At 39.8% G+C, this 69783-nt stretch overlaps 5 protein-coding genes across 9 annotated transcripts in view; 3 read left to right on the forward strand and 2 right to left on the reverse strand.

Moving 5' to 3' along the window:
* The window catches only part of tspan9b (tetraspanin 9b), a 13976-nt gene extending 8877 nt beyond the window's left edge, over window positions 1-5099 (reverse strand). Inside the window, exon 1 of the mRNA XM_061714783.1 lies at window positions 4949-5099. Within this exon, the coding sequence (XP_061570767.1) occupies window positions 4949-5005 (57 nt within the window). The 5' untranslated portion in view covers window positions 5006-5099. The remainder of the gene's footprint in view (window positions 1-4948) is intronic.
* Window positions 5100-9950: 4851 nt separating this feature from the next.
* On the forward strand, window positions 9951-13804 carry LOC133424364 (pyrin-like). Of its 4 annotated transcripts, none has more exons than XR_009770867.1 (5): window positions 9951-10068; window positions 10168-10254; window positions 10430-10773; window positions 10892-13441; window positions 13535-13804. XR_009770867.1 is itself a non-coding variant. In XM_061714910.1 (4 exons), exons 3-4 carry the CDS (start codon window positions 10494-10496, stop codon window positions 11959-11961), a joined length of 1350 nt encoding a protein of 449 aa, XP_061570894.1. In that variant the 5' UTR covers window positions 9951-10068; window positions 10168-10254; window positions 10430-10493; the 3' UTR covers window positions 11962-13804. The 4 variants fall into 4 exon arrangements, 1 of the variants encoding a protein (XP_061570894.1); XR_009770866.1 differs by having other exon boundaries at window positions 13685-13804; XM_061714910.1 differs by having other exon boundaries at window positions 10892-13804.
* A 1037-nt stretch (window positions 13805-14841) lies between these two features.
* Window positions 14842-17998, forward strand: LOC133424365 (E3 ubiquitin-protein ligase TRIM21-like). Of its 2 annotated transcripts, none has more exons than XM_061714912.1 (3): window positions 14842-14884; window positions 15341-15636; window positions 17095-17998. In XM_061714912.1, the coding sequence occupies exons 2-3, from the start codon at window positions 15357-15359 to the stop codon at window positions 17709-17711; spliced, it is 897 nt and encodes a 298-aa protein (XP_061570896.1). In that variant the 5' UTR covers window positions 14842-14884; window positions 15341-15356; the 3' UTR covers window positions 17712-17998. The 2 variants fall into 2 exon arrangements, with proteins under 2 accessions (XP_061570896.1, XP_061570895.1); XM_061714911.1 differs by lacking the exon at window positions 14842-14884 and adding an exon at window positions 14895-15232.
* Window positions 17999-20091: 2093 nt separating this feature from the next.
* Window positions 20092-27274, reverse strand: LOC133424589 (F-box only protein 15-like). The gene is made up of 10 exons (XM_061715273.1): window positions 27169-27274; window positions 27013-27028; window positions 25382-25486; window positions 24887-25096; window positions 23661-23861; window positions 22917-23040; window positions 22582-22664; window positions 22342-22487; window positions 20804-20928; window positions 20092-20358 (listed from the first exon to the last, which is right to left on the reverse strand). The coding sequence occupies exons 1-10, from the start codon at window positions 27272-27274 to the stop codon at window positions 20092-20094; spliced, it is 1383 nt and encodes a 460-aa protein (XP_061571257.1).
* A 6239-nt stretch (window positions 27275-33513) lies between these two features.
* On the forward strand, window positions 33514-60332 carry dyrk2 (dual-specificity tyrosine-(Y)-phosphorylation regulated kinase 2). Its single transcript, XM_061715185.1, has 7 exons — window positions 33514-33600; window positions 45755-45858; window positions 50707-51049; window positions 51158-51321; window positions 52023-52412; window positions 52499-52589; window positions 53030-60332. Exons 1-7 carry the CDS (start codon window positions 33561-33563, stop codon window positions 53671-53673), a joined length of 1776 nt encoding a protein of 591 aa, XP_061571169.1. The 5' UTR covers window positions 33514-33560; the 3' UTR covers window positions 53674-60332.
* The last annotated feature ends 9451 nt before the right edge of the window (window positions 60333-69783 follow it).

The raw sequence follows: 69783 nt of genomic DNA on the forward strand, positions 1-69783 counted from the left end.
ACAAGAGCATGCAGTTCTTTCTGGATAGTTTGAACATTGAAAGCAAACTTTCAGGGCCAGGGAAGAGATATAGTACTCCAACCAAGTAGTTTCTTTGGAGCCAAAACTCGTGGCATGTGCAATCTTACACTCAAAACAACTGAAGCCCACCCCCCTCAAAGAAACAGGCATTCAGCTTCTTCCAGTGAAGGCTACTCCAACACATATGGTCTCTCTGAAATTAAATTGCACAAGTTCTGTTCTTAAAATGCCAATTACGAAATGATGCTTCAAGAGAAAAAGAGAACAAACAGAAGACATTTCACAACCATACAGTTCCCAGCGTTCCCACAGAGTCCCATTAGTTGAGAGCTGACTTACTGCATGAACACACACAAGCTCACATTTGGCATTACTCCCCTACTGGTCAATGAATTCATTTATTTTCCCAATTAATTAAACTTTTAACAGTTCTCTCCCGTGTTATGGAATATGAGTAAGTTATTACTGCAACAGAATGACTCTGGTACTACCACTTTTATTTTAGACTTGGGGACGTTTTCTGTCTGGCCAGTGGTCAATTTTGAGAAAGTTGTTATGACACATGAACCACAATGTATTCCTTCTGTATGCAACACAACTGCCCATCATTTCAGTATGATCAGCTAAATACAGCCTTAACCTATCGGATCAGGTTCAGTCATAGTTGATGGAAGTTGAAGTTAATGTAGATTGGATTACAGATAATCCTAATTTAAATGCAAATAAGAAAGTTAAGACTGGAAATCTAAACAACAGTGAAACGGACTGGCGTAGACTTTCCAGTACACCTTCGGCTTGAGTTACTGTTCTCTCTTAAAACTGTAACTTACAAAAACAGTCCTCTGTAGTAGAGTCACTGCGTAACTGAGAATGAAATAGAGTGATACCACACAGGAATTCTTTCATAATCCAAGCATTGATGCAAGTGATAAGCATTCGCATGTACAGTCATGAACGTGCCACGGCCCTCCCCCGGGATCTGTGATCCTCCCGGCCCTGTGTTCAGACAGAGTCCACTTCTAGTCCTTCATGATCACCAGCTTCAGTCTTCTCATTGTACAAATAACTATGAACATTGCACTGATTTCTTTAGGAGATCTCAGTTTGTAGTATACATGTGATCCACAAGAAGGAACATTAATGTATTGTGTATAGCGGGCTCATTGATGAGCCAAACTGATAGAGACTGAAAACAATCTTACAGCTGGGTTGTTTTTTGTGCCATTTTATGAGTCTTCTGCACCTTTACAGAAACATCAAGGAATTTGTTTCACGTTACAATACCAGTGGAGTTCATTTGAAGGAATATTTGTTTAATTTTAGGAAGTATGGTTCAAGTCTCGCAGTCTCCCATCCAGCAAAAACTCACTCTCACAGACAGCGTTGTAAAAAGCATCTTAATGTCCACACCAAGAAGGAGATCCCCGAGCTAAACATAGCAAGTACATCACTTTGCACATGAAGCGCAAAACTCCAGTTTTGATGTTGAGAGGAACCTCTGTTAAACATCAGCTGTACAGCGGAACTAAAAAATACTCATTAACTGCCCACTTGTGAATTGCTCTCTGACAGGCATTAGTGCACTGACACAGAGACACGGATAATTGTGTTTTCTCCTCCCTCCACTGCATCGTGTTTTGAAAGATGTTTGCATGTCTACACGTAGTCAGCGTCATGCTGGAACGTCAAGTGTTCAGCCACACAAATAACTTGAGCAACGAGGCATCTAAAAAGGGAAAAAAACAGCTCATAGATAGCTCCTTATTCAGGGTTCACTACTCCGAGGAGGATGATGCCACTTAGAATAAGAATAAATGGGTGGACCACTTCCTCTGTGTCCACGGTTATGGCTTAAGAGCCCATAACCGCCGAGCCTTTTAGCAAATGGAAGAGTCACTTTGGCGCTTGACAGCAGAGCCACAGTTGAAGAATGAGAAGAGAGGGGCTTTACAGTAAACAACGAGCCGGCTCCACCCTCGCCATCCGAGGTACACAAATATCCCATTGTAGTCACAATCACGTTAACATCCCATTGTAGTCAGAATCACGTTAACATCGATCTCACGTCATTTCTGGAAACAAGAGGACTAAAATGGCCTCAGGTTATTTAAAGGACAGTGGTTTTCATTTGTGGCATGCTGGGGGGGGCAGCAGTATTATTAAAAATAAACTCCTGTTACAAAATGCATTTAAACATTTTCTGTTCATGAAACCATTTTTTAAACACTCAAGTCATCGTCAACTTACAATCTGTATGATAACGCAACCTTCTGCCAGATATATATAAACAAATTATTTTTTTTAAACCAACAAAAATGTTTATCACTTGATTCCCTGAAGGTCAAAGTTATAGTCGTTTCTTTTTGCATTAAAAACTACTTCCTGAAGTCCAAAATACTCAAATTTATGGATATTGTGGGCTATCAAACAGCGCAAATAATGTTCAAAGCAAAAAATGATCTGTTACCAACAAATATACAGAAATTATTTAGTAGTTATGAGGGAAGATATGGTTTAAGGGGCAAAAGTAATTTTAATGTCACATTAATACGCACAAACAGGAAAGGTTTTTGTGTTTCAGTCAGCGGGGTGAGGCTATGGAACAAGTTTTCAATGGAATTAAAGCAATGTCCAAATATTAAACCGTTTAAAATAAAATACAAAGACATTATTTTTCAGAGGTACAGGGATGAGCAAAATGCTTGGGTGCAATGATACAGTGTTTATTTTTTATTTATCTATTTTTATCCTTATTTTCTTACACTAGTCAGTAGCTTATGTTGCTACAATGTTTTTATTGTCTTGTTTTGATTGTTTTTGTTTTTATTAATTATGTTTGCATAATGTTATGTTCGCATGTGTTAGCTAGTCATATTTAAGGAGAGGGGGTGAGAGTTTATAAGTTTTACTTCTTCTCACTCCCTTTCGAATATGTACTTTGTTATGTCTAATGTTAAGACGATTGTCTTATTTTCTCTCTTTTTTTTATATGATTCATATTCGAAATAAACACTACTACTACTACTACTACTACTACTACTACTACTACTACCTGAAGATTCTGAAATATCATGTTGGGATATGATTTCTTTTATACATATGATATTTTAAAAAGAAAACTCCCGCACACATTCTTCTCACCAGACTACTGTTTTATTGGGCCAACGTTTCGGTCATCAAACGTTGGCCCAATAAAACAGTAGCATGCCTTGAGAAAGGTCAATGACCGAAACTTTGGCCCAATAAAACAGTAGTCTGGTGAGAAGAATGTGTGCGGGAGTTTTCTTTTTAAAATTGGCTGCAGCTTTCCTCCTCCGACGGACCTTTCTGTATAACCAGTGTGCAAAAAGTTTCTACTTTGGATACATATGATATTAAAAAAAAAAAAAAAAAAAAAAAAAAAAAACACTGATAATTGTGGCTCTGCAAAAAAATATTCTATAATTGTCACCTGACAAGAACGAACCATGAATTAACACTGTCATCTTGTTTACTTTTTTATTAGTAAATCCCTCAAATGTTAAATTGACTGTTACTCAAAGTTAATAATCTCATTTCCCACCAAAAGCAAAAAAAGAGTTAGGGAAAAGTATTCAAATGTGCAAAAGAATGAATGAAAGACAACAAATTGCCTCTTCGGTGCAACGTATCCACCAAAATAAATTTCACATTGATATTCTGCTTTTTTTTCTTCTTTTAATGTCTTCATGGTTGAATTATCTACATATACCAGCCCTATCAGTTCAGATCATTCCCACTAAGCTCCTGCTGTGATCGGTCTGGTCGGTTTGAGGCAAGAGAACAGTTGGAGCCGCTGTGGAACCAGTTTCCCTGGTTCAGAGACACTTCTTTAGTTGGTTAAACATGAAGAACTGGTTTGGGCCCCACACTTCAGCTGTAGCTCACTAGCATCCTGGAACAGTAATTATTGTTCTCTGGTATATATGACCTCACAGAATAGTCAGTTATTAAACCCCTTCACACACACACCTGCCGGCAATCCCCACGCTCAATGCTGCAGGGTGTGATTTCTGTCAGCCCCCTAAAGAAATGATCAATAATAATGGCCGTCAGATGCACATCTCTCACCAGTCTACATGGATTAATGATTCTGTGTCACTTTCTTGTGATTAAACCAAAATTCATCTAAAAGAAACACACCAAGACAGACACATGCCGGCCGACTACGACCAGAATTAAACTGATTGTAACGGATTATGTGTCAAACTTTTTCTGATCTCATCTTATCAGTTAATCTTGTATAACAACAAAACATGCGTTTCTATGGCAACATTCAAACAAGCACCATCACCCTTGAGTAGAGCAATAACTTTACCCAAAAGTACTGTATGGAGCTACAGGTTAACCGGCACGGAGCGTTTGGTTTTAATGCTAAGGCTCCTGGCAGAGAGGGAACACATGGAGCAAATGTTTCCCAAACAAATGGATGCAAATGAACCTGAAACACATTCTGGAAGCGCTCGAGTACAATCTGTTTAAATTTGTCTTTAAAAGCCTTTGGGCACAGATGTGAAAAGCTGGGCTGATAGTGATCTTGGCTGGGAGTGAGGTGAGGCCCAGCGTCAGCCACGCCCTGAAACTGAGCACATGTTTGTTTGTGGAGGGAGAGGCAGCGAGATGGAGGTGTGGGTCACCAACAAAACCTGCTCTACACCGTCACGTGACTCAATCAGACGAGAGCAGAGATGGAAACAGCAACCATTGACAAAAAAATCAAACACAAACTTCCCTCAACCTTTCCAGAATTATTAATATCAGTACAAACAGTCAAAAACCTTGAATCTTGATTTGCTCCTAAAAGAAAAAAAAAAAAGGAAGCCAATTTGAATGACTCAGACACTCAAGAACAATATTTAAAGTAATCTAAATGTTGAGCTTTAACTCAAGTTTTGTTTCTCAGACTCACCCAGAAAAGGAGGTTGAAGAAGAAGAGCAGGTATTTGACACACTTATTCACAGCCATGGCTCCTCTTTTCTCTGCGTCGTTCCTCCTCTACAGGCAGCAGCTCCTGACAGCGTGAAGGCAGAAACACAGTAAGACAAATTGGTGAAAAGAGTCCACTTCACCTATTTCCTCTCCTGGGGGAGTTGCCTTTTAGTGTCTCCTCCTCCCTCCCTCAGAAGAATCTCCCTCCACATCCTACTTCCTCATTTCCCCAAAACATAAAGATATTCACACCTTCCCACAGACCTCCCTGATGTTACATGAAAACATTTTTATCTCTAAAGCTCTAAAACTTTGTGAGACTAAAGGGGTGAAAATATGTTTTAAAATACAACAAAAGAATATGTTTGATATATAAATAAAATATTCTGTTTATTTTTTCAGATACCTTTTTTTTCTTTTACAACCGTCTGCCTATGGCGGCAAAGGAAACGTTAGGTTACTTGCGTAACCCCGGTTCTCTGAGTAGCATGAGTGAGTGTGTGAGGTCACGCAGAGGGCATTCCCAATGTGAGACACCAAACGAATGCTATGAAAGAGAACCTTTTTTTTAATATAAATGCAGTTGGATCTTGCCGCAGATAGTCTGTCCAGGGTGTAGCCGTGCCTTTCACCCAAAGATGGCTGCAAAATCTGCAAATTCAAGTTCAATAAATTAGACAGATAACTCTATTTATATTAGATTATTTGACACACTGTCATAAAGATTTCACATCATAAACCAAACTAGCTAAAGTTTTGACTCTTGCACATTCACTAGTCTGAATTTGCAACCGCCGGTCAGCACTACATTATCACTTCCATAAACCGTAATGCTGATGGAAATGCTTGCGTCCTCGACCAGTTGAGCACGTCAAATTCTGGTGATTAGGATGTGAACCAGCAGTTGTGGGAGGATATAAAGAACCAAAAAGAAATCTTAACAACTTTTTTTGTTTGCTTTTAGTATCAACTTCGGTTTATCGATAATAAATTAACTGAGGTTGTTCCTAGATTTGGTTGATTAACACAATACAGTGAAAGGTTAATCATAAAATCAGCTGATATAACCACCTCCTTGGTCAAGAGGTTTCACCCTTGCAAGTACTCAGTCCTTTTAGAGCGGGGGTTCGTAGTGCTCAACATTTTGGACTATTTTCCAGTTCTCTTTCCCAGATGCCTTGAAAATAAGAACGTAGCACCCTCCCAGGTAATCCACCAGGCGGCAGATACTGAGTTTAAACCAACAGAAACAGAGCAGATCGCAGCAAACACGCACTGGCCATCCGGCATGCTGAGAAGCATGTCTGCAGACCCGGAAGCTGCATTTTCCTGGTGGGCCGATGCACTATTTGGGCTGGGTTGTTTATTTTATACATCTATTGGTCCCACCACCCCATAGAACTTGCATATTGGTGGCCCAATTGGCACTGAGTTGGCCCATTCAGATGCTTAAACACTAGCCCTTTTGGTTTTTGGACCTCAGCCTGCATAATACATTTGTCGATGCAGGTATTTATCAAAACTGAGATGGAGGGAAAACGGAAAGGACGCGCGGAGAAAATACGGGCAAAAACAAAAGACAGTCCAAGTAGACGCTGTCAGATGTGCAGAACTAACTGATATGTTTGCCACAGCAGGACCTTCATCAGATGATGATGATGACGGTGGCCGCAGCTCTGAATCAGAGGAGAATGTAGAACCTGTTATAAACCACACTACTGAAAAACTACAGGGAACAGGAAACCCAGTAATTTGAGCTGCACAAGGCAGTGTGTGATAAACAAACTGTTTACAAACTATTATTGATTGGCCGACACGTAAATAAACTGCTGTTTGACAGTTGGCCTCATTACATTGATGAATTTCAGTGAGATCATTTAATAATGATGTCAGTGTTGCCGCCATAAGCTTCTCTGTTAAACAAAGAAACACATGGAGGATGAATTCTGCTTTAAGAGTCATTACTTTGGTGGATTGTAAGTTTAGATTTTTATTGATAAATTACACTTATAGTAGTATTGAATGTGTCCACTCTCAATGATCCCCCAAATGAGTTGATATACATATTCAAGGGCACATAAAGATGGGCTGTGTGCATGAAGGGTGGTGTTTTGTTCCAGTCCACCCCTTGGATCCCAGGTCAAACTTTCTTTTTTATAAATCTTCCCTTGCCCTCTGCATGATATAACTTTTGTCAAACTCAATAATTCAGTCTCAGAGAAAAAATTCAACACTCTCAAATTCAGATTAATTTAATTTTGTAATCAATCTTGTAAAAGTTGCCCAACTAAAATAAAGGGAAACGTATCAAAAAAAGGTGGTTTATTTTATGCTTCTTCAAAAATAAAACTCTTTTCAAGTGATATAAGTAAAGCAAAAGAGGCAACTGATTTACTTTCAGCTTTTGTTTTTGTTTATCAGACTTTATTCATAATTTTTGTAACATTTTTGTTTGTAGAATTACTGTTTTATTGTATCGTTGATGAGAAAGGTCAGACTGACATAATGGTTCCACTCAGGAGATCTTGTCGCCATCAAGTGGCAGCTCTGGGAAATTACAAGACAACCAGCTCCACACTCCTGCTTTATTGACCTAGATCTAGAACTGTGCCAAAAATCCAGAGGTCACTTGTGAGGACATTAAACTCTGCTTCAAGTCAAACTTGACACTGGTAAGTCTGCACGTTCTCATTGTTGTGGCTGTTGCTTCCTAAGATTTGATTAATTTCCTGCTGGGAAACATCTAACTTCTAAAGCTATCGAGGCAGGCAGGTGATCATAGCCAGGACTATGATCACTACGAGAGCTGACTGGGATTTTTATTTTCTTGCAGCATGAAACAACTCTTCTAAAACCTCAAATAATCTGATGAAAAGTAAAAGGAATATTACTTCAAAGAAGAGGTAGACCGTAGGTCCTCGATATACCATTCTGGTTTGCATCCATGTCACGTTTCTCGCAACTAACACGTTTTAATGGTACTTGGTTTACATAAAATTACAGAAAAAAGATTAAGTTAAAAGACCTAAGGTCTTAACTAGCAGTTATTTTTATACAGTTTTCGTTCCCATGCATGAATAAAACGATCTAAGTTTGGCTTAGGCATAGGCTTAACAATAAAAATGTATTGTGATGCAGTTCAGTCATCACATTCATTTTAATTTTCCTGCAATCATATTCTGTTCTAACTCAAGATTACCATCAAATGAATAGTCAAATTTTCATTCAGAAGTTGCATTTTTTGAGTGCGGTTAGGGCAAATCTACTTTTTCGCAGCACTGTACTTGATTCTTCGTAACTAAAACCGTTCATGGGTTAATATTGCAACATGCAAGTTAGGTTTTGTTTCATCTCAGGTGAAGCGAAACTGAAACAAGTAGCATTTCATTCTGTTCCTTGTGAGTTGAAAGAGACCCTAGGTCTGGGTTGCAAAAATCAAGTAGGGCGTACTCTCAAGTCATTCATTTTAGTGTAATATTAAACAGAAAGTTTCATAAGTTTTATGGACTACGAGACTGGTTTAATAGCTTAAGGATAAAACAATGGATGAATATAGAAGGAAAACCTGTATTGAAAGTCTACACTTTAATTTCTCCTACATTTCATCCTGCATGTGGTCATTATCTCGTAATACCAGTATTCAAATGTTGTTACCAGACAGTTACCAGATAACAGGGTGGGTGCGTTTATTTTGAATAGACTTGGCCTTTTATGCTAACGTCATCAGTCCGTGTTGCGCTGCATATTTTTCAAGGAAGTAACTGCAGTCTTATGGGGATAAGGGGATCAGGTAAGACATATTTAGGAAAACATGTTATACTTCAGTGTCCTTATGTGTGCAGGTATAACAACTGATTCATTCTGACTTCAAATGTTAAAAATGTCAAAGACCCAAATTTTATAAAAGCTACATTCACTGGTAAGCTCAAACTTGTGACCTCAGCATTAATTGGGTCTCATTAGAGATGAAATCTCTTCCTTTTTTTCATTTTTATTTTTATTTTGTCGATTGGGGTTTCGAGAACCTTCACCGCCGATGAAAGCAGTGGAAGCAGGATGTATGTGAAGATCTCAGTCTGTTACATCTTCTTGTTTTAAAATGAGACCAACCTCAAAGACCCATGAACTATCAAGAGACATAGACAGGGGAAATAAAAACTCCTATCAAGGAACTATATGAACATATTTCATACTCTATGTTTGTTGCTACTGTTTCTTTGTATAAGGAACTGTATCAGTGGTGTGACATCAATATCAAGAGTCCAAGACATCATCATCAGAGCAGATCATGACTACTGCAAATGTATAACGTAGGTGTGTCATAGCATTTGAACAGTAGAATTCACACATAGATTGGACATGTACGCAAATTATCTCAGTAGGCAAATGACTTACTTTCCATGAAGGTGCCTATTTTGATTATTGATTTTCTTGCGGGAAATCATACTGAAATAAAATCTTACGTAAGATCAGTCAGAGGTCTTCAAAGTTTTCTTCAAGGAAGAAGTTTTTAGTTTAGTTAACTTGGTATCATATGAAACAGCTTTGCACAGAAGCTATAAAACCTAACCAGTATAGAAGTATGAATACTGGGGTGAGATGCTCCAAGGCAACTCACTCACTGTGTAACAGGTGTATAGAAATATCACTTCACCAATAATCCATCCTCTATTTCTGTTTAAGTTTGGTTTATTTCTTTTTTATATATTAATATTGTAGCAAACCCATTTGGTTTTTGTGTTTGCTGTTTTGTTTTACGGGTTAAGTAAATCTCCAATTTATATGCATTTGACAGTATTTCCTTATGTATACATTTCATTATTTGGGTTGCTTTGAGAAAACTTAATTTCTTCTGCTTTTGTGTGTACATTTGTGATCGTTATGGAGCATGTGTTTTCGTTTTATAGTGAGATTTTATTTTGAAAGGCAGTGTTTTATTTTGGAAATAGCTATTTATTACTTCCTTCCTGTGTTGCATTGTTGTGAATGAGCTCGCGGTAAAGGCAGTAAAAGTTTAGGAAAAGGGGAAATAAGGAAATAAAACAGTGACAGCAAAAGAGATTCGCATATTTTGCTTACCCCTCCCGAGGAAACACAAGGTTGGTGTGTTTTTGCGTTTATGAAGTTAACTTTTGCAAGTCTGTTTATTGCTTTGTAAAATGGAAACATACATGTTTTTGTTTTCTTTGTTTTACAAGTTCTCACGTTGGTTTATGGAGCTGATTTTGCTGGAACAGCAACACATATGAAAACCATCAGTCAAGTCTCTCACCATCTTTCGGAGGGTATGCTACAAATATGTTTATTATGCGTATTTATAATTATGGAAGGTTTTTTTTTCCTAGTAAATGTTTTGGTTTTCTGTGATGTCAGTTCCTGTGAATTCACACATTCCCAGTAGATTTTTTTTTATATGCATACTTCATATACCTATTAAGATATATTTTATTTTGTCTTCAGTTTTCTTTAGGTTTATTTTCTGTGGCCGCAGGGTTGGCTGGACCAGTTTAAGTGGGAATCCACAATGGCATCTCCTACAGAAGATCTCTGGAACACCTTAATGGACCTGACGGACGAGGACTTCAAACGTTTCAAGTGGTTTCTAAAGGAGAGTGACGCCAACAGCGGTTTCTCAGCCATCCCTGTTGCCCAGCTGGAGCGGGCCGACCGGCAAGACACCGTAGATCTGATGGTGCAGAAATACAGCTGCTCTGGAGCGCTGCTGAAATCCACCAGAATATTAGAAAAGATCAACAGGAACGATCTGGCCCAGCGTTTAACAAACATTACCTCTAGAGAGAGAGGCAAGTCCATGAAACACGAAAATATGACTGAAAGCAAAGGCTTAAATCATTTCATTTCATTTCCAGCACTAATTTCACTAAGACTGACCAAATTATGTCTTTCTTGTCTTTGATCTAGAGTGCCAGGACCGTGACAATTTCAGATATGAGACAAACAAGGCCAAAGTGGCAGAGATAAAAGCTCAAATTAAGCTCATGATACAGGAGAGACGGATAAAGATCTGTGAAATCCAGCGTTCGGCGGGGATAAGCAGGAGATCTGCAGACCGGCAGACAGCAGACAGTGTGCGAGTCTTTGCTGTTTTGCAACAGTCTGTTGAGAGAAGTTTGGCCAATCTCATCGAGGAGATGGAGAAAAAGCAGAAAACGACACAGAAACAGGCAGACGATGTGGTCCAAATGCTGAAGCAAGACATTTCTGAGCTGACCAAGAGAGAAGCCGAGTTGGAGCACCTACATAAACCACATGACGACTTATTTTTCCAAAACCTCTCCTACACCACAAAGAATTGGTCAGAAACCAGTATTCCTCAGCCATCATATGGAAGTAGTGTTATGATCATTGTGGATGAACTGAGGAAAAAAGTGGAGGAAGAGACGGAGATGCTCCTCACTAAGGCCAAGCTGAACAGGATACAGCAGTTTGCCGTGGATGTGACTCTGGATCCTGATACGGCACATGCCAGTCTCATTTTGTCTGACAATCGGAAACAAGTTCACTGCGGTGATAAACAACAAAATCTCCCAGACAATCCAGGGAGATTTAACTCTGCTGCCAATGTGTTGGGAAAGCAGAGTTTCTCCTCTGGAAAATTCTATTTTGAGGTTCAAGTGAAAGGAAAAACTGGCTGGGATTTAGGTGTCGTGAAAGAGTCGATCGACAGGAAAGGGTCGATCACAGCGAGCCCTGAGAGCGGTCACTGGACGATTTGTTTGAGAAAGGGCGATAAGTACAAGGCGCATGCTCTCAATCTCAGTGTAAACACTCCACCGAGTAAAGTGGGCGTGTTTGTCGATTATGAAAAAGGATCCGTTTTTTTCTACAACACAGATTCTGCAGAAGTCATTCATCGCTTTACTAACTGCTCCTTTAGAGAGAAACTCTACCCATTTTTCAGTCCCAGTGTTCCCTATAATGGCCTTAACTCCACCCCACTTATCATATGTCCTGTTGCTTATACTGATTAAGTTTGGCCAATAGATCCTGCTATTTAATAAGCTTAAATTAAGGCAATCAGAAACAAACTGCAGTCAAATAATCAGGTGATCATATATTTTATGTGTAAGAGTTGGGGCAAGGCTTCTGGATTCATACTAGCACAGTACCGCTTTGGCCTCCAGATGGTGCCATTTCCTTTCATTACTTTAATGTATACAAACTGCACAATAAAGAAACCTTGTGAGAAAACTGAGCACAGTGCATGATATAACTGGTTATCAGCCACTGATAATGTGTGGCACTGTATTAAAGAGACTAATGACACAATGTAAAACAGGAATTTAACACTTTCTTTTAGAGATACTCTAATTTAACAGCCTCTTTTCTTCATTGTACAAATATACTATGTATTATTAAGTGACATTTAAGTGCATACTAAAGCATTAGTTTGCGTATTTACAGCTTTCTACTGTACTTAAATCAAAACAGTAAATTGATTCTTCCATTGACAACAGGTAATGCTACAATTGACTACCGACCAGTGGTGGTTGGCCAATAGAGGGTGCTAAAAAATAAAATAAAATACTCTGAAATATGTTTACATATTTTTAGCAATGAGTAAGAATTCAATTCGATTCAATTCAGTTTATTTGGGAAGGGACAGTGTACATTCATATACATTTAGAATTAAAAATGCAAATGCACCCAATTTTAGCTAGAGAGCTAGTTTCCATTGGCAGTCCCCCGGCTAAAAATATAGAAGAGACAAGTTAAACAAAGTTAAAGGAGCTTGAGGCCGGATTGTGGCAAGATTTATGAAAGAAATCCGTATACGTTTTAAGTTTTCTAGTAATAATGTCAGATGAAGCGTTCCAAACCCAAAAGAATGAGCCCTCTAGTGTATCTCTCCTTTGCCTTGAACAGGCTGTGTGCTGCAAAATGTGTTGCAATTCGGGCCCAAATTTCCCGCGCTGGGCTGCGGATGTGACGTCACATGACGCTGCATCCGCGTTCTCCCCGTTCTCCCGTGCCGGCTTCACTGTTGGCTGCAGTACCCCCGACGGCCGTCGTGGTGAAGGGTGGCGCTAGAGAGTCTCATTTCTTAAAAGAAGCCTCATGCTCCTTTAAACACATAAAATCATTTGTTTTTATATATCAAATCATATATATTGTAAAGCTGACTTATACCCATCTCCATATTCGATTAAATGGATGCATTCATGTTTTAGGTCCGGTTCTCCTTCTCCCAGCAGTACAACAGCCCTGAAGCAGCACTGAACACCACCATGGAGGTTTATCCTCTGCTGAACAAGTTGAAAAGTGAACTGGCCCTCATCTGCAGCAATGATGAGTTCTGTGGCTCTGCAGCAGCTCTTCATGGGGAATAATCTTCAGGACAGCTTCTCAGAGACTGTGGTTCTGCTTAAGGTCATCATCACAACTCCTGACTACAGCTGAATCTGAGAGCTGAAGAGAATCAAGACCTTCCTCTGGAACACAATGGTTGAGGTAAGTCGTCAACAGGGACGTTTTTACATGAGCTGTGTTACATGAAGGCCCACTTGAAACACGGGACAGTGTGAGTCACTTCTTGACCAACAGGGAATGACAGCGCTGTGGAAGCAAACAGTCTGGCGCAGAGCGAGTGTACAGGCTGGACCTTAAAAGGAGCTCCTGTGATGAGGCTGACGGGCAGCAGGTGTGGCTGCAGGAGAAGTCATTCATCGCTTTACTGACTGCTCCTGTACACAGAAACTCTATCCAGGGCTCCATCCTTGAGGAAGGATTCCAGGCCTGCCCAGACAACCTACATATACGATGGAAAAACACACGACCAGCGCAGGATCATGACACATGTCAAGTATTGTTCAAGTAAGCAAAAAAAAACAAAAAAAAACGTATCCTATCTGTTTGAATTGACCTATTATTATGATTAATTACCATAAAAAGTAGATTCACATATTTTGTAGTATACCTATGCACAGTTTTCGGGATACTGATAGAGCTTTATTTTGAAGAGTGTTTTTTGTTTGGCTCACTATGACATCAAGGAGGGCAGTATTTTTTTTATATATCTTCATTCTCTAGGAAACGTCATCCACAAGAGCAAAAGCTTCAGGAGTCATTTTGAAAGCTGACTGTGTAGCAACAGTTCAGTAAGTTTTCCATCCCAGTGGATCTGTAAATCATGCTTTTGTTTTGGAGATTTATTTTTTGGACCAGCGACAGGCAGACACAAAACATCACTAAGGACTTTTCTGTGAATGAGGCCCAGTATGCTGGTGGCTTTTCTGTAAGACCAAAGCCAAAAGTCGATGCAATCCCCACAGTAGTAGCTCGTGATTGATCTTCATGGTCTGGGGACTGACATAAAACCAATACTAAAGGAGGCCTAACAAGAGCAGAAGCACAGGGAATAAACATAAGCTCAGTGTAAGTTTTTATTTCAATCTGATTAGTCCACGTGTGTAAATTTCTTAGGAAACTTTCAAGGCTGTTGGAAAAGCATCTCGGGTGACGTCACGAAACTTGCTGGAAGAAAAATGTTTTATTTTTCATGTTTTTCCACCACATTCTTTCATAGATTTTTTGTTTTTAGTATTAACATTAGACACTTATCCAGTTGTACCCCACCCCCACATTTACCCCACTTGTAGACCTGAATAGGATTAAGCAGGTATATAGTGGATAGTAATATTGTAGAATCTATAAACTACTCAAGTAAAGAAAATATTATACAGTAGGGGTTTCCAAACTTTTGATAACACAGCTGATTGTGGTTGAGTTATTAGAATAGTTATGAATGAAGTTATGAATATGTCCTAGTGAGCTGGCTGTGGATGGTTCTCTGAGGTGATTTCATGACTTTCTGAAGAGCTTTCTTATTGGACTCAAAGCAGCTGGAACACCACACTCAAAAACCTTTTGACCTCAACTACTTTCCAGGAAAAGGTTTGAGATGCATTAGGTTGCCCTTTAGTTCTGCATTGCTGAGCGTAAACAGCCCTTGATACTTTCTGCACCCTCAATTGTTTGCAAGAATCTTTTGAATCTGGTTTCAAATTGAGTCCAAAGGTGCAAATGAAGTCCATGAAATGGAAAAGATAAGGAGTGATATGTAACTGAGGAGGAAACTCACTGAACTATCAGTTATCAGTAGGTGAAAGCAAAAGCCAGAGGCAGTGATTACCTATGATAAGGATTGTATCATAAAGGGGCCATTTTCACAACTGACGTGGGGACCATCTTATATTGTTCCTCCTTCTCCACTTGTATAAAAGGCTTTGTCGCTTTGGCTTTGTAAGTGTGTGTTTTTTTTGTTTTTTTCTGATATGCATAGCGTTGTTGATTCATTTTAATTTCAACACTGTACATTTTACGGTTTCCCCATTTCCGGACGTCTCGCAGGACAGTTTGAAACAACATGGCAAAACTTTCTCTGGAGCTCTGGAGCACTCTGCAGGAACTAACGGAAGATGAGTTTAGCAAATTCAAGTGGATGTTGAAGCAGGAAGATGTATTGAAGGGCCAAAGAGGGATCCCAGTATCGTTGCTGGAGTGCGCGGACAGGCAGGACACGGTGGATCTGATGGTGGGGAAATACAGACGTCCTGGGGCTCTGCAGCTAACCACGGACATTTTAGAGCTGATTGGAAGGAACGATCTCAGGGGGCGTTTGCAAAACTTCTGCCAAGACGAAAAAGGTACGTTTGAGGAAAGCGAAAGTGGCTTTGACTGGATCTCACAACTTATTTAAACTGCTTTTGCTGTATTTTTGTATGACAATATCAATATTACAAAAGCATTAATGTACACTACATACATACAGCATACATTTGTGTTATGAAACACCTGTTCTGTAAAGCAGAAGATACGTGTTTATATGTACTTGGGTCAAAGACGTATAAGGCCTTTGAGTAGCCCATTTTTAAAATACTTAAAATAAAGATATTTTTGGCCATTTTCCAAACATTTGAAATGTAGTGTACACATACATGTATGTGAATTCTTCAAACAAAGGTATTTTAGTGTTTTTAAACCTTTAAACCGTCATTTGGGGCGACCATTTATCTCAAAATTAATAGATTTCCATAACAAAATGTATATTTTAATAAGTATCAGTAATTAAATTAACTGTTCAAGAAAGATAAGACACATTTTTCCTTTCATTTTTTGAAAACCATTTTTAAATACATTCTATCCATAATGGCAGTGTCACCCTCTTACTTACTCTAAAATTCATAAAACTGATTTAAAATGTGTACAAGGTGTATCCACTTATGCATGCTATACCAATAATTTATATTTGAACCAAAACTGATAGACATTCATTTTGAATTTGATACAGAATTGCCATTTGTTGGTTACCCCACATGACAGGTGGTCACCCCACATGATGCTTTCAAGTTTAATCAAATATAACAGGCTAACAGTTAGCTGTATGATCTAAGCTAGCTACTTCTCACCACATATCACTAACAAATTTACCTTCAAAATATAGATTTGCAAATAAAACGAATTATTTAAAGTTTTAGGGTGGTCACCCCACATGATATCAAAATGTGACGTATACACTGCAGCAGTTAGAAAGAGGATTTATTTGTAAAGGAGAGAGAGACTACTGACCTGCAGGTTGTCTCTCTGGGACCCTCATGGAGTAACTGGCTGATGCAACATCCTCTTTGAGATGATTGTCAATATAAAAGTCCCTCAATTGTATTTTTTTCATGGTCACCCCAGATGATAATTCAGACAATGAACATATTCGGACAAGATTAGTTTGTGTATTATGATTGAAATGTGTGTACAAATGTTCCATAACTTTGTCAATAAATCTAAAACAAGTTTGAAAGTATGCCCAATAGGGCAAGCATTATTTTTAAATTGTTTTAATGTGATTTAAAACCAGTTGTCCAAACAGAAGTCAAGGCCGGACGGTCACCCCACATGATGTTTTCACACTTCAGATGGCAGAAAATGACCAATAACCAACATGTTTAAATAAAATAAGAGTGGGCACATGTAGAAGGAACGTATTAGACATACATGTTATATTTTTTATTCATTTCTATGTTTATTATTAGGTAAAAAGGTCCATCGGACAGAAAAAGTAAGCGTCACGTCTTTGACCCACTTGCATACTGAACTCTCCTTGTTTTTAGATTTCAAGAACGATCGTGTTGAGAAGGAGACGGATAAAGTTGGAAAGAAAGCAGAGCTGAAAAGGGTCAAGCGGTTTGCAGTGGACGTGACTCTGGATCCGGATACAGCACATCCTGACCTTGTCCTGTCCGATGATGGGAAGCAAGTATATCGAGGTGACGTGACCAAGAAACTCCCAAAGAGCTCCAGGAGATTTGATAGCTGTGTAAGTGTCTTAGGAGAGCAGAGATTCTCGTCTGGAAGGTTTTACTTCGAGGTTCAGGTCAAAGGGAAGACTGCCTGGACAATAGGAGTCGTTCGGAAGTCCATCAACAGGAAGGGAACAATCATGCTCCAACCTCAAAGGGGTTTCTGGACTATGTACTTGACGAATGGGGATGACTATAAGGCAATCGAAAACCCTGCCGAGCCTCTGATTCTTGAGTCACCTCTTGAGGTGTTGGGAGTGTTTGTGGATTACGAGGAGGGTCTGGTCTCGTTTTATAATGTGGATACTGCAGATCTCCTTTACTCTTTCACTGAGTGCGACTTCACTGAGAAACTCCTCCCATACTTCTGTCCCTGTAGTAATAAAAATGGGGACAATTCTGCACCTCTCATCATTTCTGACATTTAGATCAATAATACAGAAGGTATGTTCACTCGAACTTGGGCTTTCTGACCATAGTTGATGATCGGTAATTGATACTGATTCCAGAAACCTTTGCCTATAATCATTCTTGGAAATCGTGTGCACAAAGACTGATATCTGTTTTTATGAGGACAAAGAATAATTAATATAGTAAGTGTGTGATAGTTTTTTTTATGATTTTTTTTTTCTGTTTTCTTCTGTTTTTATTTTTTAATTATTAAATATTTACTATTGTCTGCTGAATAAAAGTGATTGATTTTCATTAAATTAAATCTTGCCCAAATTTATTATTGAAAATGAAGAATTGTATTGATCTTTTTGAATGAAAGCCATTTTACACCATTCCTTTATACTTTTTAGGGGTTCCTCTAAGCAGTGAACCTGCTGGAACTCTTGTTATTGTAAGGATTTTTATTTTTAGCATTTCTGCCATGAAACCAGTTGGGCCAGAGAAACTGTAAAATCATACACAAACCAAGCTTGGTACAAAAACATTTCACAATCGTTCATTCAATCTCGACTTGGGAGGATTCAGCTACCTGCCTTCAGCCCGAAGGGACGTGGGATTGCCTCTCACAGCTCCTACATAGGAATATGGGGGTAAAGTTAATGTATGAATGAAAAAAATAGCTCTCCCTCACAAATCAAGTCATGTTTGGAAATGCAAAAACAAAAAGATAACTAAAAATAGTGCCCCGCTTTAGATCACAATAGACCCTTAATGATTTAATATTCTGGCGGGACACAAGCCTTATCAGCTACGGTCTGTGCACATGCCAGACGACGCCGCTTCCCCGCTGACCAATTGGAGAACTGCTCCTGGTTGTTTGGTAAATCTCTTCTGTCGGCACCAACTATCATCAGCATGCGTGGCAGACGTAAGCACAGACTTAAGACACACACATGAGGCCAAGAACGTAATAGAAGGGGATGTACAAATGTAAGTCAACCTGCTCTCTTTCTATCAGTCGTTACAACACAGATACCAGTCCGTCTGCCACATGACCTGCACAGAGAAACACTTGTAATGCGATAAACAGGCCGGACGCCACCGCATGCAATAAAAGAGGAAGCCATAAACCCTTTAGTGGCGGTTCTTGCATGGATTCAGAGGTGTGAGCATGAACAAAGTTCAGCTGAATGTTTACTGTATGCATTGGAGTATTGTACGTGTCCTCAGCCCCTTTCAGACCTGATATACTACATACAGTATGTGATGATCTGTTACGGTGAAAACGCTGAATCAGACATTGGTCACTCGTCTTTAATGTTCCTCTGAAAGTGAAGGAGCCACAGCGCACGTGTAATAGTCTTCTCACATCATGTTAGCCAAAGTGTTAAACGAAACAACAGTGGATGTGAGCAGTTAAGACGATGATTTATAACCAGAGAGCAAGAGCCCGCAGCTCAAACATTTAGAGTGAATTTGATCTACTTTCTTAAAAAACATTCAGCCAGATGATCAACTTGGTGCTGGAGTTGGTCGTCATCCGTCAAAAACATGGAAGAGGAAAGTTTCGGCGATGCTTTTATTCATGTGATAGCCTGATCTGTCAGACACAGCAAATCAGACACATTTCTCAAATTGTCCTGGTACAGAACGTTTTATTTATATATATATATATATATATATATATATATATAAAGTATTTTGATTGATGCGATTGCTTATTCCTGGGCCCAAGCATTACTATTCAAAACGTTATGCTTATGCTTATGTTATGCTCTTATTCTTGTAAGGTGACCTTGGGTGACTTGAAAGGCACCACCAAATAAAATGTATTATTTGCAGCTTGACTGGATGAATTCATTTTCAAAATTAACCTTTAAGTGCATAACATGATCAGGTGTGGTAAAATGAGTCAAGTGGCTCTGTGATTTCCACCAGCATAGTGCATAGAAGACTTTGGAAACGACTGCAGTCAAGGGGTTCAAAACAGGATCAAAAAGGATTTTATTTACAATACTGTTTAAAGATTATGCTACAGTGACACACAACTGCACCAAAGATAAAATTTTGTATTTTAACCACAAATAAATGCAATGTATAAACTATTTTTGATGCATATTTGAAACGTTTATTGAACTTAATACTTTGCAATAAACACACCTTTTCAAAACTTAAAATAATGAAGAAAATACGTTATTTTATCTTGTCACATTCAAGTTTTAAGTTTGCTTTTGCATCCACTTTTCCCACAAAAGTGTTGACATACTTTCTGCATTTTTTTTGAACATACAAAAAAAGAATTCCAGGTATGTATTAACTTCTTATAATACCTACATTAACTGAATATAGAAAGTAGAACATTTTGTAAACAATAAAACCACAAAGAAACAGAAGAGTGAGCCGTGTGGTCCAGCTTCAGTAGTGTCTGCTGAAGTACTTGTTGACCTTAGAGACAGGGACATAGATGGTGAGGCTGATGAGGAAGAACTGCTTCAACTCCTTCAACCAGACCAGCCTCATCTTCACCCGGCCGTCAGCGCTCCAGTGATCCATCCGAAAGTGATCGCCGCTGTAGTCCGAGGGCGTCGCACTCGCCTCCATAGTGATGGAAATGGGCGAGCTCACGCACCAGAAGGGTTTGTGAAACACGTCCAGCAGCGTCAGAGTCATGATGCAGCAGTTCTATGTGACGCAAGAAAAAAGGATTTCAGCATTCCCCAATGACAAAATGTAAATCAGGATTTAAAATTCAGAGTTTTGTGACCACAGAGTGTGCAGTTTAACTTCCCACATTAGCCTCCCTCATTCAGTCAAAGACAAAGTCAAAACAGCTGCAATAAACCAATGTGAAGCACTACTTTTCTTTAAATATTAGTTTCCATATCATCTGAGGAAATATTTTAATACTTTTACCCAGTGTTGTCTTGTTCTTGCAGTTTCGGTTCATCCCCATTAAAGGAAAGTCCCCCGCCACCAATTTAATGTGATTAATAGCAACATAAGTTTGAATGTGCCCCGTTCTTCCTCTGCTGTCTCAATCACCAGCTTCTTGCATCAACAAAGAGTTTTGATGTGATCGTGGGGTCAGAAGGCCGAACAAAGGTAGTTTTGTGATTGATGGGTGTACCTCTATGGAACCTTCCAGCTTGTCGCTCTTCCAGGGCAGCTTGATGCAGCCGGACAGCGACCGGTGCTGCGACAGGCTGGTGCTGCTGATGACCTTCAGCTCCACCAGGCCGCGCTGGATGGGAACTGATCACAAGTAATAAAAACTGTCACAATCTGTAGTTCACAAGTCTGTTGTGCTTCTGCAGATATTTGATCAAGTTTGTACTGCTGAAGTTTGCGCTGCTGCTTCCACTCTTTTAAACACTCATATGGCATTCTACCGTTTTGATTTATTTTTCTTCCTGGAGATTGAAATAACTCCACGTCTGACATGTTATCACACGACGTGATTTTACCCTTCTCGATTAGCTCTCACTCGACAGTAACATGATTGCACCTCTGCCCATCACAGTAACACCAGTGTGAAGTTTGCGATGATACCACAGTGGTGGGACTCATCTCAGGAGGCGAGGAGTCCGTCTACAGGGGCGAGGTGGAGCGGCTGTCAGTGTGGTGCAGAGAGAACAATCTGCTCCTCAACACCTCAAAGACAGAAGAAAAAAATGGACCTGACACCACTACCCATCGGGGGAGGCTGTGTGGACAGGGCAGCAGATCAGTCCATATTGAGCAGGGCCTCACGTGGAACCTGAACACGTTTGGGCTGACAAAACAGTCCCAGCAAAGACTGTATTTCCTGAGAGTCCCCAGAAAGTACAATATCGAGGACAAACTGCTGGTGCCTTTCTACAAGTGCTCCATAGAGAGCAGACTGACGTCCTGCATCTGTGTGTGGTTTACCAGCAGCACGGTGGCTCAAAGGAAAGCTCTACAAGGGATTGCAAGTACAGCCCCAAAAAAATCATGGGCTGCCCTCTCCCCTCACTAGAGGACTTACACAACGACCGCTGCATAAAAAGGTAAAACAGATCACAAAGGACACTTCTCAAAAACAAACTGATATGAGGGATTGTGTGCAGGTGTAGGCTATTTTTAATTATTTATTGGTTTTAATCAGTTATTTGCTTTATTTTATATACACTATAGTATTTATCTATTTATTTTTTAGCACTGACTGAGGGGACTTTAATATCGTTGTTATATAACAATGACAATAAAGATATAATCTAATCTAAATCTAATCTAATGTTGCTCTAAATGGAGTTGAACGTTTACGTGACAGTTTAGGCTGGCAGATTAGATGGATTATAACTTTATTTCCAGATTTATCCAATACCAAATACTGAATCTCTGATCAGTGCATTGATTCCCAATTGTTGTAACTGCCTCATTTTAAGACCTCTCTTTTCACGTAACTATACTAGTCCCCCACACTAAGAACTACACAGGTCCAATCTCTCACCAGTGCTATCAGGGAATTTCATGGGATCAAGAAACTAACATTTTCAGTCAGGAATGATGGGGAGGCCTTTTAAACCAAATGCCCCATATCTTAAAATATACAACACATGCTTTACTGATGTTTGATTTTCCTTAAACTAAAAAGTGCCGGATAAATACGGAATGCAATGTAACTGCACTGTGTAATCAGATTACATCTGTGACAAGCGAGCTGGTGAAATTGTCCCGACATGAGGAGAGCGCTGGTATTGTGCAGGACAAAGTGTAGAGTGTAACCATGGAGACCAAACTCAGGATCAGAGACATCTACGGGTGGAGGGTCCAAGGGCTCGGCGTACGGGCTGCAGGAGAGGACGGAGAGCCAAAACAAAGGCACATTGTTTTGTTAACGGACAGAAAACATTTTTAAGTGTCTTTAATGAGACGGGAACTCACCAGGCTGGAGACCCCAGAAGACTCTTCTCCACCAGCTTGTGGAAGTGAAGGGTAACCATGATGAAGGCCACCTTATGGTCAGCCTACACACAACATTTTACCCTGTTAGGGTTACATTCAAAAAACAAAAAGCCAGAACATAACACTGCATACTTGACATGAGCTACACGTGTCCAGTCGTGAGATTAACACGTCTCTCAAGCATGTTGATTTTCATAAAGGGAGAAAAATCATCCAAGATTTTGATCAGATTATTTTAAAGCTGCATCAGGCAGTTTTTAGAAAATATGCATGCAGTTTGATCGCATCACGTGGATTTGGTATTGAACACTTACCCTCCAGATGCCAACGAGGACGCCCGGCGGGAAACATAGCACTTTGATCAGTCTGTCCTTGCAAAAGAAGCGATATGGCGACTCCTTTATGTTAATCTTAAAAATCAGGGAGCGCCAGGGGGGCCTGGGGGAGGAGGAGTGGGAGAGGGTGAGGTGGAGTCACAATTTTAAACAGCGTTTAAACTCCTGCTGATGACAGGATCCAGTTCAATCAATTTGCAAGCTGGACATCTGCACCGTAATGCATCACAACAGCACCCAACCCTGGCAGAAGGTGGGGAATCCCCAGGATCCATCCAGGATTCAGGATTTTCATTCAGCCGTTTCATTTTACGATACAATGTCCAACAAAGAATTCCTATTTATTTTATTTTTTGATTGGGGTTCATGACTCCATGTCTGATTTCAGGGGTTTTTGTACGCTTTACATTAAAATTAAGGCATGTTTATTTTACCATCTGAAAATCAATGAGCCTCATTCCTGAAATCTTCATAAATCTCTGAGTAGATGTGCACATAAACTCCCTCCTTACGAAGAACCTACTCTGGATTCATTTACGCACATTGAACATGGATTTGATTGTAAGAACGGGTGTAGATTCAGGAATTCCAGTCGATCCTGTGTCATCCTGCTGCTCATTAATTAACATAAACCCTCCTGGAACTCAGCTGCAGACATCATCAACACATACGGAGGAAGCCAGGCTGTAAATATGTTTAGGACATGCAGGAAGTGTTTCTTACTTCCTGACATTGGGGCCCTTTGGGCTCTCTTTCCTGAATCCGTACAGCTGGATGCTGCTGATGTGATGGTACTGGACGAAGCTGGCTCTGCTCCAGCAGACCGTCACGGAGGACTCGAAAAAGCGCACCCGGCTCGGCACCAGCGTGGACTTGCCTCCCAAGTGGTCGCACAGTCTTAGCTCCCAGCTCACGTTCATGTTCCTGAAAGATGAGAGAAATGAGAGAAATTGATTCAAGGGATCTGGAGAACCGTTAGCTAAGACAAACCTTATGTAATTGCCGCTCATTCAGACAGCACTGCATCAATAAGCAATACTCATCGATGATTAACCACAAACACAAGGGATTATTCCAGGGAAACCTTTGTGAAATGCTGCAATACTGAGTTAAATTCACAGAGTAATCTAAAAGTTTACTGTACAAAGAAGAGACCTGATGTTAATCTTGTTCGGAGATGGTGTTAATATCTTGGGGCATCTGAGATTGACCATTAAACAGTGGAAACAGGTACTCAGACCCGAGTAGTTAAGTACTGTGCGCTCTGGATCAAAGATGAGAACCACAGTCTGGACTGTTATCCCTAATCCAGAAGCAATGGTTGTAACAGCACCCAACACCAAGGCAATTAGAACCCAAATAAATTAATGTTTTAATTATAAAGGGGCTAACATCAATAACGCCAGTTAATTTTTAAGTACAAAACATTATATGCTTTTACTTTAATTGAGAAGAAACAGAGGATAATTATTTTGATTAGTGTTATGGTTCATCAAGAGTTATAGGAAGTCTATCTTTTTCCCAACAAGACAAAAATTAGACACCCGCCTACAAATACAAAAATAGACGAGCAAGCTGCCCACGTGCATGTATTTACAGGAGCCCAAGCTTAATTGGAAACAAATTACTGTAGATATTTTTAAAATCAAACCTTTTATCTACTTGAAATTAATACTCAGAAACATGAAACAAGTGTCTTTCTCCACTGATGGGTAGAAATGTCATAAGACTTGTCTGACATAAAGTAAGGTTCTCTTTTGACACATTGTTTCTGAACCCCAATAAAGTTGTATTTTCCCTCACATGATGAAGTGAAACTATTAAATGTGGGGAATGACATCTAAAAGGTAAGGTTATTATAAAGTCAAGTCAGAAATACTGACCACACATGACCGCACGTGATTTCCTAGAATATGTTTGGAGGTTTGGCTGCTTGTCTGGTCTTGTACCTGAGTACCCACTCCGTCTGCCGGGGCAGGCCGTTGTACGGGTTGATGTTTTTTAGGTAGTTCTTCCACATTTTCGTCTGCTGTCCATCAATCGCCCTGAAGTACATCTTCTTCCAGCGTCCCGGTGGATGATCCCCTGCATCGTCCGACAACTCAAGCTTCCACATTTTACTCTCAAACTCCGACAGGTAAATCTGCTGCCAAATAATGCTGAAGTGAAAGAAAAATCACATCAGGACACAAATTCTCACAAAATATTAAGCTGCTTCAACCATTTAAAACTGTATGCACAGTTAGTTTGGGAAATACTCTTTGACATCATGCTCGCCATCAGCTGAGCTGCTTCTTAAATACGTTTATTGCTATTTTAAACCATTGTGGTATGCTTTGACGTTACGGATACAATATTCCACATCTGCCATTTGCACCGATGAGCAGGACGGTTCTGTTATTTTGACTGAAATACATTTGAACTGTGAAGTCGTGTAGACTCACTCATCGTTGGCGAACCGGTGGAGGAGTTTGCTGACATAGCTGAGGCAGAACAATGAGGCGACGTCCAAGTATGACAGAATCTTAATCAGAATCTCAGATGGGAGCCTGAGGAAAAGAGATTTTACCAAAAGGGGATAATGAGTAATTCAGACTGAGGGATCACAATCACCAACCACAGCTGGTTTGTGTGCAGTTAGCAACATGAGGCTCACCTTCATTCATTTAGCTTCAATATTTCCATTTCTCTATTTTTTTTTAAATAAGTTGATAAAATGAGTATCACACAACATTTGTACCTTCATATAAATGAAATGCCTAAATAAAGAAGTGCCTAGGGCCCCCAGGGGCTCTAGAAACACCCCTGGGTGCCTTCCTACCCACTGATGCATTCAAGAACATACATTTAAACTGATGCATTCAAGAACCTACATTTAAACTGATGCATTCAAGAACCTACATTTAAACTGATGCATTCAAGAACCTCAATTCAACTCAATTCAATTTTATTTATATAGCGTCTAATACAACAAAAGTTGTCTCTAGACGCTTTCCAGAGACCCATACCCAGAACATGACCCCCGAGCAGTTATTACATAAACAATGGCAGGTAAAAACTCCCATAGTGGGAGAAAAACCTTAAACCAAACAGTGGCAAGGAAAAACTCCCCTTTAGGAGGGAAGAAACCTTGAGCAGGACCAGGCTCATAAGGGGGGACCCTCCTGCCGAGGGCCAGACTGGGGGTCAGGGACGTCAACAGCACAGCAGGCAGGTGGAAGCAGCATAGGGATGACCAGGGGTGGGGACTGCAGGCCAGCACGCAGCTCCCGAAGCTCCGGCCCAATCAGCAAGTCCCAGGTTGGGGTGCAGGGTCGGGGAAAGGTTGAGAAGGGGCAGGGCCAGGGAGAGGAGTCTTGACGGACAAATCTCTCCCCCGCCTGCCCGGGCAGTTACCCTGCCCCTCTCACTCCCATGCTGCAGGATCCGGTGTTTTGCATTCAGAGATGCTACCTACATTTAAACTGATGCATTCAAGAACCTACATTTAAACTGATGCATTCAAGAACATTCATTTAAACTGATGCATGCAAGAACCTACATTTAAACTGATGCATTCAAGAACCTACATTTAAACTGATGCATGCAAGAACCTAACCCACATTTAAACTGATGCATTCAAGAACCTAACCCACATTTAAAATGATGCATTTAAGAACCTACATTTAAACTGATGCATGCAAGAACCTATATTTAAACTGATGCATGCAAGAACCTAACCCACATTTAAACTGATGCATTCAAGAACCTAACCCACATTTAAACTGATGCATGCAAGAACCTACATTTAAACTGATGCATTCAAGAACATACATTTAAACTGATGCATTCAAGAACATACATTTAAACTGATGCATTCAAGAACATACATTTAAACTGATGCATTCAAGAACCTACATTTAGCTTCTTGCTCTTTCTGTGTTTTTATTTTTTTAAGTTTTTTTCTATGTTGTTTTCTTTTGTATTGCATTTTCTTGTTAAGACCCCAGGAAGAATAGCTGCAGTTTCTGCTGCAGCTAATGGGGATCTCAATAAAATAAACAAATAAACATTTAAATGAGACAAAGTAACTTACCTTTCCAGGAAATTTTCTTCAGAGAGAGATGAATTGGTTTTATGGAAGTCTGCTGACAGAACTGGGGGTCTGGGATTAAAACTGAAGAATAATAAGTCATAATTACATTAAATATTTTCAAGGTGCAACCTTAAGTGTGCGTCCCCGCCCTGTCACCTGTCGTGTTGCGCCTTCGGCCTCGTTTTCTCTCCACGACCGACCGACTGCCCGGTGTTTGGACCCGTGGCCCCGACACCTGGGCCTGGCTTTTCTCCTCCGCCATTATGATGTCCTATTGTCGGGGTTGGTTGGGCAGACTTTCTCTCTAAACCCTCCAAGTAATTCCGAAAAAACTCTCCTCTTCCAGCCGCCATCGCAGCGGTGTTTAAAGCCTGAATGATGGCCCCGCGTTAAATGTACGGCGTAGGCTGCGTTGGTGTAACGCGGAACCATAAATCAGCCTTCAGGCGGCCGCGTCGCCGTCAGGCCCTTCCTAATAAAAGCCTCGTCATCAGCAGCGCAGCCAGTCAGAGATGACAGTCTGGATTTACTAAATAATTGTTTGGTTTTCTGCATCAGCTTAAGTATTAGATTTATGTAAATGCTTCATTTTAAGGGCTGAATGTTTCCAAGAGGAAAGTCGCAATTGTTTTTCATAAAACTGTTTTATGGAGCATTTAACACCTAACATTAAACTGTTGTATACATTTTATCTTGAAGAGCACTTCTAACAGCTAGAATGTAAAAAATATCAGAAATAATAATAATAACAATATTATTATTATTATTATTATTATTATTGTTATTATTATTATTATTATTATTATTATTATTATTATTATTATTGTTATTATTATTATTATTATTGTTATTATTATTAAAAATATAATAAATGCTCATTTGGTGAAAACCATTGTCAACATGAGATAGGCTACTCTTGAATTCTTCAATTACCTTTTCTTCCTGAATATTTTTTTAGTACTGTTTACAGCAAAGAACTTAACATAAAGATTTTATTTATCATTGAAAGCAACACTTTTGTTCACAAATGACACAAAACTGTTTCAGAAACTGACAAAAATCTTCAGACAAGAGTGTTTAATTTATGTTATGGTGTCTAGAGATAAAGCCGGCTGTCAAACCGGTTTATGAAATATTTAAGATAAAAACTAAAAATAAACTAAACTCTAGCAAACCTATTCTGATGACCCATCTACCATTATCAGCTATAGTCTTCTTCTTTTCCTTTAGGTTTCTCCCTTCAGGGGTCGACAGAGGAAGTCGTCCACTTCTACTCCTGTCCTCTGCGTCCTCTTCTCTCACACCTCATGTCCTTCACTTCATCCATATATCTCCTCTTTGGTCTTCCTCTAGCCTCCTGCCTGCCAGTTCCCACCCTAGCCTCCTTTCCCCAGTAAATTCACTATACCCTTTCTGTACATGTCCAAGCCATCTTAGCCTGGCCTCTCTGACTTCACCTCCTAAACACTTAAGAACACCATCCCTCTGATCTACTCATTCCTGATCCCATCCATCCTTGCCACTCCCAAAGAGAACCTGTGTGGTCTTCTACAAAACATTTTTATAAACTCCACTTGTTGTTAAATCGGTGTGTCGTGAGTAAGTAAGTACTTCATGAACTTTTTCTAATAAGATAAAATGGGCTTCAATTTGCACAATATTATACTGGCTGTTTTTTTTTCCCAAGAATTTTCCTAATAACTGATTAATCATGGAAACAATCTTCTTATTAACTTGTTTGACAGTTAAACAGCAAGTGTGTGTCTTCTTTGTTTGGTTTGTCATTTGAACTACCGGTAATCCGGTGTTTTAATATAATCCGACCGTAATGCAAAAAGTCAGTGGGCTTAATTGTTGAAATACAACACTGCTAAACACTCATGTTTGTCTCAGAATTGTCATGGTAGAGACGACGGTCAGAATATGAATCTGGTGATCACAAAGTCTGGCAATGTCTTCAGTTTAATGCAGAACAAGTTTGCACTGATATCAGTTTCACGTGTACTCTGGTAACTTATGCTTAGAGCAAATTTACTCACCTACAATACTGGGATAGAAAGACAGGTGAATAATCTCACTTACATTTGGACATTTGACTACAAAAAGATTAGAATTGTCCTGAGATGGAAACCAATAAACGAATAAACCATGCAGATAAAAGTTTCCATCTGCACAGCTTAGTTTTGCCATTAACAAAGATTTAGCCAAGGCTTCAACCATGACAAATGGAAGGGAAAAATTGAAGATTGCAAGAAAAGGTTACTTGAGAAATATTTTAAGCAACATTCAGATATTAGTTTAAAATTTTATGAAGATTTAAACTACTTGATCCACTTAAATTGTGCATTGTCCTTAATTGTCATAGGGAAAGTGAGAGCACTATGAGTTCTGAGATATGTGAGGAGTGGATTATTTCTGAGGCTATGGGGCAAAAACTGCGGAACATGGATTATGCTCTCGTACAGTAGTGATGGAAAATGGGGGCAATGGAAAGGGCATTGAGTGAACAGATAATATGTCATCTTTGCTGTGGGCCTTTAAGGATGCCAGTTGCGTGGTGATCAAAGGATAGGTATTTGCCCAGGGTGAGCCTGAGGTATTTGAATGAATTGACCTAATGTATTGTGTTACCATTGATGGAGATCTGATTCAGACTGGAGGTGGTTGTGTCAAAACCATTTCCTTCGTTCTCCCCATTGATGTGAAGGCAACTATCTTTGCACTGTTGTGTAAAGTCTGTGTAAAACTTTGCTGTAATGTGCAATGGGGGACGTTGTGCTCATTGAAGAGAGCCAGGATTGTGGTGTCATCAGAATACTTGTGAAAGTAAAAGTAAAGGAGGCGGGTCAGCAGTGCTTGTCGACCATATGGTGTAATTCTGGACATGGAAAAGACACATTACAGCATGTTTCTGCCAAAATTTGTCAACTGACTTTTTACTTCTCTTTTTAATATTCAAAAGCTAACTGCATTTTATCTTTATTTCGTAATCTATACTGCAATAATGGAATCTTTGGAGACTTATAAAGTATCTAACTAACTACCGTATTTAACAGAATTAATGATGGTGTAATTTATATCTAATTTAGATCATCATTAGACCTCAATTCATTTCAATAATACTTTAATAATTCACTCATTTTAAAGGGGACCTATTGTGAAAAACAAATTTTCTATTGCTTTAAAGGAGCTGTATGTAAGAGCAATAATAAAAGGAATCATAAAATGACCCCGATATGTCAACAGGCATTTAAAAATCATGTTCATTTCAAATACTTATGTCACTGACAACAGCACTCAAGCCAGGATATTCCAGTTTAAAAAGAGGAGTTGCAGCCCTCAACTGATGTTTATGTTGTCATTTTTTGTTTTGGCCTGAAGCTCCACCCTCCACCTATCTCCCAATCACCAAGTCAGTATTGTTTCTGAAGCTCCACCCTCCACCTATCTCCCAATAACCAAGTCAGTATTGTTTCTGAAGCTCCACCCTCCACCTATCTCCCAATCACCAAGTCAGTATTGTTTCTGAAGCTCCACCCTCCACCTATCTCCCAATCACCAAGTCAGTATTGTTTCGGCATCCGGGTTGCCAGCTCGGCTCTAATTATCGCAGCCATGGCAGCCTACGTTCCTGCTGCATTCTGCAGTCTACCTGGCAACCTCTGGTCGGGGGGAGGAGGGGGAGGGTACACGCCGCTCAACAATATTTTGAAAGTGACTGCAGTACCAGTTTTGGCCATTTCTTACAGACGGCTCCTTTAACATATATAAAGTGGTCTCCCCTCAGCCTGCCAACTCAGAGAAGGAGGAAAGCAACCAAATTCTGCAGTGTCTGTACAGCCGCCCGGATGAGCCGTCCAGTGTGATGTGGATCTACGAACCGTTCAGATTCTGCTCCCTTTCGTTATGTAACCAAAATGCGATTTACATAGGTTGGCCTCCGATGCGTGAAACCACGCCCACAACTAATTCCGCCGGCCGGAGCTTCCACCATTTTTTCGTAGCGGTGTATCGTGTCATGCAGGCAGCCAATCAGCACAGTGCCTCATTATCATAGCCCCGCCCACTCAGAATCCCACATAGAGAATGAGGTTAGAGAATGGGAAGATAAAGACATGGCTTAGAGGCTGAATTTCTAATTTATATAGCAAAAACAATCAAAAGCTTGTATTTAAGACATTCCAGGCCTGTTTAAAATACGTATTAGATGCCATAATAGGTCCCCTTTAAAATGACATACTGATGGAATTAAAATAAAACAAAAGAAGCACTGCCTAACACGCCTACATTTGAATAAAAGAAGTAAAAATGTAAAACTTTTCATGTGCTGCACATTAACATGGCAAATATTACATCTAGCTTTGTGTGTTGCAGACCACTTTAAACTTTTGTTTTGCCCTCAACCTGTAAGAAACTGGGTCACACTGGCCTTTCTGCGTGGGAGGCATATGGACCAACGCTCAGCCGGACCAACGCTCAGCAGGACCAACGCTCAGCTGGACCAACGCTCAACTGGACCAACGCTCAGCTGGACCAACGCTCAGCTGGACCAACGCTGGACCAACGCTGGACCAACGCTCAGCCGTGGCCTCAGTAGCTCATGTGGCGCTTGGCTGGAGTTACAGCGGCCTTCATTTCAGATGTTGCTTCCAAAACATCTGATGATGAATGTAAGGTAACATGACTCACTTACCACAAGCTAAAGGTAACTTGAGGTAACTGAGTTCATTTGGGTGTTCCGCCCGTGTGACTGTCAGGCTTGTTTGTTCCACCCATTTCCCATTCTGAGACTAACCTGAGTTGGACAGAGTCAGTGTCGATTAACACGGTGTCCTCCACACCCTTAAAAAAAACGAACTCCAATTTAAGCCCTGAGGGTAAAAATGATTGGATATTTCCTCAGTGAAGACTGGTTTTAAAGCTTTTTCTGTGTACAGTGTGGCAATTTGTTGTGAATGGGTCAGACTAACCTTTTATTTCAACAATGGCATCAATCTGGAAGTTATTTAAAAAAAAAAACTATGTATGATGTCACAGAATGTTTGTCCAGTTCTCTTTATGCACTGTTTGTATGGCATGCATATGGATGGGTAGGTTTGTTAATTTAAATTATACTGTGCATTTAAACTACACATAATAATATGGTAGTGTAATGTAAGGCAATAGGATAATAATGATAATGTATAATGAAAACACACACAAAAAGTCAAATGGCACAGGATACAGTAGGTAATAAATGGAACGCCATCACTTCTACAAGTAAAATAACCATTACAGGCTAAATATAGGCATTAATTACGAAAGAGTATTAGGGCCAAGCAGGAGAAAAATAAAAATAATATTTTAGAGGAAGATTTTTTTTTTCATTATGCACTTCGAGAAAAAAGTAGAAATGTCGAGATTAATGTTGAAATACAATTTCGAGAAAAATGTTGAAATGTTGAGAAAAAAGTCGAAATGTTGAGGAAAAAAGTCGAAATGTCCAGCGGGGAAATTCGCAGTGTACAGCAGCAAAGGGGATAGTGCAAAACAAGAGGCAACAATAGAAATAATAATAATACAATAATAATATCCGAGTATGACACACTATAAACAGTACTGGTAGCCTATATACAATAACAATAATAATAAAAAATACTGGTATATAAAATATGATACAGACGGATATTTAAATAATTGCACGTTGCAGTGAATGATATTGCACATTATTTTCCAGTATGTACATTTATTGTCAGGTTGTTGTATGTGGTCTACTGTGAGCAGTGCTGGTTGTGTAGTCTCACAGCTGCAGGGAAGAAGGACCTTCAACATTAATGTTGAAGTACAATTTCGAGAAAAAAGTCGAAATGTCGAGATAAATGTTGAAGTACAATTTCGAGAAAAAGTCGAAATGTCGAGAAAAAAGTCGAAATGTTGAGATTAATGTTGAAGTAAAATTTCGAGAAAAAAGTCGAAATGTTGAGAAAAAAGTCAAAATTTCATGAATAAAGTTGAAATGTTGAGAAAAAAGACGAAATTTCGACTTTATTCACGAAATTTCGACTTTATTCTTGAAATTGTATTTCAACATGAATCTGCACCATAAAAAAAAATCTTTCCCTCTCAAATATTTTTCCTCCTGCATGGCCCTAATACTCTTCTGTACATTGATAGCCTACTTGAATGTATGGAGTTGTGTATTAATTTAAAACAAAACAAAACAAGTTTTTTCATTAATACGTGTAATTACCTTTGATCTCATTATAAATCTAAGGGATTAGTGCCAGCACGTGAGGTGAATGATGAGAACGGTGATTAAGGATAAGGAGGATGTCTAAAGGCTGATTTATGGTTCCGCGTTACACCGACGCAGACCCTTCGGCGTAGGGTACCGCGGCGACGCACATAGGGCTCTGCGTCGATTTAACGCGGAACCATAATTTAGGTTTAAGGTCAGAAGAGGGGGAGTGGACGGGATTAGAAAGAGGAGGAGGAAGAGGAGGAGCCGAGGAAGGAGGAAGAGGAGGCGTCCTGCAGCTCGTCGGGACCAGAGGAGAGGAGCGGCCGCCATGTTAACCAAGAAGCCCGGAGCCTCGGTCCTCCCGACGGGTAAGCACCGACCCTGCAGCCGGCGGAGGCGCGCTGCAGCCCGGCCGCCGCGGCTCCGCCTCCCACCCCCCCTCTGAAACTCAGAAACCAGTCAGAAACCAGAGAAACCGCTGCAGGAAACACTCGAGGCTCTGCTGGCCTCGTCTCTGTGTGTCTTTGCTCACGAAATGATCTGTTATCTCACTGAGAGGAGGGCAGGGAAGAAGCTGCGAGCTGACTGCAGGAACCAGATCGATACAAAGCCGCTAAAATGGACGCCTATGCCTACGGCGTATGGTACCAGGGCGACGTCGCCCTGGTACCGTACGCCGTAGGCTACGCCGTACACTACGGCGAACCATAATTCAGGCTTTATTTTTAGCGTTCAGATGAAGTGACAGCAGCAGCAGCAGCAGGGTTCCTGCTGGGTTTCCCTGCTCTGTTTACAGCCTGTTTACGTCTGTGTGCCTCTGGTACGTCTTTATGTTTTCGTGGATATATTATCTGCAGATCTTGACATCTTGTGGTGTTTTCTGTGTTTTTTAGTTTCTTGTTGGCCTCCGGGTTGGTCAGTTTTTAGTTTTTCTGTGCCTTATAAATTTGCCTTTTTCCCCTTCAACTGTCACATTTTGATGATGCTGTATTTTATTAGGAAGTTTGATGCAAGTTTATGTTGTCATGGTGTATTTGTAGTCGTGTAATCCTGGCTGCTTTGCACTGGCCGGAAACCTTTTAAATGTCTCCTTGGCAACCAGTCCAACTTACTTTTACATTTTTGTTTTGTTTTTCCTCCTTTAGCTAAATTTATATAAAAATGCTAATTGGATTAGAGACAATTGTCTTTGGCATGTTGAAACTAACCCAATAATATATTTATTTGTAATAGTATATACTATTATGCTATTTGTATTCAAAGATGTCATAACAGGATTATTAAAAGTTAATAGCAATCAAGCTTTCTATGAAGAGGAAAATCCTATAATTGCATAAAACTATCCAATTTTTTTTCAACTTCTCTTTATTGAGGTTCTGACAGCATTACAAGTATATCTGTTCAGCACTTTTATAGAACCACTTTTTTTTTTCCTCCTCAAAATTGAACATTTTAATGGGAGAACAAAACTCAGCAGGACACACTAAACAGACATAATATCGCAGTAAGGAAAAAAAATATATACATAATGATGTCCGAATTGCTAGGGCATGCTGTAATTATTTCACATCATGTTAGCTAGGTAAACCAAAGTTCACTCCAAGGGGGTCCACTATCCAATTTGTTTTTATTTTTTATTCTCCCAACAATGAAATATCTCTGACTGGTTTGATCAAATTGCCACAAAAACATCCCTTATTGACTATAATCTTACGTTTTTTCATATTAGCAGGTTTCATGGGGGTGTAGTTAACCACTTATTTGAGATCTGTCCTGTAGCTTTGTGGTCCCATGCAAACATACATTTGAACACAATCTCGGTAACGTTTAAAGAATGGTATATTACTCCTTAGGAGAGCTACAGTACTGATCCTGAGCGCGTTCACAAGCACAGACGCAACAGAAACACTTACTTTTCTCTTGTAAGCAGTTTAACCTCAACAAAGTGGTAATGATCCATCTTCCAAGCCCAATCCGAGCCCGATAGTTCAACCGCCACATCACAGATATGCACAGCTTTTCTAAAATCAAATAACTCCTCCATTTAATATTTGCTCAATGAAACCCAGTTCCACTGTCACTCCTTTCTTTTGAGTTTTGTTTACGTTTTCAGAGTCTAACACTAATTCCAGATTCCAAACAACCCTATAGGTCTCTTATTAGATGGTAAGAAGCGTACATTTTCTTTGGGGACCAACATGATGTGAATGGAAGCAGTTCTGGGTTAGAACAGAATATGTGGTTGCAGGAAAAAATGGCAAATGTTAGCACAAGGAGAAACAGAGCTACATCAAAATAAATAACTATTTTTAGCCTCTAACAAGACTGAAAAATGTGATTCTCATTAAGTGATTGCATGGATAGGAGATTTCAAGGTCATTTCAATTTTGTATGTAGCTGAAAGATTTATAAAAGGGACTGTTTGTTCAGGAATTTCTGTCCATTCGCTGCTTCGTTGTCATAAATCGGTACAAGTTGACCACCAGTGCTACACAAGGTACTGTCAATAGACACAAAAGTTCTCTGCTTCCATAGAACATGATAGTTATATATTCATGATGAAATAGACAGGTGTCCCTGTTCTAACATAAATTGTCATTTTGCTGCAATGATATATTCCTGTCTAACTCAAAGCTGCTTACTTAGGTTTGGCTTCAAACAAAGATTAATACTCTTTACTATCAAATAAAACACCCGGGGTTGTTGTAACTCAAGAATGTTCCTTTAAGAGCTGTTTGTACATGTTGAATTTTACTGTTGATTGGCAGTTTGCATTTAGACAATAGGGATACTTTGCACATGAGAGGACATAAAACTTGAAAATCAATGGGAAAAAAAGCTCCTGCACATGCTCCTTGCAAAAAAAAAAAAAAAAATTATTGTTAGCCACAATATTCTCGTAGAAAATATAACGTTAGCTTTTGTGAATATTGAACATTGAGTGTTGCGACAACTCAAGCTAAAATAAGAGGAAATATCTTTTCTGCGTAATCCATGTCCATAGCATTCAATCAGCCTTACTTCTCAATAGCAGATAAATACTTCTCAACGGAAGCAGTTGGGTTTTGTTAGATCTCCATGTTTTCTTCTTCTTTTTTTTGTATTATCAGTGCCTTTTAGCCTAGATCTTTTTCTGCGGCTAATCTAATAAAAACACATCTTACAAGTTACTGAACTGTCTACTGACCTTTTGACTAAAAAACAAAATGTGCCAACGGTGGTGTTTGGCTTTCTAACTAAATCTGTAACTCGAATGTAAATTTGTAGATAAAGTAAGTTTGAACTTGAACTCTTAAAGATAAACACTCTGTAACGGCACACCAGAAAAAGAACCTTCAGTATGATAATGACACTAACAGAGCTTCTGTCAAACATCAGATGGTTGAAAATTACTTGGAATCACTAATATGACATGTATGGTAATTTATTTCAGCTTTTTGTTTGCAGAAATGTGGAAATAGTTATGCAACAAAACAACAAAATCAAAATAGTGTGATTAGGCAGTAACCTAATAACTGTGGGACAACCAGCTACAGTAGATTATATTGTAACAGTGAATGAAAATAGGGTTGTGTTTGCTGTGGTCCTGAGAAGAGACCACATAACTCCCCTACTATGACCGTATTTATGATTTTGGAGACGCAAGACTTTATAATGTTTGATTATATAACAGGAGTGATGGTCCGCCGTGATTGATGGTTAGGGTAAGGGATTTTGTTATGTCATGTTTCAGACCCATATATAATTGATCTGTCTGTTTATACATAGTTAAAACGCTTGAGACAGCCCACCTGTTGGTCAGACCTGAGAAAACCTCTTGGATGATCGTGAGCCATGTTTAAGAGCTTTTGCAGAGCTGATCCAATCTAGCACCAACCCACTAACCCCTTGAATGCCGAGCATTTCATTTGCACATCTTCCCATGTTGTAATCATAAGCTCAAGGGTTCTATTTGAAGGCTGGATAACGGTAACATTACAGGATGTGAATGCTGCGATGACATGTTGTTAATGTAGAATTAACACCTGAAGCTTTCTCACCTTGAACTGTGTGCAGAACTGATCCAGTGGGTTTCGTTGTATTTTTAGCAGCTTGTGAAAGATAAAGAGCTATTATCGAGACCCTCAAATAGTCCGATGTACTCCATTTCCTTGGAAGAATTGGTAGTAATTATTCTTTGAATTCATTATGATCACTGTTAGCTCACTGAAACTGTCCTTTTTGTAGTTAGTAGAGGTGCACTGAATGTTTTTTTGTTTTGACTGATTCCAGTTTTCTTTAGTCTGACTCATCTAGTTCAATTCTTCTAACTGAGAACTATATTCAACCAGTGAACGATAGCAGAGGCTGCAGGCTGTGTGCACTACTAGCTTTGTTTATAGCATTTTAGACACTGCTATAATATATATAATAATAATATTGAGCAGGGTGATGTTGTTGTATCTTGGAATTGGTGCACTTTAGTTTGTTCTCCCAGATATTTTGGTTATTGTTCCTCCGCAACTTATTCTTTTACCCCACTGGTTGAACAGGTTGCTGCCTTTGGGCATTCTGAGGAATCACAGTGGGAAAACGTCAACATCACAGACTTTCTCATCTGTGCCTTCATCTCCATGATTAAATGGATTTCTCTGTTGTCTATAGTGATAAGTACACGTTATAATGTAGGTAAAATATCTGGCCAGGTAGGTTGGCCCTTAATTGGATAACAAACACACATCCTATGCATTTTCCAAAACCTTACCATGAAATTGGATCACTTTTTCCTTTATGTTTAATACTTTTCTCATAATTTGGTGGCATAGCAATGAATTACCTCCTGATATTGCAGTACACTCATACCCCAATCTGTTGATGAATAGAGAAAAGGTGATACAACTGCAGTAACAGACATTGCAGTTAGTTTTTGATTGAGATAATTTAACTAAATTTTAGGTTTTTAGTGACTGATTTTTTTTATTTATTTTTCCTATTATTTTTTTTTAATAATCAGAGTACTAAGAGGTATTTTCTATGGAGTAGCAGAAAATGCTCTGACGGCTCCTATTAGCATGATCGAGAGAGTGTATTTTCATGCAACTATGGCCTCGGTCAGACCGGGCATTAACATGTGTCCGGAGAAATTCAGTCACAAGTGGTTAAGCACTTAAAATCTGTACCCAAATGTGTTTTTTGCTGATCAGATCTGACTTTCTTACTCTATGCAAATGAAGATACACATCAATTTTGCTTGCAAACACCACATGCATTGTTATTTTTAATCGTCTAAGGCAGTTGTAGCTGGAAATAACTAGTTGTAACTTGGAGGAGAAAAAGACAGAAATGACAAGACAAAAAAAATCTGTCATAAACCTTTTTTACCCTAAACATTATTCAGCAAAAGATTTGTACAAAGGAAAATTCACTACAAGCACAATGAAGAAATTGAATGACGAAGAGCTGGATTGCAATCATATATGTAAATTAAATGAGTAATTTGCATAAGCTGATAACATTAGTTTATTAAGTGACCCCTGAATCTGTCCCAGGACACTTTTTTTTTTTTGTTCAGACTACGAACAAAATCTTGGCACAGGTGTCCCAGACAAGTTTGAAATATGTCCTGAGTGGGCAGTTTTGAATCTGTCTTGGAGTTCATTCACAGCTCGTATTAGCGTCAACTACTTGTGATCAGATCTTATTGCAGAGTCTGAATGAGGTCAGTGTTGGCTCATGTCGTCATGGCGGTGTTCAGTCATGGTAATCCATATTGCATGTCTTCCTAATATTGTGCAATACCAGCAGTGTGCACTGTTGAGAACCAACCGGATGAAAGTCCACTTTGCGATGCATCAATCATTGTGATTAATTGAGTTTGATATGGAGCCTGATTGCTGAGCAATTGCCTTATAGGAGCTCCACATTCTGTTTGTTTGTGTGTGTGTTTGAGGCATGGTTTCCGTCTGTATTGGTGTCTTTTAAATCTGTTGTCCGTCTTCCATGTAGCACATGTTTTATAACAAGTTCATCCGTTTCAATCCAGGGCACGTGTCAGGTGGTGACAGCGTGTGCAGCCTCAGGCTGTGTTCCAGCTTCGTTCCCAGCTTCATATTGCACATAAACAGATTGTAAGAAGAATTTATGTTGACATATGAGAAGAATGTAGAAAATCTCTGCAGTAAGATTGTCTGGATTCTTCTTTGGAGACAAATGCAGTTAAACTGGCTTTTGGAACAAAAACATGGTCAATGTTACTTTCAGGGCAAATTCTTATTGAAGGATTTTTAATTCTCAGCTGTCTGGAAAACCTTAACTTTGGGTTATCAGTCTAAATTGTATGTGTTGTCTGACATGCATCTCTAAAAAGTTTTACAAAGCAAAATGCAGGAAAATGGGCCCGAAGGTAATTTAGAAATGATGTCATTACGTTTTTCCGTCAAGCAGAGTGACTGACTGTTATGTAGCTGACTTTCAACATGGTCTGGGACACAGCTGAGCAGACGGAGGTGCAGTCATGCTGTGTCTTCACTAACAGTTACAAAATCATTTGGAAAATACATGACTGGAAACCTTTTAAAGAACACTCCCATCTGATTTCCAAATTTAACAACAATCCTAACCTCAGACGGCTGAAAAATCTCTTTTCCAACCTTTGATAACCACTATTGGTACCAAACATGGGTTTTGCCTCCAAGAATATAAACTTCAGAACTGCATAAATAATTCTGTTAAAATATTATGCAATGGGCATTTCATTGCTTGATATGGAAACATGTCATGTGGTTTCCTGAGATCCTGAGTAGTTTCCATGATTTCCTGAGATCCTAAAAATACGTGGGACATGTTTTGAACAAAGTACAACAGAATTACAGGACGGATTTGACAAACAAAGTGATATTTGACCATTTTTCATTTAGTATTCACTTCAGACACCCAACTATTTGCTTCCAAGTACAGGATAAGGTAGATGATGGTGCACTTTTTCTCTTTATGAGTATACAACCATGCCACATGCAGATGTGTTTTCCCTTGAGTTGATAATTAGTCATTTAAGTTTGCTTGCTGTGTCCTTTATTGAATTTCCCACTGATTAACTTGTGTTTCGACACTAAAGTGGACACAATAAGCGATATGAAAGATTCTCAGTGCCCCATCTGAATTTGATCAAATGGTGTCAAAACCTAACAATACCATACTGTATGTGTCTCACTCAGACAAAATCCAGAGGGTTGTGATTATTTTCCAACTGTAAGCAGCTCAAGAGACTTTTAATTATACCTACCTTTGAGTATTTAGACAGAGTAAAGTTTGAGGTAATAGCAGTGATTCATCTACTGAGACCTGCGAGGGGGAAAAAGATAAAATGTCAGCATGTTGCCAGGATAAACGGTGTCATTTCCAGGCAATTTTCTGTTCTCGTTGTTTATTTATTTATTTATTTTTTTCCCCTCCTTACTCTGTACTGCTGTTAGCCCATAACCTCCCGAGCATCACATGCCCTCCTGTCGAGCAGCATGCCAAGCGGGCTCGCCGGCGCTCCGGCATTTCCAGCTCGGTGTCGAGTTCACATTCAGCATGCTGCTGTTCCACTCTGGTAGCGTACATCTGTCAGACTCTCAGCAGAGGATACAGCATGTGCTTTCCAGTATAGATCCGTGTTACCTTCACAGTATGTGCTGCAGAGTTAACGTCGCGTATTGTCATCTGACAGATACATGCACAACTGTTTGAAGAAGAGTTGGGGCCGTTCTGATGTTTCAGGATGAGTTTCTTCAAAATTTTCAGACTGATGTTTTCTTTTTTTTTATGTATCATATCAGTATTTGTGTGCATGACCACACATCCAAATAAAGCCAAAAAGATTGATTTAAGTAAGATAAGGTAAGGTCATACATTCAAGTAATACAATACAAACTGGTTAACCATCGCTGGTTTTGTCCTAAAATGTGTTTCTCAAAATTTGCCCGTGCACATTATTTATTTAATTATTTATTTATCTAATGACAAAGCAAATTTAGCTGCAGTTCTAGGGACAAAATGTTAAAAGATTTTAAAGGGGGATATTGTAAAAAAAAAAAACAATACAAACTAAGGAAAAAACCACAATGAAGTAATCGGGAAACCAAGGTTTATGGAGCAGATTGGTCATGAAGGAATTCTAATGCTGTTGTGACTGGTTTCTCATCAGCTAGCTTTTACATTGTTTCAGTCTGTGATGTTCTACCAACTTTGGCCTATTTAACACATTATCTTGAATAAGATTGTATCAAAATGAGGGATCGGTACCAACTGTCCATATTGACTCCTTTTTTTATTCCTTTGGTCTTTTCCCTTTTGTTGCTACAGTGGATTATCATGTTGCACATATTGATTTGGCACAGGGTTTATGTCTGATGCTCTGGAGGAATTTAATCCAACCCTTCTTTCCAGCGTTGCTTCATTTTATTGATCTACTACATTCATTAAGGCACAGCTCTCTTGAATCACTAGTTCAGTCTTTTTTTTCATTGTACTGCCATGGACTTAAACATATCAAATGCTACAGCAGCTCCAGCCTGTAGAGTTGTAGCTCTTGGGTTGTATGCAGCGTGGTCTGATCTTGAGCTAAACATGACGGGAAACCGTTGAGAAGACTGGAAATCGTCTTGAATGTTTACCACTAGTAGTGTGTGGAGTCTGAATTCTTTGGAAATGGTCTTGTACCTCTTGACAGATTATTGCTTAATTCTTTGTGTTAACATATACCTGAAGCTTGTGCTTTTATATAGGTGTCTGCTCTTGCTGATGATGAAATAAGCGTACAATAACACGTGTGTTTGGTAAATTTGCATTTCCTCTGAGTCCTCCGTCATATGTTTGCAGTAGATGGACTATTTGCATGGACTTTGTTTTGCGCCTATCAGACAGTGTGTCTGTGCCCAAGCAGTCACTGAGCTTGGCTCGTCTTTCCTGCTCGAAGTCATCCTCATTAACAGGATTACAGCTAGCATTCAGATTAGAATCGTCAGAAGAGACCATCTGTCTTCTTAACCTGCACGGATGCAGGGAGCTGGAAGGTGTCCCGCAGGGATCCTGACAGGGAATCTCTCCCATTCAGCTCTGCTTCTGTTCTCAGCTTGAACTCGTCGTTATTCTGAGCCAGCTGGAGACGTTTTCACACCACCTCCACTTATCAGCTGTTGTTCCAGTACCAGGAAGCGTTTTAGTATTTATTTTTTTAGAGCTCAGAAAACATTCAGCATAGAGCTGACTTGCATGAGTAATGCGATATGTTTTATATGATTACCTTTTTAATTGTTCACGTCCTTGTGTCTTTTTTGACAACTATTTGTTTTTGAGGAGGTATAAAACAAAAACAAAATTTGTATCTTTATATTAATTCTAATCCAAAGATAAAAAAAATAAGTTGATTGATCAGTGAAGAAACTAATGAGTTGCAGTTCTCATGTCGAAGTTGAGATTCTCTTTCAAACTTCCTTTTGTTCTTTAAAAACAAAACAAAAATAGCAGCAAATCTTCTTGACTGATATTGCACAAATATCTATCATTTTGTATTGTAGTAGGGAGTGAAAAACATTGAAGGTACTAGTTATGTTCAAGGATTTTTTCACTTTAAAGCTTCAAGTATCTTGTGACTTCATCTTCTTAAAATTCTTAGTTGTTGGATGTAAGAAAAAGAAAGAAGTTGGTGAGAAAGACGTTGGAAAGATAATGGCAGGTTAATCTTTGCTTACTTATTTTTTTGTTTTAAAAACGTACAGTTTCAGTTTTATTATTCACAAATCGGCATAATCTTGGTCACTTGGAGGATTTTTGAGGTGTTGAGTATAATTTTTAACCCCTCTCCTGAAACTTTTATAATGTGGGACAAATGTTATCTGTCTGGTTCTGAAATTTGAGTGCAGCATTCGATGGAGGTGAGAGGAGTTGGGAGTGATGCCTTTCAAGCGAATGATGCAAAACAACTCTGGGATCTGACAATGACCAATCTCGACTAACTTCAACCATTTCTTTTCCCCTTTTTCTATAATTTGAGTTTGTTCCAAACCAGCTCCTCTTTGCAGTCGGGTTGATTCTGCTAAATGATGTCTGATGTTAGGGGGTTAGGGTTAGAAAGACTTGGCGAGCAGATGTCCAGGATCCGCTTGTTTATTGGCGCACACATGTTAAAAGCAATCATACTGTTTACTCAAAAGCGTGAAACTAGTGACGAGCAGCAGGAAACGGATTTTAGCTTTGCAAGTTTCACTTTTCTCAACTTCTGAACTCTGTGTTTGTTTGGATTTCCTTCTTTTGTTTTTTTCCTGATTTAGAATTGCGGTCGAAGTACATCTGTGTCAGCTGCTGACGGACTCGCAGCTCTGACTGGATCATCCAGAGCCACCTTTGACCTATGACCTCTCTGTGTTATGTTGCTGTGAAAGGAGGTGAAGCAGCTGGGAGCGAGACAGGCAGCGTATTGGGGGATTATGAGGCTAAATTAAACCCTTCATCCTCCTTAGACCAAGTCAATCTGCAGGGACCGACTGCAGACTGGACCAGATAACCGGGTCCGTCCAGTTCAAAGCTGCCACAGTCTGTTGTCTTCATATTATTTGGTCCAGACTGTAAACAGGAGCTGCACGTCTTAGTTGGCGTTTCTGACAGAAGGATTAACAGAAGACAACAATGCTGGGTCATATATCTCAAGCACATGTGGTCGTGTGCAAATACTGTGAAAGTTCTCAACATCTTGTTTAAAACTGCAGCAGATTATATATTCTTTTTCTGCTGCGATTAGAAATCCAGAAGTAAAGTTTTCTAGGTTACTGTACAGAGCTATATATAACAAATAAAATGCAACTGCTAAGAAATTTAAATATATTTGCCTTTAAGCTTCTTATTATAAGTTATAGGTCCTTGCCTACAGTAGTTTCTCTCTTTTGACTCATCTCAGCATGTGAATATATACATAATATATGTCTAATATCTCTTTAGTACTCTGGCATCGGTTAACATTTTTCGTGTCCTTGCATCGGATTTGCATTCTGCAGTGTTCCACACGACTATCTTTTGGCTTCTCTGTTTGGTGCACTCAGTCAAAATCTCCATCAAGCTGAAATCATTCATATGCTCATCTGTTTTATTTATTTATTTTTAATCAGACAGCAAAATGACTCTGAAATTATGACCAAAAATCAGCCGATTTAGGTCTGCTGCTGCTTTATAAGTGCAGCATCATCTCATAAAACCACCTCAGAGGTGGGAGACAACATCTCTGTCGGGATCTCTGCTGCAGAAACATGTGCAGTCATCACTGTGAGAGTCAGAAGTGTCAGGGTGTGTATCGTGCTGCTGCCGCTTTTCTCTGGCTCGCCTGAGGAAATGGGAGGTTTCGCTGTAGCTTTGATGAAGTACAGACTTGCTTACATGCTGGTGTGTGTCTTTGACCGATGAAATAATAATTGGATTTCCCAGAGCCTGACCCGTCATCTGTCACAGTCGGCGACTGCTTGTTTCCGCTCTGTCTTGTGAGACAAAAAAAAGTCTGACCTGTTTTTGTGTGATCGTCTCTCTATCCTCTATATTTTGCCAAAACATCTTGTGTGATTCCAACTAGCTGCAACTTCAGTTTTTCTACGTCACTAATGTCAATATGGATCTTTCAAAATCATCATTGGTTCTATAAAATGCTAAAATTATAAAACCACAGTTCCTCAGTTATTGGTGCAACAATGTAATTGAGCAAAAGAAAAGATGAGGAACATTCAAGGTAAACTGACGTGAACGGGGAGTTTCTGTTGCATAAGGCTTCTCTCACTGAACTGATCCTGCTGCAGCATTTCTCCGTTCACAGACCACTCTCACATATTTCAGAAAATGTTATTTGTTGATAGGATTTAGTTTGCACCGTTACTTCAAATTGATTTACGTAATAAACCGAGGACAGAATGAAAACATTAAATCTTTGGAGGTTGATGAGCATTGTATGCGTGTTGCATAATAGACTTTTTTTTTTCCCCCTTGTAGTCATAGCATGTGATATTTGTTTGAGTGGATGCTTCAGCCGCTTGCTTTGAATGTAACGTGATTAGTAAGTAAATGTTCCAGTCTAGAGAATCTCTTTCATAGTTGAGATGTGACTGCCTGGAGAACCATCTCCGATGCAAAGAATTTGTCTGGTTCCTCTGGATTTGGCTCCGACTTCCAGGGAGCAGGAGCGACGGGTGCAGAACTGACTGACTCTGGAAGCTCTTGGATAGGCAAAGGGACATGAGGTTTAGTGTTTGCACGCTATGTCTGCTTTAATTTATCTGCTGGAAAGGATCTTATTTTTTTTATGTTTTACAAAATCTTGTTTCTGTCAAAGCTGCAAAGTGTTTTTATTTGTCTGTTTCTACTCTTAACAGTCAGCGACTGAAACTGGTTGTTAAAGCTATGAAAGGAAAAGCGAGAAACCTTCTCACTCTTTTTCACAAAGAAAAAAGAAAGCAAAAATGATGACAAAACATAACCTGGATCTCCTGGAAATTCCTCAAACTCTTTTCTCTCTGTGTCCTTCAGGCAAATCGGGCGAGCCGGTCTACTCTCCGGGTCACAGCGGCTCTCAGACAACATCGCCCGCCGCCCTGCCGCCACTCCGTAACAACAACCACAACCCCCTGACGGTACGAACGCACCCACCAGCACTTTGTCCTCAGAGAACCACAGTCGTTGCTGTGTTTTCCACAACACGTTCTTTGTATTTTTACTGCTGCAGATGCAACAGTGGACCCCCTCAACATGATTATCACTTGAATATCAGCACTTTTATTCCATATGATAACCGATAACGGTTCACTTCATGAAGTGGAGATAAAAGTTGTATCAAAAACATCCGTTGATAGTTCTTATGGCTGTGCTTTGTGCTGGTCATAGTATTTTGCGCTGTGTTTAGGGAAAGGAAGCCGACTCAATGATTAAAACATGTAAATTTGTCATTTTACAGAATGTTCAGTTTTGTGAGGTCTTAAGTCACAGAAATCAAGTTCACAGTTGTCAAAGGGAAGGATATATATATATATATTTGTGTGTATAATGCGTCAATTAAGAGTGTCCTCAATGTATAATGCGCTAAATTTGTTTTTGTGTCTGCTCCTAGTGGTGATTTGAGGAATTGCACTTCTGATTTGGCTGCAAATGGGGAAAAAAGGTAGTCTAAGTGTATCGTTTACAAATTTAAATTTGCTTTTTCAATTCAGTTTTATTCATATAGCGTCCATTACAATACAATTTGTCTCAAGGCGCTTTCCAGATAACTCAGAACCATGACCCCAGAGCAATTACTACATAAACAATGGCAGGTAAAAACTCCCCAAGTGAGAGAAAAACCTTAAGCCATACAGTAGAAAGGAAAAACTCCCCTTTTAAGAGGGAAGAAACCTTGAGCAAGACGTGGATCATAAGGGGGGACCCTGCTCCTGAGGGCAGCTGGGCAGAGCAGGAAAAGGAAGACAAACAAGTGAATTAGTTTTTTTTTCAGCATCACTCTGGGAGAGGTTGATCCTAATCTTTGCGTTATTATGGAGATTGAGAAACGCTGTTTTACGAACCTGATTAAAATAATGTTTAAACGACAAATCCTGATCGAATATAACTCCAAAGTTTCGCACAGTTGTACTGGAGGCCATTGCAGCGTAATGTAAGCCCTTCCTAAGGTGTCTGGGACCAAAAACAACCTCTGAGGTAGGTAGGTACGTCTAGCTACCATCCATCGGAGCTCATTAAAAATGCCTGTAAGTTGAAGAACCAATCAAATGAGTATCCTTACAGTGAGAGCCTCATGACCACAGAGCAGGGACATAATCTGGATGTAAACAGTGTAGATGGCTGCAGATGAGGTTTAACAGATGTTCGGATCAGCTTCGCCGTCAACAGTTAAAGATTCTAAGTTTTTCCTAGAAAACTGAACAGAAAACGGCCGTCCTTTACAAGGTTGATGCGTGTGCTGTTTGGCTGACAGGCTATGAAAAACTTTTTATTTACGCGTTGAGTTGTTTCCATCACTCTGAATGTGTCACCTTTTTCCAACTGCATTCAAAGGCAGTTTGACGAGCAGCCGTTGCGGCCGTCCCTTAGATTTTTAGACCCTACATCTTTGTAGATGTTGGTCTGATCTTTCAGGCTAGAAAGCTGGAGGTTCCTCCTTGACGTGATGTCACCTAAATCATACAAACTGCTGTGCAATTTCTGAGGCCTGAGTTGTTTGAGAAGGTGAAAGTTGGCTCCTTCACAACCTTCACCCCATTAAAAGAGTTTCCTGATTCTTCATGTCTTTAAATAAATATTAAAATGGAAGTACGACATAGGGGAGGGGTGAGAAACGCCAGACTAGGCTGTCATGACACTCGCATGTCATATCTCCACTCATGATTGATTAGCTCTTTACAGACGGAACTCTAGGATACTCGTTGCGTTTTCCTCGAACATCTCACACTGACATCTGAGCGCCAAGTGAAGGTGATGGGATGTGCTCGGGTTTCATCAGCTCTAAATGACCACCGTGAGTTCCAGGCATTCAACCTGTCACGGTCATGAGGGGCAGTGGATGCCGGAGACTGCAGGCCAGTGAGTTATGTGTTTTGAAACATCTTGAAGAACTGTGATTGCTTTGGTTTAGTGCTGGACGTAACATGAACTGTGACTGACAACCGTCAAAACAGTAAATGTTCCGTTCTTAAAATGCAAGTCGCAATGATTGTCATGTTGAGATAATAGATAACTGACAGTTAAGTTCATGTCAGCAACACGGAAACTTTTCCTTGCGTGATCAGGACTTTTTATCTGGACGTTGTCAAACGGCGAACAACTGATTGGATTCAGGAGAATCAGTAAACAGATTAGCAGAGAACGTCCCGGTCCTACGTGAAGCTGAAGACCAGCACCAGAGCGTTCGGTGGTGGTTCTGATCTCCTGCCGTAAACGAATGGTTCACTGATGGAAATGAAACAAAGGGAGTGTGGATGAGCGGCGAGCACGTTAGCCTGGTAGCTCCACGAGTGGAGGAGCAGCAGCTCTGAACCGGCAGCTGTAGCCAGGCGGCTAATAATAGCCCGCTGCTCCAGGATGCTTTAAACAGCTGATTGGTTTATAGCCCGCTGTGAAGGGCACACTTTGTACTAATGGTATAAAGGAACTGCCGCAGCTTGTACTCGCTCCATTACCATCAGAGTGGTACGGTTTGCTTTTATGCTTCTGTTAGCATTAGCAAGGTTTGTTGATGCACAGCAGTCGGGTTCATGAAATGTTAATGGATCCGAAACTGCCCTGCCGACCGGTTTGTTGCTGGACAGCCAGCATTAATGTTTCAAGATCTTGAAAATGAGGAAGCCGGTCTGCTTCCTTCCCACAGCGCTGTGCCGAGGGAGGGGTCAGTGTTTTTATTTGTGCTTTACGATGTAACTGCTTCGATTGTTAGTTTTGCTTCTCTAATTTGCTGTTTTGCTGTAATGTTGTTGCCACTCCTTTTTTTTTTTATTATTCTCAAGTTGACCTCCACCTCTCTCGTGATCAGGTTGTTGTTTTTTTTTTTTTTTTTTCAGGAGATTGGAGGCAACATTTTTTACAATAATACATACGCCAATATACAGTACTTCGTGCATATTGGTGTCATCATCCGAGAGTCAAAGTGCGATCCTGAGGAACCGGGAAAGCGATTAGGATGACTTTAAAGCGGGCTTCGTAGCTGAATTATCAGCTGATCTTTGCTTTTTCCCTTCCAAACTCGTCATAATTCAGGACAAATGGGTACCAATTCCAGCATTTATGGGATTGATAACCTCCTCCGTGAGGTGCTTCAGGAACGTCTGGAATGTGGAATCTAATTCAGTCCTTGACTCCGTCTTGTTTTAACAATCCTGCAGTTTTTACAATGAGGAATTTTTCAGAACTGTATGCAGTTTATTTACTTAACGGGACACGCAGATGAAACTGATTATCATTTTATTTATAACATGGATGTACAGTTCTGTTTCCTCAAGGACATTCATTAGATGGATATAATATTGATATGACTTTTGGTTCTTGAGATTTTCCAAACTCTCCATATCGGTGTTGCTGGTTGTTACAGGACACTTTGGTTACCAGGAACGCTAGACCATCTCTAATGAAGGTTTTATCTGGCATAAATGTTAAATATTCTATTCTTATTGGAGACTTGGCAGCTGGCTCGCAGCTGATTGTATTTTATTTTTCACCACCTTTTGATACATCTTTTGAATCTTTCGTTGACAATAATTAGACATTTCTTCTGTATAGAAATCATCTGATTTTTATTCTTCCCTAGTTTGAGTCAACATCTGGACTAGTTTAAAATTCCTTGCCAGACGTCTAGTCCCACTTTAGAAATGGCACAGTGCAGCTAGAGCAGCCTTGAAGGTACAAATAAAGGATTTTTTTTAATTCTTAGATAGCAAGCAACACAATACGCTCTGTTGTATTAATCTAATCAAGGATTTTGACACAATGGATTGTAGAAAACTAAAGAAAATTGTCCTCACTGTAAGACTGTATGACTGTTTGAGGATGATCTATGTCAGTTTCCACAGATAGATGGTCAAACCTCCAGCTGCCTCGGTGTAACCTGGGCTGGTCCTCGGGAATCATTCTGCAAACAATCTTGATACGAAAAATAGTTCACTAACTTAATTCTGATGACAGGGCGATACACAGTGTTCTCAAATGCAAACTTGACGCTCCTATATTTCCAGCCAATCATCTTCGTTTACGGCTTTGAAACCGAGTCACTGTGTGCCAATACCTCGCACATTATTGTGTTGCATTAACCAGCGGGTCTTTGAACTGTGTGCACACACACACACACAGAGCGTGTGTGTGTGTGTGTGTGTGTGTGTGTGTGTGTGTGTGTGTGTGTGTGTGTGTGTGGGGTCTGAAAGGGCCCAGGTGTGCTGCTCCCCATGGCAACAGGGAGTGACTCACTGAGCGACTAAAAACAAGAAAGAGTGTCGTTCAATTAATCAGCTGTGAATAAATAGACTGTTTTCATTCAACTGTTCACTATTCGCATATTTAAATGTGTGCTCATCATTGTGGGGTGTCAGCTGAAGCAGGAAAAAGCGCAGCTTCAACACAATTAACAGGATTTAAAAGCAGATTACACTTACTCTGTTTATGAGATATTGATGTTCTTTTTGAAACGGCAGTGGTATTGTGAAAGTTCAGTTTACTGGTGTCATGAAGCGTCTGTATTATTTTACCATGCATTTGCATCTCTGCAAATTGGCATAATTAAAAGTAGCGATGTTAACTTTAACAAGTTTCTGTTTTGCAGCGCGTTCTTGTACGCTCAGAAAAGTGTGAGGGAATCACTGAGACTAAAGGAAACTCGCAGTAAATGTTAAATATTTTGAAGTATAATAAGCTGGTTTGGCAAAATTAAATAGATATTTTAACTTTATTGATGCACATGCTAATTATATTTAATCTCTGGCTGTTTGGATGCTTCTGTTTCCCTCCAGGGAGGTCCTAAAGCCACCATGTCGGACACCGTCCAGCTATCGTCGCAGTCGCAGGTCCACATCACCCAGCTGTACGAGGAGAACATCAACAAGCTCTCGGCCCTGACCTCGCAGCCCAACGGCCTGGCTCCGTTAGGCTCCACGCGCCCGGGCCTGCCGCTGCCGGACCGACAGACTTCAGCGTCGGAGCTGGCTCATCACTGCCGCCAGGGCAGCGCCACCTCCAACAAGTCTGCTGACAGCAAGCCAAAGCCCAGTGCGCTGACCCCCGACCAGGTCATGAAGCAGTTCGTGTCCAAAATGTCCTCGTTTGAACACCACGAGGTGTTCAGCTACCCAGAGGGTGAGCTGCTTTCATTGAGATGCTCTCTCTGTTCAACAAGGGCTGATAAGAATGAACTTTAGTTGATAATTTAATTGATTTAATAACTATAACCTCTGTCTTTTTCAGTGTATTTTGTTGGTCCAAATGCAAAGAAGAGGTCAGGCGTTCTGGGCGGAGCCAACAATAGTGGCTATGACGATGATCAAGGGTCCTACATCCACGTCCCACATGACCACATCTCCTACCGTTTTGAAGTCCTGAAAGTCATCGGTAAAGGAAGCTTTGGACAGGTACGACCACTGTTTTGTGGTCATCTCAAGTCTTTTTTGACATTTTTCTCTATGTGTTTCCCTCTGATCAGTTTTAGTCATGTTGTGATAGTTTTATTATTTTGTGGCTGTTTTGAGCCTCTTTGTAAGCACTTTTCAACATAACTCAGCCTCTTTTTCAACAATCCAATCCAAAGGTGAAATCTTCAGAGGTCCTGCTTGATCTAAATAAAAAACAGAAACCTGTACTGTTGTTGACTTGTATGAAAAACCCACTGACATTTATTTAGATTTAAAACAGTAAAATTTCTCCTGGCTTCAAAGACCTGCAGTTTTGTTTTGAGTTGGAGTGGCAAAGGTGATTTACTCTAATAATGTATTGTGGGTAAACCAGTGTGAATGTCATCTGGTCTGACGGATTCATATTTCAGAATCAGAAAAGGGTTTATTGCCAAGTTTGTTAACACACACAAGGAATTTGTTGTGGTGATTGGTGCAACACAATACAAATATAAAAACAAATATATAAGAGATAAAATAAAATGTATAAACAATAAAATAAAATGTATAAACGGAAATGTACAATATGAGGTTTTAAAGTGCCGGATGAGTCTGTACAAAAAGTGACTTAGGATGACTTAGGACAGATAAAATGTATAGACAGAAATGTACAAATGAGGTTTTTAAAGTGCAAATTTACTATGCATGTCCTCCTCCTGCAGGTGGTGAAGGCCTTCGACCACAAAACTCAGACTCACGTGGCTCTGAAGATGGTCCGGAACGAGAAGCGCTTCCACCGGCAGGCGGCAGAGGAGATCCGCATCCTGGAGCACCTGAGGAAGCAGGACAAGGACTCCAGCATGAACGTCATCCACATGCTGGAGAACTTCACCTTCCGAAACCACATCTGCATGACGTTTGAGCTGCTCAGCATGAACCTGTACGAGCTCATCAAGAAGAACAAGTTCCAGGGCTTCAGCCTCCCGCTGGTCAGGAAGTTTGCCCACTCCATCCTGCAGTGCCTGGACGCACTGCACAAGAATCGCATCATTCACTGTGACCTCAAGCCGGAAAACATTTTACTGAAGCAGCAAGGACGCAGCGGCACCAAGGTCAGACACCGAGTCATGCAAAACCAAATATCTTTCGCTACTTTTAAGTCAGACAGTACAATCAGTTTGTCTCATTTCTCCTGCAGGTCATAGATTTTGGTTCCAGCTGTTATGAGCATCAGAGGGTTTACACCTACATCCAGTCCAGGTTCTACCGAGCACCTGAGGTTATTCTAGGTAAAAAAAAACACATCTGTCTTTTATCTATCTAACTTAAAAGCAGCTTGGCAGTACAAACTGCATTTAACCTTGCTCTTTTGTGTGCTAATTAAATTCCCTAAACTCAGTGTTCTGTATTTCTACACTGAGTGCAAACATCTTGCACAACATAATGAAAAAAAACCCAAGTTGGATACTTTTATTTGGTTGTCTAAAAGTAGCCAAATATCACCAATTTGACTTTAAAGCCGGTTTATATAACATGTGATACCTAATGTATCAAATCTTATAAATGGGAAACAAATAGATGACTCTTGGAAGAACTTAAGAAGAGAAATCCTTTAGTCCAGACCGAGAAGTTTATAGTCACAATGAAGCCACAGGCAGCTGTCGAGAAAAGTAACACGATCAGTCTGAAAACTAGAAAGTAATCGGGACTGCTTTTCCCTGTCCTCCAGGTTCCAGGTACGGGATGCCTATTGACATGTGGTCCCTGGGCTGCATCCTCGCTGAGCTGCTGACTGGTTACCCGCTCCTGCCAGGTGAAGATGAAGCAGACCAGCTCGCCTGCATCATTGAACTACTGGGAATGCCCGGTCAGAAGATCCTCGACGCCTCCAAGCGGGCGAAAAACTTTGTGTCATCCAAAGGGTACCCACGGTATTGCACTGTTACCACCCTGCCCGACGGTAGCACGGTGCTGAACAGTGGACGCTCACGACGGGGGAAAGTACGCGGCCCCCCAGGCAGCAAGGACTGGAGCACAGCGCTGAAGGGTTGCGATGACCCCCTCTTCCTAGACTTCCTCAAACAGTGTCTGGAGTGGGATCCGGCCCTCAGGATGACGCCGAGCCAGGCACTACGCCACCCTTGGCTCAGGAGGCGGCTCCCCAAGCCACCGACGGGAACCACCACAGGAGATAAGACCTCTTCATTCAAACGGGGCACTGCCACCGACGGCGGCATCACCTCCATCTCCAAGCTCGCTACCACCTCCTCAACCGCCACCTCCTCCTCCAAAACTAGGACTAACTTAGCTGCAATCACTGACGCCAATGGAAACATCCAGCCTAGAACAGTTCTGCCCAAACTGGTGAGCTGAGAATGAATGCACCCCGCTCGCTGTGGTGAGCAACGAAAGGTGAGCGTCTGAGTAACCAGCTAAACTTGAAATAAAACCGGTCTGTCCAGCTTTCCAGGTTTTATAAGCGTTGCTGGGGTGCATTCAAGACTACTGCAGTCGTATTCAAACAGACCTGCAAAGTTACATGGCTGGGATGTAAGCTGACCTGATAGACTTGGGTGCGTTTAGACACCCCTAACTCTCAGCCTTGCATGGAAAAGACGGAAGTTATTTTATATTTTGAGCAGCAAGACAAGAAGTAAAACAAAAACAAAAAATTGATAAAAAAAAAAAAAAAGGTTTGACATGTCTACGGGGCTGCTCAGACAATCAGAACACATCACACCACTCTGTAGCTCCAGACTCACAAACACATGACAAACATGGTGCTGATGGAGGGAACAAGGCTTTTTAAAATATTTTTAGCACAGAATCTATTTAGCTGAGTTGATTAATCAACACAACACCAAAATACTGAGTGACTTAAGTCTTACAAGGTTATATCTACAGACAGTTGTCAGACCTCACAGAAGAGGGACTTTGTTCCCAACTGACACGTGTGATATATCCTTTTAATACTAAAGCTACAGCTCTGAAGCGATTAGCATGCTGGTTTTTATTTCTTTTTTTTCTTTTTTTTTAATGAAACAATTGATAGTGTTTTAGTGTAGAGGTTTTGGTGGGAATTTATCTTCTTTTTTTTTTTTTTGTAACAGAAATGACCACTATCAAAGATCCTACAACCCTGACTTTAACCATCTACCTGTTAGCTAGCTAACTTTCTTAGCTAGGCTTTATTACATATGGAGTAGCTAGCCGGTGTTAGCTCGCTAGCATAGTGCCTGAGCTGGCTAACTGTTAACTGGCACTGGTTGGTTATTAAACAGCTATTTGTTGTAGTGCTACCTATTTTGGATTGAACTGGCTAGCAGTTAGCCTAGCAGACTTTAAGCGTCAGCTAACATTTGCTGACTCACTCTTGGCCTTGTTTGGCAGTTCTGTGGCCTTAGCCATATTTAGCCATAGTAGTTTAGCTCTCCACTGCCCAAGCCTTATAAAACACAGAATGACTAAATGTTCTCACGTTTGACCATTAAGTGTTTTTTTTACATGTTTGCTTTAAAGATTAGCAAGGAAGCTTAGGTTAAGATGAAGAGAGATGTTGGCGAAGGATGTTTGTGTCAACAATAACCAGCTTGTTCACTTTTTATGAACCAACTCTGACCATCAAGGGGGGCAGATTTGATGTTGAAGTATTGAATCTAGGGGAAGGGATTTTCAGATAAATTATAAAAATGTGGCCATCAAAGGGCTCTGTAACAAAAAAGATTTGTATTTATACTTTTAAGTTTTAAAAAAAAAAAATTGAAAAAAAGATATGGAATATACATTTTGAATTACTTTTAATTCTTACCTGCTATCAAAAAAAAGTTTGGCGCTAATACAATTCCGGGCACAGAGACATCTTGAAACCAAAATACTGTGTGTAATAAAACAAGTCAGGCTGTAATTACGTGGGACCTATTATGCTTTTATTTTTTCAGATTTTTATCCGTAACACAGCTACACTTTTACCTCCCTTAAAAGCTTCTTTTATGCAATCATTTGTTCAACAAATTTGAACAATGGCTCACAGCTAAATGATGTTCAGGAGGGAACCCTTAGGCCACGTTTACACGTAGTATTACAAAAATTGATATTTCCCCCTCTACGTTTTGAAAAATACCATCATTTACACAAACTCGCATAAATACGCTGTTAAGGTGCTATGAGCAGCCAAACCTACAGGGGGCAGTGTAACGAGAAGCATAAAGTCATGATAGCCAATCAGAATCCTGGATAAAAACATCAACAAATGACACGTATAACTTCCAGTTAATTCCAATGTGGAACGATAGTCTTTCGTTTGGAGTGACAGAGAAGTTGAGTTACTTTTAAGTGTGACTTTAGAATATAAAACAGGTTAAATACAAGAAAATATTGATGGTGGCCAAACAAATTGTAAACACAGGTCGCTGGTGACGTTTCTGTCGCATAATCTGACGTTCTGAAGCCTAAATGTCCATTTCTCTCTGTTTACAAGCAAACGCGAAGACAGAGTTTTTGCAAACTTTGGCCGGAGTTTTCAGAAATGGTCATTTTTGGTGACTTTGAGTTCCGTTTTCGTGTAAACAAACGGCCAAAACTCATGAAAACACCACCATTTTTGCTACGTGTAAACGGGTCCTTAAAGAGACTCGAGCTAGAAATATTTGTTTCCCTGGATTGGCAGAGAGTTTGCATCAAGTGTCAGTTGAAGATTAAGTTTTCTTTCTTAACTAATAGTCCGTTGGAGCTCTTTTAGTGAAATCTTCGGATAAAAACCTCTACAAATAAGCATAATAGGTCCCCTTCAAAGTTGTCAGCGAGAATGTCACAGCCCAGAAACCTGGATGTTTTTACCTCTGGCAGCTCGGGAAATGTGGTTTTCTCCAGTAGTTTAACAATTCAAAATTGTCAATTAAAAAAAAAAATTGATAAATAAAGAGCCAAAGAGAGGGTGAAGTAGGCGGCAGGTTGTTATTGAAGATTTTATATGTAACTTGAGCTCAGCAGCAGAGTCTGAAGGTACTTTCAGCTCAGGGTTAGTGGAGAGAAATGTCAGTCATCTTTTACATTATAGGCCTCAAATTGTAACACAAACTGTGTAGTAAATATCATAATCATTAACAGATTACGTTAGCTGTTAACCATCTTATTTATAATCCTGAAAATGACACTGTTTTCGAGGACAGATAGCAGCCTTTCACAGGTGACATTTGTAAACTTTATTTAATTTATTTTAATTTTATTTGACGTGGATTAGTGTAGCATTAACATAGGTGTCCACAAATGGGCTGTCACCGTTTAAATCTTTTTTTTTTTTTTTTCTCTCTCTTGCTTGTTGCACCTACCCGTGTCTCAAGTCTGTCATTTGGACATAGGAGTAGGCATAAACTGTAGTTTTAATTCAGGGTTTGCTTCAAAGTAGTGAAGTCAGTATGAGAAACAGTATTTAAGGAGGGCCCAGTCACATCAGTGCGGTGTGTAACAAGGAATACCCATCATACACCAAAATGCATTCTCCACTCAGCTGCAGTTTAAGATCAAGCTGAAGGTGGATTATTTGATATCAATACTTAAAAAAAACAAAACAATTTATGGCACAAAAAAAAATTATTTTTATCTTCAATCACATCTCGTAAATTTAAGATAAATCTTTAAAATAAGAAAGATTACTTTTTTTTTTTTAACTGGGTTGACACTGAAGAGTAATGAATAGCATTTTGTTTTAATCTGACATCTTGGAAAGGACCACTGATATTTATAAATATTTTAAACTGCAAAGATTTAGTGAGACCTGGAAGAAAAAAAAAACCCAGTTAAGATTAATTTGTGTCAAATTAATTCATAAAAGCTTCACAGCTTGCTTGTGGTTCCAAATGAAACTACATGAGCATTTGTAGGAATCACTTTCACTTCCTGTTGTGACTGGGATCTTCAGTTAACCCACACTAGCAGAAGCTTTCTGCTGTAGCACCACAGTAGATCCGATCAATTCATTCAACTTAGACAAGCATCAAATCTGTGATCAAACTCAACTGCTGATATGTTCAGTATTGTTATCTATTACTAGCGATGAGTGTGATTGGAATGAAGATGGGAGGTGTGTCAGAAGATTTTTATTTATTTGCCACAGTTTAATATTTATAAGTCTAATCTATGTATTTACTATGACGTGCAGTTCGTACTGTATACTTGAATGTGTGTGCGTGTAGCAGTACGTGTGTGTATGTGTGTGCGTGCAATATCAAAAGGTTTTTTCAAAGCTTGTTCCCTCAAACACATTCACACAAAGACACAGACACACACATGCACACAACTATATCGGAACGCATTCTGAAAATGAATCATGATGCGCTGGAGGATCAAGATGACGGTGAGGAGGAAGGGGTTCCCAGGATTGACCATATCGCAATTGGCAGGTTGATGAAATGTAGCGCACAGGAAGTGGATGACATTACGTGATGCACAGGAAAAAATGTCAATGCGGAACACACAGACCCGATCTGCTCCACCCATCTCAGGGGAAGCTCCACCCCCTCCTCATGGAGGAGGAGGAGCAACTTGAGAGGGGATCTTTGATGTTTTTGTTTTCTAAACAGTTTGACTGGATGTTTGGTTGTGTGTAATTTTTTTTTTTTTCTTTTGTTAATTTTTTACGTTTTTAGTGAGACGGAGTGCTGAGAGTCGTAACTTTGTGCCTTCAAGTATTTCATCGCCATGCCACGCCCACCTGACACACACATGCAGACATTTTTACATGGTGGTTGTATCTTGTGAACAGTCGCTGGTTATATTTCACAAAAACTCAGCAATCAGGGAATCATGTTGTATCTTTAGGTGCAACTCCGAACAATGTTGTTGGCTTAAGTCTGCAAATTGACTGGTTCCTTTTTTGGTTAAAAAAATTCAACGAAATACCAGGTGAATCGTGATGTCAGAATACTCTTGATATGGACCCATTAAAAATCCTACACAGTCCTGGCCCCATAACCCTGTCGACAAATCTTACCATGTTTCGTTAATCTGTTGTTTCAAAAATCAACAGATGTGATGTCATCCAGAAATTCCTTACCTTGCCTTTTAATGAACCAGAAAAAGTAGGAAGTACCAGTAGCGGCAACAAAATATTCCTAAAGAATTAATGATAAAGCTGAACTGAAAACTGATAAATAAAACATAAAAAAGGAATGTTCAATTTACACATTATCAATTTTTTATTTTATTAATGTTTTGTTTTTTCTAGAAATTCAACAATTAGTAGGCCATAGTTGCAGTAAAACAAGAACCCTGCCCAACCAGCTTAACTGGGGTGAATAAATGCTCATGTTTTCGTTGGGAACAGTCCCTTAGGGCAAAGTGGATTTAAAACTTTTGTTCCCACCCTCTGAGAAAAATATGACCATTACAGGAAAAACAATTCGCCTTTATTTCCCTAGAATACATCACATCAGAAAGTAGCTTATTAATAAAAAAAGATTTTTATTAATAGAAAAAGGAATTTTAGCCATTGTGTATACAGGGTAATTCAGTTCAAGTTTCAATCAACCAGGAACTTAAATTCTTGCTCAGGTTTGTTTTGAATGGCTAAACTTGATGTTTTACTGATGAGAAAAAAACGTAACAATTGTTAAAAGAGGAAGAAAATTAAAATTTTATTTTTTCAATTAAACAAAAAGTACAAAAATTTGATATGATATAATGTTGAATTAAAAAAATTGCGGATTTACTGTAGTTTTGGGTCTTTTTCCAGTAAAAAACATGTTCGTTTTTTTTTCTTAAATAAACTGTTGCAACTAATTTTTTTTCCATTAAATTACAATCTCTAAAAATATAATCTCTCTACGTTGGGTCCTCAGAGTATTCATTAAGCCACGTAAACAGTATCTTCACTTGCCTCAAGTATTTTGTATCTTCACAATTCATTCTTGGGCCTCCTTGATGTTTACAGAGCCAACAACGGAGCAGGCCAATAGATTCAGATTGTAGCTTTAAACTGATCTGCACTGATATGGCCAAGTGTTTGTGTGTGTCAGGACGGGGGGGGTCAGGGGTTTGTATAACATGGCTGCACAATGTACAGACACATATCAGCCCAGCGTCGCCTCAGGACCGGGCGGCGCCTGCTGATTACAGGGCTAAACTGACACTTTCCGTTGGACTGCTAGTGTCCAGCCGCTCGCTGCTGCACTGACGTTGGTTTTATCTACAGTGACGCTAACACTAGCCTACTGCTAAATGAATTCTAGTAGCTAATAGCACGATTCTGCCTGCTGTCTACGGCTATGCTGAGTTCTGCAGAGGCGTTCAAGCAGGCTGTTAGCATTAATGTGATTATTTTTTTAAAGCTTTTTTTTTTCATGTTTGTACCTCAGATTGCATTAATGTTGTTGTTTTGTCTAACACCCAGGGCATTTGGTTGAATCTACCAAAGTGCATTCCTTTACAAAGCTAGCAAAACGCTAACTGCTCAAGCACACAGGTAGGCTGTCAGAAAGTACGATAGAAAGCAAAACGTAAGTGAACAAGGATGCAATCAAGGAAGAAGGAGCTGCCTCTCAGACAACAAAAAAAAAAGAAAGCCAATGTGGCAGAAAAACATAAATAAATAAGACTGGCTGGCCTCTTGGTAGCATTCATTTTTGTTAACTGTGTGAAAGCAGCTGTAGCCTGTAAGCCTACTAGCTCATTAGCAGTTTTTTTTTTTGTTTTTGTTTTATTTTTTAGAGGCAGCCAGAGTTGTGAAGCCGTTAGCATGAGATTGAGCTGGAATTCTGTAATGTTTCCAGATGGATTTTAATTGTTGATTTTATATGTAAATATTGTGCAAAGTGTTTGAATAATACTTTTTTTGGGGGGGAGGTGTTAAATGCGCCGCAGTGCCACGGCGTGGCCAGTTTTGCAATGTACTGTATCTACTGTACAGAACACAGAAGTTGACACTTTTTTAGTGAGCCTTTGTTAAATTTTATTGTGGTGGAAAAAAATATTAAACAATTTTATTGTTCAACTTTATGTATTGGTCATTTGTGAGGTTAGTTTTGATTTATAAAGTTTGAAAAAGTTCTTATGAAAATCGTTCATCTTTTTTTTGTTTTTTACCTTCAACTTGTATCAGTTTGTTTGATTGTTTATTTTGATCATTTCTTTTGAGGGCGTGCAATGTGCTATGAAGCTAACCCTCCATAGCAGACACGTTTGGGCTTATTGTTGGCTACGGCACTGGTAGGTCTGATACAGGCCAGATAAGGCCCACAAAGGTCATGACTTAGGCCTGACTTGGGTTATGATATGCAAGAACATGATCTGGTTCTGATAACGTTTAAAGCAAATGTTTTGAGGGTCATATGTGGCCCAAAGAACATGTGGGCTTGGGTAATATCTGGTGGATACTACTGTGATCAAACACTGTCAATTAAGGGTGAAGTTGGTGCACGTTTGTGTCAAGTATTCTAGGATATTTATCTGGAAAGTTAACTTGGTAGCATTCATTGTAACCAGGTTGTGACCTTTGGGCAACATCTGGCTCGGTGATTTCCTGGCAGTTTAAAATCAGCAATACATACTAAACTTAGCAAGACATCAGATGCATTTAGACCAAGTTGGGCTTTTAATTTGGTCTAAATGTTACCCCTTTTCCACCAAACCCATTCCAGGGCTGGTTCTGGGCCAGTGCTGGTTCACAACTCGGTCAACTTTTATTCATAGCTCGGGTGCTAAGGGCAACCACGTCATTACGTCACTACAAACATCGGTTAGGTCGCTGCGTGTGCATTGGTGGAAAGTTGAATTGACAACAACATATTTGCTCTAACACGGACTTGATCCATGTAGCACCCTCTGTGGACCATGGCGCTAAAAGGTTGTGTCCTCAGACCACTGTTGCTTTGCTGCATTCAGATTAATTCGTCGCTTATTTGAAAATGTCGCCGTCTCGCAGTCTTGCTATTGCACTTGGTCTTAACTTCACCCCGTCCGCTTACGTAAGCGGTTCTTTCCACTATGCCCAGCAAGGAGCTGGTGCTACCTTGGAACCAGTGAAAACAGAAAGCCCGGTTCTAAACTCTGCCCTAGAACCTGCCCTGGAACCGGTTTGGTGGAAAAGGGTTTCAATGCTGCTTCCATAGCCAATCAGGATAATGGGGGCTTTTGAAAGAGGCCAAAATTGTTTATTTCAGACAGAGGATAAAGTGGAGGGCTGCTTGGAGAGCTGCTGGAAGCTACTTGAGTTAAGTTCAAGAAAAAAAAAATAGACCTTTAAATTATTTATATAAAGAGTTCCTTTTAAATGGTAACTAGTTATTCAATAATCAATTAACATTTAAAGGGAACCAACATCTTAAATAAGATTGGGGCATAACATAATACTGGCATTAGAATAGGCTTCCATTTTTATTTGCACTAATGAATTGCTTACTTTTTGTTTTAGTAGATAAAAAAAAAAAAATGTTAACAAAAAAGCAAGGCAAGTAGACATAAAAATGCTATAATCTAGTCTTACCTCAGTTATGAAAGTAGGGTGTGGATTTGTCGTGTACTGGTGGAGAGATGGAGAATACCTTTTACTAAAGTAAAACTCCAAACAAATTGAACTCTGCACGATCCCGAGGGTCCTTGAGGATCAGAAGGGGTTTCCGTGACAACACAGGCTCCCAAGTGTTATGGCGTTAATAAATGCAGAGTCACCACGGAGGAGTCTGTGACATCACAGCACTGTGACACTGACCTGCGAAAAATTGAGACTGGCCGTCATGACAACCAGGAAGCAAACTGGTAATGACGCTGCTTGGATTAGCACAACAGAAGGCGGGAGAATGTATAGGTGGAGTAAAAATAACTTTCTTTTCAAAGAATTTTAAATATAGCTATTCAAAATGAACAGCAGTCTCATGACTCATTGGTGTCAATTACTCAGACACACTTTAATAAAACGTACCTTTTGCAAGAATATTTTTTGACAAAGCCTGCAGGGCTCCGAGCTCAGTCGGAGTTCATGCACACTGATGCCTTTTCATATAAGTGTCACTTTTCCCCACGCACATACAGTACATATCCATCATGTTATAAGACGGTCTACTTGCACATGACTTCTAAACGTTCTGAGTTTCATCATGTTTGTATAGTTGACTTTATATCAGATTTGAATTTCAGACCAGAAAGATCTGCACATTTTGCACCCAATAGGCATCTAATGCTAATCTGAAAAGACTACAGATCTAATTTGGGGTATCCAGATGTTCAAATTCAGCTTTGCAGATGTGAATAACTCTAATCATCTGGCTTCTCCTATTTTACAGAGAAAAACAAACAAACTTTAACCTCATCTAATGTCAAATCACCCTGATCACCCTGAAATTGAATATGATTCTTAGAGGAAATTTTTTGTATCCAAAAGTATTCCAATAACACAAATTACACGCACACACCCACAGGTTGTTACTCAGTCATTCAATCATTAATTTTTCTCCTTTTTCTCATACTCCGATTCTTTTCTCGCCCTCATTGACGAGATAATTAGTTCGCCATGGTAACGACGAGCCGCCCTGTGATTGGAGCAGCTGTGCTCCACATTAGGCAGGCGCGGGAGATTAGCGGGAAGGACGTAGCCGCTAATTATAGAAGATTGCACCAGACTAGCAGCAGCTGCTGCCTGGCTCAAGGGCAGGTGGTAGGAGGAGGGTTCTACTCATGATGCAGCAGCTGATCATTCATAAAGATGCTGAACTGGTGCTTTATGTCATCATTCATTAGCTTGTTTCTTTTTAAAGGCCTTCCAGTTAACCAAATGATTATTTAATTTGACTGCATAATACTGTCAAATTATTTGTTCATCATTAGAATTTATTGTTAAAGGGGACCTATTATGAAAAACACGTTTTCTCTTGCTTTAACATATATAAAGTGGTCTCCCCTCAGCCTGGAGGAAAGCAACCAAATTCTGCAGTGTCTGTACAGCCGCCCGGATGAGACATCCAGTGTGATGTGGCTTCTACGAGCCGTTCAGATTCTGCTCCAGTCGTTATGTAACGAAAATGCGATTTACATAGGTTGGCCTCCGATGCGTGAAGCCACGCCCACATTTTTTCGCAGCGGTGTATGGCGTCATTCAGGCAGCCAATCAGCACAGAGCCTCATTATCATAGCCACCCCGCCCACTCAGAATCCCGCATAGAGAATGAGGTTAGAGAATGGGAAGATAAAGACATGGCTCAAGCTGAATTTCTAATTTATTTAGCAATAACCATCAAAAGCTTGTTTTTAAGACATTCAATGCCTGTTTAAAATAGGTATTAGATGCCATAATAGGTCCCCTTTAAGATCATTATAATTTTTTTCAACTGATTGATGTATTAATTTGTTCATAAAATGTCAGAAAATCATCAAACCCTCACATTTTAGGCCAGCAAAAGGAGAAAAAATAAATAAATTCTGTTCAAAAAATCCTTAAAGTGTCCTCTCAATCGCATGTTCACAGGTGGTTCCCGAAGGCCACCGATGTCTGTGACAATTGTGTCTCTGCAGGACTCCACAGGTGTCTGAGAGGATCAGGATGAAAAGCAGTGTAAGTACATGTCTTGGCATCTGTCTTTAATCGCCAACATAAACTTGACATAGTTTGCCTGGTCAAGCCCTCTCAGCTGGACCGGTCCGTCAGGGTTAGAGAGAGAGGTGCAGGTGAGTCAGCAGGTGTGTGTTTGTGCTTCATGAGTGGTAATCGTGTCACAGATTCAGCACAAGACAAATAGGTCAGTCCATGTCATCAAATCCGGGAGATCAGGTCGTTTCCGTCCCAATGTGTGTCCAACAAAGCGGGTTTAGAAGTGGTATAAAAAGTGAATAAGGGGAAGTACAAAAGGACTAAGGCCCCTGGTCTTCAATTCTGGTCATTGTGGGCTGATGTCCTGCACGTTTTTAGATGTTTCTCTGCTTAAACACAACGGATTCTAATTAATGGTTGACATCAGCATGTCACCAAGGTCTACACAAATCTGATAATGACATTCATTTTTAACACGGTGTGCTGAAGCCGAGAAACATCTAAAATGTGCAGGACACCGGCCCACGAGGACCGGAATTGAAAACCAGAGGACTAAGGTGCTTTGAGACTGTTTGCAGAAGGATAAACAAGGTTTATGTAAAGTCAGGCAGAAAGATCACATCAGCGGCACGAAGTTCACTTTTGAGTGACTTTCTTTACCAAGTGAACAACCTGTGCACGATATTCAACATGTTTAAGACCCGTTTCTATGCGAGTCCACGTGAGTCAGATGACGCTGAATCTGTCCCCTGATTGTGACTCTGCTGAGTCAGTGAAGCTCCCGAGCTGTGACATGGTGATGTAGGTTAATCCAGACTCCGATGTTTGGACAGTTTCCACCCTGCTGCAGTTCTGATGACAAACCAAGCCGGCAGTGTTTCTATTTTAGAGGCCGTGTAACACAGATCTCAGCGGGAGGTTGTGATGGAGACGCACACACACAGGTAACCTGATCAAGTGGGACTTGCTGTGGAGATTATGGTCCCAAATTAATATCCACTTACAGTACAAATGTCAAACCACATCCACTGTATACCTTGTAAAGTAGGGGTGACGTTTACTGTTCACTGTAAATTCCTTTCATTTCTTTCTTGTTTTGTAAGTCCATACTTCATGAATGGTTTCTTAATGGACGTCTGCCTTCACACAGAACCAGACCGCACAGCAAAAAGGGCTGGATTGGTTAAACAATGACCACTAAGCATACTTTTTGTTCATTGTACATCTTAAAAAAAACAGCAGATGAATATTATTTTGTGGGAAGGGCTTTTTCTCTTTGCATTTTGGTGATACTTTTTCTTACGGTGGCCCAACAACAAAAGAAAAAACACAACGACAAGCAAAAGCAAAGTCACAACCGTTTAATGTAGTCGTGTTTTTTAATTTGCTGTTGTGCTTTTGTCGTTGTGATTTGCACTGCAGGGCCACCGTATTTTCTAGATGTGTATGTACTCATAAACATGTAAAGTTTTCATCAGTGCAAGGGGTAAGCGTGGAGCTCTCCCATCATGCACTTGAATGCCACCTGAGCAGGTGGAATGCAGCGAGGGGTGGGGTGACATACAGAGCGAAGAGATTCAGCAAAGATAAAATAGTAACAGATAATTAACTAATTGTTAAGGCCATTTTCAGTCCTTGGTCCTACGGTGAAGCTGTTGCCGTGGTAACTAATAGTTGGTGTCTAAACTGATTCTATGGCTCACAGATAACACGTTTAATTCTGTAAGACTGATGGAGAAAGAAAGAATATGAAAGAATATGCAGAGGTGCTTCTTTCCGAGATTCTGTCGTGTGTTTTTAGCAGTTATCCTGAATGACTGTTGTGTGATCAGTTGGTTGAAGTTTAAAACTTCACCACTAGATGGCACTAAACAGACTACCTACAGTATATTATAGGTTCTATAGCACCTAATCGGCTCGTTTCAGATTGGATCTACTCTCCTAGTCTATAACTCATGACACATGCACATCCATTTACAACCTAGCCTAAACCTCTTGCTAACATTCTTGATGCAACTAAATTTGATTCTTACAAAACCTGCTCCATAGTCATTTCAAACTGTTTTGATAAAAGGTTGCCAGTTGTATAGCCTATTCCTAAAAGTCCATAATGCATCCTAGAGTTTTTGTTAATGCCCTGAGCCCTTGGTAACCTTCTCACACATCTTAAACCTGTTGTGACTCCTCCAGTTCAAATTACAGGCCCTTATCTTGTAATTCTGTAGCCACATTAAAAAGCACTGAAAGGAGCACAGTGTTTGTCTGACAGAGCACTTATCATTCCACATTTTATGGCTTTTGGGTTAGACTTAAATCCTCTGTAATCTGTTGCAGAGCAGTCCTAATCTGATTATAATTAATTGCAAATCTGCTACATCTGATTCTAAATGTGTTCCCTTCAAAAACCTCAATCCTTTCTATCTATAAGATATCTATATATCTATAAGAGAGAAACAAAAAGGGTGGGTGTGGTCATATCAGCAGTTTGGTACACTCAACATCAAAAGAGCTGGAAAACCATGGATGTGGATGGTCTCAGAATCCTTGGTGAAGAAAAATCCCTTCACATCATCAACAGAAGTCAAGAATCCTCTGGAGAAGGGAGACGAATTAGTGTAAAAGTCTACAATGAAGCGATGCCTTCTTGGATGTAAATACAGGTGTTTTGGAACAAGGTGCAAACCAGTGACAACATTTAACAGCAGGGGAGCCAGATCAGACTGCTTCCCATCCAAGAAAGCTTCCCTAGAGTCAGCTTCCTTGGACAGATAAAACCAAGACAAACATATATCATGATGATGGAAACAGAAAAGAATGTCAAAGAGGCTGGAGCCAGGGTTAAGGAACGGCCTTATTGGTGTTTATTGATGATGTAACTGCTGACAGAAGCAGCAAGATGACTTCTGAGATGTTTAGAGCCGTACGCTGGTCACATTAAGCCAAATAATGCATAATGACAAGATGGCCATATCCAGTTCAGATGGATAATGAACCGAAATATACTGTGAAAGCAACTCAAGACTGTTTGAAGGCAAAGAAATTAAATATTCTTTAGTGGTCAAACCAGCTGACGGATCATCCGTCCAACAGAAAAGCAGAAAGACGCATGAACTCCAGCTTCAAGCTTCAGACTAACTAAAGGATTCTTGTTCCAGCATTAAAAACTATGGTAATATTTAGAATCTTATCCAAATACTGTCAGGCCTCGGAAAATGCAGGTACTGTGATTGAAGTGGCTTAAATTCTTAAATGGTATCTTCCATATTTTTGCCAGTCCACCATAAATGCACCTTGAATAAAACCCTATGTTACACCTAAAAATACTCTTTTCCAAACCGGTATTACTCACTGTTACGCTTTTGCGAAAGCATCATGAACTTGCAGTCACAGTAAAAGCATTTTAATCCTATAATACTGGATCATAACCAAGTTAAACCAAAACTAACACTGAAATTTCATCCCAGGGCTGAATACCCTAATCATATTTCATTCTTTCCAGCGTCTGTTTTAGTTTGAACACAGTCTGAAACCTTTGTGATCCATCTGGCTGAACTTTAAGTAGACTTTAGGTGCACTATAATCTAATCCAAGAGTTTACGCACCACCGCAAACTTTCAACCGCATAAAAATGGAACCATGTTAAACCATTTATCCCCTTTCCGACCCGGTTATTTCAGAATTATTGCAGTGGCTTTTTGAGTGTCGGTCCGGCATGTCACCTTCCTACAACCCTAAATATAAAAGCAGTCATGGAAACTGTCTGTACCTGCCTGTCTGTCTGTCTGTCCCTCTGTCTGTATAATTGAGTCTGGACCCCAGCAGGCACACACTGATCTGCTGCGAGGGTCCCTGGGTTCAGGACAAATGGAAAACCGTGTGTGCATGTGTGCATGTTCAGAGGGTGTCAGATTTGCCTGGCCAGAGGTCAGTTTATTTCTAGCATCCGTCTTTATCATACGACCGCCTCTTGCACACGCTCAGCCTCATTCCACCGTTATTCCCTGCAGAACTCCCAGGTGCTCCAACCATGTTGACCCCATCCATCCTGAACGGATCCGCTCAAAGTTACCGTAATAGAAAGAGAGGAGAAAAGTTACAAGAAAAGTTGAAGAGCAGCCCTTTAAGTTCAGAGTTACACTCTGCTGCCATCTAGGGTTCAAACGCTGTAACTGGCAGGTTATTTTGTTCATGCCACCACCAGTTAAGAGAGTTTGAACAAATGGGCTTTGTTAAAGTTTTGGAGCAATAAATGAAGTTCGTGTGGCTTGGTAACGAGCAGAGCTGATGGCTCACAAACACGCACAACTTCTAAAAAATAGCAAAAGCAAAGAAACAAACAAAAAAAACATTCACATTCCAAAAGCTAATGCTAATGAATAACTCAAGTAATCAATCAAACTTTCTCCAAAAGGACAAATGTATTATCTCACCTGATATTTGGTGTTTTTCTGTTTTTGTGACATCATGAAGTTGTGCGTCAGGTGACAACAGTCACAGTCATGCTGATAAACATCCTGTAGTGACTTATAATATCAACATAGTAGGGCTGTTCGATTAATCGATTTTAAATCGTAATCGCGATTATGTAATTAGAACGATGTTAAAACGAGAAAATCGTAAAATCGATTTTTAACTTTTTTTTTTTTATTTATTTTTTTTATTTTTTTTACCTTGTCTGCACACATATTAATGATTGATACCATATTAATGATTAATGGAAATACCTCTCAATACCTGCGACAAGTGCCCCATGGGAGAGGCTCTTTAGTGTAGGAGGGGGCGTTGTAACATGCCACCGGGCATCCCTCAAGCCAGATGCCGTAGACCGGCTCGTGTTCCTTGCAAAAAACTTGCAAATGTGAATAGCAAATGTAAATACTGACATTACACACCTCTACCTCCTTCATGGGTTGCATTATTATTTAGCATGCAAAGACCCAGTTTAGTTTAATTAGAAAATGTCTTGTTTTATTTAATTGGAAATATAACTTACTGTATGTTTGCAAGTGCTGATTTGCTGTTTTTTTTTTCAGAGATAAAACTTTATATTTTATTATATTTTTTTTTACTTTTTTTAAACTTATTTTACAGAGTTTTGCACTTTATTCATTCATTTTTGGTTTAATAAGAGCAAAGTTTGCACTTAAAGCCCAATGGGGCAAATGTTCAATAAAAAAACAGCATATTTGAAATCATTTATTTGCCTTTTGTCAATTCACAAAATAATCGTAATCGTAATCGAAAATCGGATTTTGAGAGAAAAAAATCGAGATTTTATTTTTGGGCAAAATCGAACAGCCCTACAACATAGCTATTTTAATGTCATTCAACCACTGACGAGGCCTGTTTCGTGTTTGCAAACTCACATCTCACTGACCCAACCAGTGTTTCAGGTACCGTTGCAGAGTCTGTCCACTAGATGTCGCCATCGCGCAGTTAAAAAGGCAGCATCAGTGACCAATGTGACCATAAAAGTCTCCTTCATCGTCAGTCTGGATTCAAACTACAGTACATGCTTCTTCTTGAAAATCAGATTTGAAGTCCAAGCATGTAACATTTTGAGTGATATATTGGCAGAAATGGAATATAATAATTATAACTGTGGTTTCAGTTACTCACATACCTGTACATGGAGTTTTCTTATTTTTTTGTTTTGTTTTTTGTTTTTTTGGGGTGCATCATCAATTAAGTACATTTTCACTTCCATGTTCACAGTCAGAGGGATTATAATGGGACTTTTTAACTTACTGGGTAATTTGCCCTCAAATAAAGTTTTGCGATTGTGTCTATGAGCCTGATAATTAAATAACTGCTTGCATTATGAGCAGAAAATCTTCACTCCTGAGATCAAGTTTATTTGAGTAGTGATACGTCAGCAGCACTTTAAGTGCATCACAGTTTTGAGAGTTTCACATCTCTGAGTTTTTGTAGATTTCGTGCCAGGGAAACATCACCCCTCCACCACCATG

Source organism: Cololabis saira, chromosome 23, assembly GCF_033807715.1.
Source record: "Cololabis saira isolate AMF1-May2022 chromosome 23, fColSai1.1, whole genome shotgun sequence".
Taxonomy (NCBI): domain Eukaryota; kingdom Metazoa; phylum Chordata; class Actinopteri; order Beloniformes; family Belonidae; genus Cololabis; species Cololabis saira.

Bases quoted from the DNA above. Each gene is read 5' to 3' on its own strand.
- LOC133424364 (XM_061714910.1), top strand. From the start codon at position 10,494: ATGGCATCTCCTACAGAAGATCTCTGGAACACCTTAATGGACCTGACG. The intron at 10,774-10,891 runs GCAAGTCCATGA...TCTTTGATCTAG, and splicing joins CATTACCTCTAGAGAGAGAG to AGTGCCAGGACCGTGACAAT.
- dyrk2 (XM_061715185.1), top strand. From the start codon at position 33,561: ATGTTAACCAAGAAGCCCGGAGCCTCGGTCCTCCCGACGG. The intron at 45,859-50,706 runs GTACGAACGCAC...GTTTCCCTCCAG, and splicing joins ACAACCACAACCCCCTGACG to GGAGGTCCTAAAGCCACCAT. The intron at 51,322-52,022 runs GTACGACCACTG...CTCCTCCTGCAG, and splicing joins GTAAAGGAAGCTTTGGACAG to GTGGTGAAGGCCTTCGACCA.
- LOC133424365 (XM_061714912.1), top strand. From the start codon at position 15,357: ATGGCAAAACTTTCTCTGGAGCTCTGGAGCACTCTGCAGGAACTAACG. The intron at 15,637-17,094 runs GTACGTTTGAGG...CCTTGTTTTTAG, and splicing joins CTTCTGCCAAGACGAAAAAG to ATTTCAAGAACGATCGTGTT.
- LOC133424589 (XM_061715273.1), bottom strand. From the start codon at position 27,274: ATGGCGGAGGAGAAAAGCCAGGCCCAGGTGTCGGGGCCACGGGTCCAA. The intron at 25,097-25,381 runs GTGAGTCTACAC...CTTTCACTTCAG, and splicing joins CACCGGTTCGCCAACGATGA to CATTATTTGGCAGCAGATTT. The intron at 23,041-23,660 runs GTAAGAAACACT...CTCCTCCCCCAG, and splicing joins AAGGGCCCCAATGTCAGGAA to GCCCCCCTGGCGCTCCCTGA.